The 72089-nt window shown below is 41.0% G+C and overlaps 4 protein-coding genes across 5 annotated transcripts; 2 read left to right on the top strand and 2 right to left on the bottom strand.

The window, feature by feature from the left end:
* Nucleotides 1–1354: 1354 nt before the first annotated feature.
* LOC131016318 (probable nucleolar protein 5-2) lies at nt 1355–4807 on the bottom strand. Its single transcript, XM_057945003.1, has 8 exons — nt 4591–4807; nt 4460–4501; nt 3900–4079; nt 3660–3824; nt 3048–3248; nt 2223–2720; nt 2000–2134; nt 1355–1917 (listed from the first exon to the last, which is right to left on the bottom strand). Exons 1-8 carry the CDS (start codon nt 4666–4668, stop codon nt 1561–1563), a joined length of 1656 nt encoding a protein of 551 aa, XP_057800986.1. The 5' UTR covers nt 4669–4807; the 3' UTR covers nt 1355–1560.
* A 10837-nt stretch (nt 4808–15644) lies between these two features.
* LOC131010325 (uncharacterized) lies at nt 15645–16700 on the top strand. The gene is made up of 3 exons (XM_057937837.1): nt 15645–15896; nt 15978–16221; nt 16273–16700. Exons 1-3 carry the CDS (start codon nt 15645–15647, stop codon nt 16698–16700), a joined length of 924 nt encoding a protein of 307 aa, XP_057793820.1.
* A 15714-nt stretch (nt 16701–32414) lies between these two features.
* Nucleotides 32415–34919, top strand: LOC131016356 (F-box protein At2g32560-like). 2 transcript variants are annotated; one of them, XM_057945056.1, is made up of 5 exons: nt 32415–33167; nt 33523–33602; nt 33696–33874; nt 33999–34073; nt 34467–34919. In XM_057945056.1, exons 1-5 carry the CDS (start codon nt 32730–32732, stop codon nt 34652–34654), a joined length of 960 nt encoding a protein of 319 aa, XP_057801039.1. In that variant the 5' UTR covers nt 32415–32729; the 3' UTR covers nt 34655–34919. The 2 variants fall into 2 exon arrangements, with proteins under 2 accessions (XP_057801039.1, XP_057801042.1); XM_057945059.1 differs by having other exon boundaries at nt 32421–33167; nt 34451–34919.
* Nucleotides 34920–51236: 16317 nt separating this feature from the next.
* LOC131010250 (uncharacterized) lies at nt 51237–52055 on the bottom strand. The gene has a single exon (XM_057937724.1). It carries the CDS (start codon nt 52053–52055, stop codon nt 51237–51239), a length of 819 nt encoding a protein of 272 aa, XP_057793707.1.
* Between the last annotated feature and the right edge of the window lie 20034 nt (nt 52056–72089).

Genomic DNA, 72089 nt, shown 5'->3' with positions numbered 1-72089 from the left:
ACCCTCTTCCTCCCCGCCGCCACCACTGTTCTCCCCTCCGCCCTGTCCCTCCCGCCGCTGCCACCACCAACCTCGCCCTGACCCGTTTCTTGGGTGAGAACGAGTGCACCCAAGATCAACTATTATATTTATATTTATTTATTTAAATATATTGTTAATTTCAATATTTGTCGTGCATTTTATGAATAAGCATACTAATATAATATAATATCAATAATTGGTGGGTTTGAAACCTATTCATAGAAATACTGAACGAGTTGACTCAAAATCAAGTTCCCCAACTCCACAAAATAAGACTAAAAATCAGTTCTTCAACTCAATTAAAATGATACTCTCTCTGTCCACGAAAGAATTTTCTAGAAGAGAGACACAGATTTTAAGAAAAATATTGTTGAGTGTATTCGAAATGATAAAAAAAAGTGTTTTAATTAGTATTGGAAGTAGTCAAAACGTGAAAAGTAAGAGTAATGAGATATTTATAAATGGTGGGGTATAATATAATCCAAAAATAAATACTCCCTATGTCCCTGAAATGGCTTCCTCTTTGGGGACGGCACGGATTTTAATGAAAAGTTGTAAAGTGTATTGATAGTGGAGAAAATGTGATATAATTATTATTGAAAGTTGTGAAAAGTGTTATAATTAGTATTGGGAGTGGTGGAAAGTGAAAATTAAGAATAAATAAAGTATTATTAGTGGTGGGGTAGGTGTCCAAAAATGGAAAGAAAGAAAGAGGAAGTTATTTGAGGGACGTCCAAAAATGGAAAAAGAGGAAATTATTTTAGAGACGGAGAGAGTATAAAAAAAATTTTATGGACGTCCCGAAAAGAAAATTATAAATTTTTTTATGGAAGGATGAAGTAATTTAAAATTCAACAAACGGAAGCCAAAATGCAGAAAGCTACTCCCACTCCCACTGCACATCTGTTGTCCAAGGAACGACCAAGCATATTGCTCTCCCACTACATATTTGAAAATAAAACATCATATTTGAGAATATATACATAAAAAGGGGCAGAAACTATGGAGGAATGACCGAAACATAATTACAAACAATATAATTGGGGAAAACAATCAAGAAGATCATAAAAATTGCTCCCTTCATTACAAATCAATAATACTAAGAAATATATCTCAAAAAGAAATACTAATATCAAGAACTAACTAAAAGTAACTAAAGGAAAACAATCAAGAAAAGGGCAACGAAGATACGATTTATGTCGATAGAGTAAAATAAACTGATACTTAAACCATCGAAAGAGCATATATTTCACTAAATAAAACAAAATAAAAGGTCAAATTTCAAAACTTAATTATCCAATGCATAAGACAAGCATAAATAAGACACACCACAAAACATGTAAATTTGAGATTCACTACCATAAATAAAATAAAATATAAAGTCACATTTTAAAAGCTTAATTATCCAATGCATACTAAGAAATACAGTCACAATAGTCTGACGAAGAAACATTTTAAGAAAAAAGAGGCCTAATTACATGCACAACACCAAATCTAGACCAAGTAACAAAAATGTTAGACCTGTTGCTTATGCATGCCTCAGTCTTCACTTTTCTTCTTCTTCTTTTTATCTTTCTTCTTAGCAGAAGTATCGTCGCCACCATCCTCAGTTTCGGCATGTTTCCTCTTCTTTTTCTTCTTCTCGCTGGCATCACCGCCGTCTTTGTCTGCTTCTTCAGTATGCTTTCTCTTTTTCTTCTTCTCCTTCTTAGCTGGCTCAGCTTCAACTTCTGCATCATCAACTGCTCCAGGCAAAACATCTTCGGGTTGAGTCCTCTTCTTCTTTTTCTTCTTCTTCTGCTCTTCTTCAACAACTTCCGGCTCTGCTTCTTCTTTATCATCCTTGGAGAGTGATTCCGTAAGTGCAAGAATTGAATCGGCAGCTGGATTGTAAGTCTGCAAAACAAGACACTGACTTTCAGACAATTATACTTAAAAACATCGGGACAGCATTGTATTACTAAGATATGTTTCAGACCTTGGCCGGTGTGATCATCCCTCCTGATCCTTTCTTCTTGTCCTTGTCATAAAACTCGATCTTTGGCTTTCCTTTTACGGAACCAGCAGAACGACTTAGTTCTTTTCCTTCTAAGCTCCTCAATCGCGCTTCAAGCTATATAAAAAGTAACAAAGGAGTTATGAAAGAACAACTGGTGAAGCAAGAACATTCTGTACACACTAAGAAAAAAGCCAGAAAATACCTTGACTCTATTCTCCAGACCCATTGTATTATCTTCACCATCTCCAAGAGCATCACAACGGATAGCCAAAGCAGCTTTTGCAGCAAGAGACCGTGAAATCTTACCCTTGTGCTTAGGGGCAGCTTGGCCAATCAGAGAAGCATGATAAATAAGTCCATACTTGGGAGTCGCATGCTTTGTCTTCAATGCTCTAAAGAGAGCCTTCTCCGCACCAAGTATCTGCACTGTACTTCCGGGTTGCTTAGCCAGATTCAACAAGCTGCCTCCATGAGCAATCAAGCGAGCACCAACAAGTTCGCCAACAAGCGCAGTAAGATTTGGGGCAATAGTGTTCATCCTGCTCTTTAGATAGTCGTACAGTTGGGCTCTGTACTCGGAAAGAGAGAGAACTTGGTTACATAGATCTTTTATGTTTTCCAAATCCAGATCACTAACTTCAGTTCCCATGGAGATCACAGCTGCCTCCTTTAGTTCTGTCTCAACCTCCTCCAGAAGTATCTACAACATTATTAATAATGTGAGTACTAAAAGAAAACCAAATACCAGCCAACAACAGAAATTGAAGAAATTTACAGGAAAGTTATTTTTCAAAATATAAATGCATTGAGGGCTCAGTACTAGCAATGGGACAAAGGGAATTTTTTTTAATTAAAGATGCAAATGTAAAAATGTGACAAATGTCATGAGTGAAGCTTCAAGCAATTAGTAGATTGTTGCATATTGATGATCACTTTCAAGCTTACAAAGCGTAAAATGGAAGCAACATTTAAATTCTATTTACAGGTCTTTATTCATCAAGCAACGAGAAAATCACTAAATGCCTACCTCAGAGAAATCAAGCTTGGCAGCATTGGAGCGGTAACCCATCAATTTCACAGACTTTGCATAAAGGATGTTGTCTTGCACGATCTTCGCAAGTTCAGGAAAGTGCCATCCATACCACTCTCTGACCCTCATTGCATATGTATTAAGCTCTTTGTCAAGGTCATCCAACAGGCTAATGGCTTGAATTATCATTGTATCAACCTATAATAACATTCACACGCAATCATCAATAAAAAACCAAAAAATGGGCAAACATGAACAAACTTTCAAGGCTTGTATATGTTGATACACTGCAAAGCCGGAGGCAGACAACAAATAAAAGAAATAACAAAACTCGCATATCAAAACTCATATTAAAGGATTTCCCTTCAACTTGTACAACAATGGCACACAACTTTTGAAGTAAACCAAGCATACAAGAATTTCCTCATTCTTTCAGGCTTCTGACCTTTAATACAACATATAAGCAACTCAAACTTGTACACAGGCACAGATAAGAATGATGAGAATGAATAATAAAACAACAAAAGTTACACATCAATTACTAATATGCATAGTTTACTCCAGGCCACATAAGTTGAACATCTTTGGGGCCTAAATCATAGAACTCACCTTATCAGGACTGAATTTCAACTTGTATCTGGATAGGCTGTGAGATAAACCAAGGCTCATTGGAGCCATATCTTGTGCTGCTAGACCCGATATCAGTTCAGTCAATTGACTTCTGACACCTCTCATTAATTCCATAACAGAATTGTTGTGGACACATTCTATTTGCTGCAAGATTTAAAATAATCATAAATGCAAACAATTTGATATAATTAACCAAATCGTAAAGAAATGCTAACTTACAAGCTTCTCTTTGATTGTGTTCCCGAGTTTCGAATCCGCTACGGCTAAAATGTCACCATCACAATGACTGCGCAGGAATTTCCGGAGACCTTTGCTGGGTTTACTATCTATCAGTAGAGTAGCAGCAGACAAAGCCTCTGCAGTATTCTCAAATTTTGAGAATGCTTTCAGCTTGACTACCTAAAGTTGACATGAAAACAATTGTTAATAAAATCTATTGTTTTTTATGTTAAAATAACATAAGAACTACGAATGAGGATGGAGCCAAGCATTCAGCTTCAATCGGTATTCACAAGTGAAACATTATAAAGACTATTTTCATTTAATTTTTCATTCAATCCTATACAACATTTTCTTCATAATCCTCACCCCCAACCCAATTTACTGTACAAGTAGATACTGCTGCAAGACACTTTTGTGGGGATAATCAAAAGCTAAGTTAGCTACCTGACATTTAAACCCATTTTCAGAATAAAATGAACATAACGAATCCCAGATACATACTTAATCACCAATAAAAATCAGCATAATATAAAAAAACAGTATTCTAGAATCAATACCTTTCTAGCGGAGTCAGGCGAGGCAAATTCCTTCCCCAAATCCTGCAACAACAAAAAAATTAAAAATAAATCAGAGAAAGAACATCATACAGCAAAAACAATGAAAACAAACAGAGACTACAACGAAATACCTCGACTTTAGAAAGTTTCCCTTCATCGAGGACTTTGAAGAGCGCAAAGCCTGCCGGAGTTTCAAATAGAAGCAACATATTCCGACCACCACCGAACACTAGCCGCCGCAGTCTTAAGATTTTAGAAAAATTAGAGACTAGGGTTTTAAGAAACGGCTCGGTATAAGGGTTTTAGGAAAACAGGTGTGCTGCTATATATATATATATATAAGAGGTAGACTTATGTGACTATGTGAGCGGCAGTCTATTTCAGCGCATGGTGTGAGCGCGGGTCTGGGTCGCGACCCGACCCGGATCCGGCTCCACCTTAATTGTTAAAAAAAATTACAACGGCTTTATACACTATATAATGCTGTTAATGAATTTCGTTGCAGTAGAGTCTTTAGTTCAGTTGGTTTAGGCGCTCTTCAATATTCTTTAGGTCTAAGGTCGAAACCCACTAGATGAAAAATAGGTTTTTTATTTATGTCATTTTTCTGTAGTTTCTTTCTTTTAATACTTGTAGTTTTTTTGGTTTTTTTTTTTTTGTAGTTTCTTTTTTTTAAGTATGTAGTTTCTTTCTTTTTTCTATAGTTTCTTGCTTATAAGAAAAAATGAAATATTTTATATACAATCTCACCCATGAAGATTTGCAGATATCTTCTTCATGGATTGGAACAGTGAATACACCGTTCATAATTATTTATCTCACATTCATAATAAGACCAAACAATTGTTACCTTAATTGCAAATTGGCTAGAAAGCGTGTGATTTAGTGTCTTTTTAGGAGTTTTGACTATTCTCTCTTCAAGTATAAAAAAATATATATTGTATAATCCGTAGATATATATGTAAGATGGTGAAAATTACTAAAAAAAATTATTTAGATGATAGTATATACTCCCTCCGTCCACCAATTAAAGGCCTAGGGGAAAAAACACGGGTTTTAAGAAAAAGTGTATTTTTATTAGTTGAGTGGAGAAAGGGTCCCACTTTTTAAGAAAAAGTGTATTTTTATTGGTTGAGTGAAGAAAGGTTCCCACTTTTTTGTAAAGAATCTTTGACTTTGTAGATTAAATAATGAATAAAAACTTGTCAAAAATAGATAGGCCTTGTTTTTGTGGACGTCCCAAAAAGACAAGTAGGCCTTGAATTGGTGGACGGAGGGAGTATATAAAAGAATTAACTTGGATGGTGAATAGGGATGTCAGTCCAGCTCGAAACCCGTGAGCTAACCCGATTAACCCGTCAACTCGAGAGGGTTAGGGTTGAAAATTTTCAACCTGATAAAAATTACAACCCGATTAGCCCGGAATCGAATAGTCCGACACCCGGTAGGGTCGGTTCGACTAACCCGATGGGCTAGCCCGAAACCCGGATACTTAACATAAAATATTTAGATATAAAAATTACAAAATGACAAAATATAATAAAGTCACATCATTTCACTTTTTTGTATTTTTGAGATGCGTTGATTCTATGAGTTCAAATTATTAATGGATATTTTATTATTATTATTATTATTATTATTATTATTATTATTATTATTATTATTATTATTATTATTATTATTATTATTATTTTAAGTTGAAACATTTTATTGTTACTAACTTATTTTATATGTTATGTAATCTCGACTTTTTTTCTTCAACATCTTATATTTTTGCATTTCATGCTTGCTATATAATTTAATCTTTTATTTCTATGTATATTTTATACATTATACATTATATCATTAAGAATAACAAAATAAAAAAAATTATTTTATTTTTATGCTTTTAACCCGATTAGCCCGATGGGCTAGCCCGAAACCCAAACATTTAAGGTTAAGATTGAAAATTTATAATTTGACAAAATCCTCAGCCCGATTAGCCTACACCCGATTAACCCGAAATCCTATAGAGTTGCCCTGAAACCCGGTGAACTGGCCCGATTTTATTTTCACCATTGGTGAAAATAAAATCTCTCTCTCTCTCTCTCTCTCTCTCTCTATGTGTGTGTGTGTGTGTGTCTATATATATATATATTAGATTGAAAGTGTTAATGTTAAATTAGTACATTAGTTTGCTTTATTTTTTTATAATAATTATACTCCCTCCATCTATAAAATATATTCTCATTAATTTTTTGGACATAATCATATTAATTATAATCCTTCAAATTTTTACATATTTATACAATAGAATGAATGTTGTATCAACAACATATTAGATAGATATTATGTATATTAACTTTTATGGTGATTTATGGGTAGGGCTGGTAAACCGGATCCGGATAAAACTGTAACCGAACCGAAAAAATCGGTTATCGATTAACCAATAATCGATTTTTATCGGTTCAGTTCGGTTTTCGATTATTATATTTCTAGTTAACCGGTTAATCGGTTTAACCGGTTAACCGATTTAATTTATTAAATTAATTAACAAATTTATATTTTGTAGGGCTTTTCTTTAATTCAATCGTTGCCTCCTTCGGTCCTTCCCGTCTGCCTTGCCTCCCTCCGGCCACCGGCACCGCCCCGCACCGTACCGGACTGAACTGTCGCCCAGCCTCGCACCGGACGGCCCGTACCTTCGCTCTCTATCACTTAGCAATTGCTCCGCCCGCGCCCAGATCTGCAGCAGGCCCTCGCCGCCCCCATTCCCCAGCAGCAACAGCCACCCCTCGCCGCCGCGCCAAGGGCTGCCTCGGGTAAGTCCGCTATCATCTGTTATTGTATGTGTATCTGTATGAATCCGTATGTGTATGTGCGACGGGAATCTGTATATATATGTAATGGCTTTAAAAAAAAATCTCCATTTGAATACAAAAGAATAGGTAACAATCTCAATCTTCTTAATCCAATGCATTTTTCACAATATAAAACATATTATTCTCAAGTGCAAAAATGGCTCTTTTTTGGAAGAAGAAAGATGCGATGCATTTAAGTTAGCATATTACCTATTTGATAGAATTCCCCAAAGAGATCAAATGTCCAATTGTGGCATACTCAAGTAACGTTAGACGGTTTGCGACGTAATTTGCAATGTGTTTGTTCGAACAAATTCAGAAATGTAGAATTAATCGGTTAATGCGGTTAACCAATTAACCGGTCCATTAATCGATTCGGTTACCGATTAGGGAAATGTCCCTTATTCGGTTCCGGTTAACCGGTGAACTGGTTCGGTTTTAACCGAACCGGACCGGTTACCAGCCCTATTTATGGGGGTACTCCCTATCAAATTTCACTAAAATATTTAATATATTTAACGAAGCATGAGTACATATTTTATTATAATTAGTATTTGCTCCTGCAATATTAGTATCAAATAGAAACTCAAGTATCATGACGCTAGTGTAGCACCCCGTGCGATGCACGGTATGTACATCTTTCAATATTATCATTCATTTTTTAACATTATTACTACCGGATTAAAAATATAAAGACAACATTGTTTAATAATACACACAAATTTAAATATTTAATCAAAATATCATAATAATTAGAGACATGAACTATATATTATCCCTGCATAGAACAAAATTAACGTTATTTTTTAACATTAAAACTTGTAGCAACCTTGGATGTAATGAATTTAATTTTATATATTGTCCATTGATAGCATGTAATATTAAGTTATTGAATTTAAGGTATGGATTCAGTGAGAATAGTCAAATGTGCTGAGAAATGAGAATGGATTTAAATTATCAGATATTTAAATCCTATAGTTGATATTAATTTATTCAATCAATTTATCGTGTCAAAAATTAATAAATAAATTAGTAAAATATACAAATAATCCAATATAAATTTACGAATCAGACACTTGTAATGCATGAATAATTGTTCAACTTTGGGAGAAAACTTTACCATATTAACTAAACACTTGTAATACTTGAAAATTTGAAATTATTTTTCAGCAAATAACCAAGCTAAGTGTATTATTGTTCCTCGTACTTTTCCTTGACTGCTAATCACAAGGTCGTAGCTGAAAATCCAGCTTCATTTCTCTTGCCAGTTAGAGTCGAACTGAAGCCAAAAAGTGGAATCAGGTAGCTTCAGGCCTTCAACTTCATTTTTCAATACATACATATGGAGAAAAATACAAATGTTTGTATGTGTTTCTATCTTTAGCTGAATATCCTTATTTCTGAGCAATGATTCAAATGTGAAACAAAATTCGTTATTTATGTGGCTTTTGCATATTTGATAGGCAATACTTCCATGCTTCAGACCCAAGTCTTCATCTGCGGAATTCAGAAATACTATTAGTATCACAGTTTGACATTATGTATAAAGTAGAAAAAGATGTTGTAATAATTGTTTAGTACTCCCTCCGTCCACAATTTAAAGCCCTACTTCCCCTTAAATTTTTGTCCACAATTTAAAGCCCTATTCTGCTTTTTGTACCTTTTTACCCTCCCTCTTTATTTAAAATTACTACCATTTGCCACTAATGGACCCACCTTACAACACCTTTATTATTTTTATATTCTATATTTATTACACTTTATCACTAGTGGACCCACCACACAACACCTTTAACACTTTAGTCAACTACTTTATCACTTTAGTCAACTACCCTTTTATTTCATCCACATCACCATTTTCAGCTTTCTTAGTCTCCGTGCCCACATCAAAGTGGGACTTTAAATTGTGGACGGAGGGAGTATTTGAGTTGTAATTGATCCTAATAGTGAATAGCAAAAAAAACTAAACAAAATAAAAATGAGAGTACCACATAGAAACATAAAAACCATAAAATAGAGAGGGAGAGAGAATAAAAACCATAAAATAGAAAGATAGATAGAGAGAGAGAGAGAGAGACTTTGCTGAGTGAAGTTAATTTGGTCTGAAATTATTTCATATTTATAGGCTAAGTGTTTGGCAAATTGGCTCCAAGATTAGCTGTTTTTAAATTTCAAATTGTGGTTTGTGCGCCATTTTTGGAGCCAAAATCTAAGGAATTAACTGCGCCAGGTGTTGAGAAAAAAAATATTAAATTTTGGAATTTTTAATGCAATCTCAAATTTGGGCCAGAAGTCATAAACTTTACCCAGCAGATAGAAAGCTTGATATCCACTGGATGAAAGGCAGCTGCTTTTGGCGGGAAACACATTCCCCTAGAAATCTTTGCTTTAATATTAGTGTGTGTGTGTGTATATATATATATATATAAAGAGAAATGTTCAATTGAGATTTCTAAATATTTATAGAATTGAGATTAGATCTAATCCATCTATTTGTAATCTAATGACTATCAATTCGCTGAATTTTTTTTTTATGAACATGTATGTAATTTTAATGAACGCAACATAATATTTTATTTAATATGTTCACTTCAGAATTCGAACTCGTGTTCATCACAATTATTGATTTGTTCAACTTTTCTTAATTTCGCAAAATATTTAGAAATCTCAATTGAACCTAACCATATATATATATATATATATATATATATATAGGGAGAGGTTCAAGAAAGAACCATAAATAAAAAAGAACGGAGAACCATTTTCAGCCATTCGATCATCAATATCTATGGTGGATGAATGCAGATCCTGGGTTCGAATCCCGAAGGAAGCAATTTTATTTTTTTATTTTTTTGAATGCATTAATTTTAACAGCGAATGCATTAATTTTACAGTGAATGCATTAGATTTGATGGTTCTCACGTTCTCACAAATAATGTAGTTCTCTCTAGAACCACACCCTATATATATCTATATATATATATATATATATATAGGTAATGGTTCAATGAAAAAGCACTAAATATGAAAAAGAAGGGGAAGTAATCTTGGCCTATCATTTTAATACATCCGTTAATCTTGGCCCTTCATTTTAATTCATCCGTTGATACATATTCACAATCAAATTCAACATATTATTTTTTGTCCAAGGGCAGGTTTGTAAATTGCTTATTTACCATATACGTTTGTATCCTTATTTAGTGCTAATCAAATCATTATAATATTAGACGATATTTAGGAAGATTCAGTTACATCTTATATAATACATTGAGCATAATTAATTGAAAACATGTTCATAGTTTTTTCGGTTGAACACATGGAGTTCGAAACATAAACCCCCACATAAATGTTTGTAAAATGTTAACATATTGTAATGAGTTCAACGAAGTTTATCATATGTTCAATATATTTTTTGAACTTATTGTGTACGCACTCTATAAGAACATATCTCTATCCTAAATTTTATATAATTGATGTGTTCACAAACTTGTTATTACTCTTGAACTTTGTTCGACGAAATTGATCGATGTGTTCACAAACTTGTTATTACTCTTGAACTTTGTTCGACGAAATTGATCGATGTGTTCACAAACTTGTTATTACTCTTGAACTTTGTTCGACGAAATTGATCGATGTGTTCACAAACTTGTTATTACTCTTGAACTTTGTTCGATGAAATTGATAGATGTGTTCACAAACTTGTTATTACTCTTGAACTTTGATCGATCGGACCATAAAGTAAACAGACTCATATAATTGAACTTTTGAACCTGAATGTTCAATACGCAGCAATGTACCATATAATTTATAATTCTGCCTTTTGATAGTGTTACCTACGGCTTAATATATTATTTATTAGAATACTATTAAATTATGTGTATCTCATCAATTGTTCGCAGAAAGATCAGGGATTCGATTAAGTTTCCTAAATTAGGAATAAATGTATTTTACAAACATAACCTTTACTTGTGCGAACTAGTAATTTCGGAATGAGATAGTTAACTAAATGGTAAAGATTTGTTAACTCTGACCCGTTAGATCTGATGAATTGAATGGTGAGGATTTCTTCTTCCTTCTCTATCTAAGGGGTACTTTTCTGTTGAGTGGAACCCTATATATATATATATATATATAAAAGAACCACTAAATAAGAATTGAGATTAGATCAAATAACCACACACACACACACACATATATATATATATATGGTTGAGTTCAATAGAGAATTATCTTTTTATTCATTATGAACAAATCTATTCATTTTACGAACAATCAACATAGGTAATGAATAGTTATATTTAGTAAAAATAAAGAAAAACTCGCCACCAGCAGGATTCGAACCCTTGACAAATTGTTGTTCATGTGATACATTGATCTGTTCATTAATATTATAGATCTGTTCGTTTTTATTTTACGAATTCTCTATTCTCCACAATATTTAGCTTCTCTGTTGAACCAACAATCTCTCTCTCTCTCTCTCTCTCTCTCTCTCTCTCTCTATATATATATATATATATATATATATATATATGTAATTGAGATTAGATCAAATAAGAACCACTAAATAAATAAGAACGGAGAACCATTTTAAGTCATTCGATCATCAAGATCTACGGTAGGTGAATCATCTTGATGAATGAATGCAGAATCTGGGTTCGAATCCTGAAGGGAGCAAAAAATTTATTTTTTTCGAATGTAGTCATTTTAATGGTTACTATATTCTCATGATAATTGTGATTCTCACTATAATCGCACCATATATATATATATATATAGAGAGAGAGAGAGAGAGAATTATTAGGGTTATTTATCAATTATTTTAATATTAGATCAGGATGGGGCTATATGATTTCAATGAAAAAATTATACGTGATGTACTTTGAAATTAATTTTTATAATTTATAATTTATTACAGATTTAAAATAAAAGTTATAAGGTTATAATAGTACAAACATAATTAATTTTATTATTTTTCTAAATAAGAGACTATAGTGAGAAAATTGACAAGTATTTAAATTCTTAGTCTCGTAGCGTTTAAATTCAATTCGCCTTTACTTTAATCGTTTAATTTTGCCAAGGGTTTAATAGTTTATTTATGCTTAAGTTTTTATGCTTTGTTCTTGTCCGCCTAGATAATTTTAAGTTTAAATTTTAATTACAAGCATTACTTTAATTCTTTCCGCTTAGTTAATTCTTAAGTTTAATTTCAAGTTAAGTTTAATTCCAAGTGCTAGTTTAATTTTACTGCTTTCAATCCTTCTTTACCGCTTTCTTGTGATACAATTAGAAGCCCTTTAAGATCTCCCTTGAGAGATGACTTTGGGTCAACTTACCATTGCTAGAGTGTCCTTGTCCTATTGCAAGTCAATTTAGAGGTGTTTTAGGTTGAGTTAAATTTTGGCGCCGTTGCCGGGGAAGGTTTTAGGCGTTTTAATTGTGTCACTTTACTTTCTGTTTTTACTTGCTTTATTTATTTGCTTTTTCGTGTTACTTTTACTTTTTCCCGCCGGTGCGTTTGATCCGTGTGTTAAGTGCTGTGTATGCAGGGACGCCGTAGTCTGAAAAGAAAATTGGTGTCTCCCTTGGACAGCACGAACGCGGGGATTTTCAGAAAGAACTGCATCAAGGAGGTTTTTGTAGACAGAGTAGACGATTATGAGTCTGGCTCTGACGGAAAGGTGCGCGACAAAGCAGACGAGTTCTACTCTGGGTCTGGCTCTAGCTCTGACTCTGACTTTGATCGTTCGAGCAGCCCATAGAAAGGAAGGAAGAAGTAGACTCTGACTCTGACCATACAGAGCAGCCCGTGGATAAGGAAGAAGAAGTGATGGCGCAAAACGATATGCAGTATATGGGAGACTTCACTCGGCCCGTCATAGGATACACGAACACCTCGTCTATTGTGCTTCCTACCGCCGTCAGAAACTACAACTTGAAGCCGAATGATTCAAGCTTGCTACCTCTGTTTTACGGGATGCCGAATGAGGACGCCCTGCAGTTCATTCGTGACTTTTGCGATCAAGTGCAAACCATTCTGGTGAAGCATGAAATCAACGCCTAATCTAAAAAGCAGTAATCGAGACAGGATTTACGTGGTTCGGTCGTTAAGACCTACGTCCACGGGAGATCTTCGAGTTCTTCCACTATATTTTGAGATAATTACATTTTACAAGTGTTGCTCCCAAATAAAACTATCCCCCTAATGCTAAAGCTAACCTTCTATTTATAGATGTGAGAGTGAGCCCTAAAGGCCTTAGGCCCATGAACTTTAATAATTGGATTTAGGCCCTTTAATGCCTTAATACACCTTAGTCTTGATTTGACCTATCTACGTTGTCCTTCGTTGGTGAAGCGGGTAACTCCGGTTCTAGCAAGGCCAGTTCTGCGCTCTTGGCTGCGCTGCTGTGCTGCGCAGCTCTGTGATGCTCTGCTGTGCTGCTCTGGCTGCGCTGCTGCTCTACCCTGCTGTGCTGCGCTGTTGGTGTTGCACTTTAGCAAGGCAGCATCTCTGCACTTTGGTCAAGGCTGATTGACTCTTCATATTCATTTGTTAGCAAGTCTTTTTAGTTAGACCTGCGCTCATTAGTTCCTGTAATAATAATAATAACAATAATCAGGTAAAGTAGACTTAAACTACTAAGCACAGCGCTGATGAGTATTCCAGTCCTCATCACATTCCACTGCTGAATCTTACTGAGGATCAGTTAAAGCTCAAGTACTTCCCTTATGCACTTAAGGATAGGGCGAGGACATGGCTGCTATCTCTACCGCCCAATTCCATCACCACTTGGGGAGAAGCTTGTGAGAAGTTCATGCTGAAGTATTACCCGAATCACAAGACACAGGAGATCAGAGCTCAAATCATGGACTTCATCCAAGGAACGGATGAGCCTTTTCATGAGGCTTGGGAGAGATTTCAAGAACTCTTCCGCCAGTGCCCGTAACATTAACTGACCAATGTGATGTTGATGCAATTTTTCTATGATGGGCTAGTGCAGACTTCCCAATTCATGGTGGACAGCACTGCAGGAGGAAACATTGCTAGGAAGACTGCAGACGAGCTAAAGGGAATATTCAAAACCTTAGCTGAGAGCTCCCAGCGGAAATCAGTCCGTGGAAAGAAGGTTGAGGCCAGCGCTGTATCACAGACTGGCGATTTGCAAAAATAAATGGCTGCTATGATGCGAGAATTGCAACAGCTCAAGATAAGCAAGATGAAAACCCCTCCGGTCCCTGCGCAGAACATCGAGCCTTGTGGAATATGTGGTGCTTTTAGCCATGGAATTAATGAATGCAACAGAATGAGAGAGTACACGCCTGAAGGACAAGCTTAAGTTCACTCTGCGCAAGGATTTCAGAGCAGACCGCAGTATGGGCAAACGTATAATCAAGGCCAACAAAACTTCAATAGCGGATGAAAAGGTCAGCAGCCTTATGCACCGCAGCAACACTTTTCCCAACAATATCCACCGAGGTATCAGCAGCAAAGGAATTTTCAGCCTGCTCAACAATTTTAGAATGCTCCTCAGTATAAAAAGCAGAAACAGTCTCTAGAGGAGACGATGCAATCGTTTATGGAGATGACCAAGCAAAACATAGAGATGACCAAGTAAAACATGGAGTCTCAGTCAGCTATGATCAAATGCCTTGAGACTACTGTGGGGCAACTATCGGGCACTCTGAATCAGCTGCAGCAGCAGCAGCTCGGAAAACTTCACGGTCAGCCTTTGCAGGCTTATTAGGCGCAAGCTGTTACTGTTCTCCGCAGTGGCAAGACAGTGGATAATAAAGTGGACAGAGCAGAGCAGACATGGATACCAGAGCAGACATGGGTACCAGAGTACACAAGGGCACCAGAACAGACATGGATACTAGAGCAGATATGGACACCAGAGCAGACCAGGGTACCAGAGTACACAAGGGTACCAGAGCAGACATGGGTACTAGAGCAGACCAGGGTACCAGAGCAGACTAGGGTACCAGAGCAGACTAGGGTACCAAAGCTGATCAGACCACCAGCTCTGGCAATGTCATCATCTCCGCCAAGATCGCCAGCCCCGCCTAGATCGCCAGCTCTACCAAGATCTCCAGCCCTGACAAGACTATCAGCTCTGGCAATACCGCCAGTGCTGACAAGACCACCAGCGCTGATCAGGCCGCCAGCTCTGACGAGTCCCTGCTAGGCAGAGAAGGCAGAGCAGCAGATGTTGCAGAAAGAAGGAGAGAGAAAGAAAGAGAAGGAGGTGAAACTTCACAAGTCTACTGCACCTTATCGACCACCGATTCCTTTCCCTAGAAGATTGAGGAATGAAAAGTAGGATCAGCAGTTTGCCGACTTCTACAACATGCTGGCCAAAGTGAATGCGAATTTGCCCCTCCTTGATGTGATCAGAAATGTCCCGGCGTATGTTAAGTTTTTCAAAGAGTTGGCTTCTAACAAGAGGAAATTCAGTGACAATGAGAAGGTTCTGGTCTTAGAAGTTGCAAACTCTATCATGCAGCAGCCCTTGCCACCAAAGCACCGCGATTCAGGTAGCTTTGTGATTAATATTGATTTAGGGGATGGTAAGGAAGCCTCTAGTATGTTAGATTTGGGTGTTGGAATTAATTTGATGCCCTACTCTATTTTTAAACAATTAGAGTTAGGTAATTTGAAACTCACTCGCATGTGTTTGCAGCTAGCCGATAGGTCTATTAGATATCCTCGTGGGATAGTAGAGGATGTTTTGGTGAGTGTTGGGGGATTGATTGTTCCCGTTGACTTTGTGGTTCTTGAGATTGGGGAGGTGCATGAAAACGGTATAGAGCACACACTGCTGTTAGGAAGACCGTTTATGGCAACCACTAACACTTTGATTGATGTTAAGGATGGAACCATTAAAATGACTGTGTTAGGGAAGTCTATGTCTTTCTCAGTGCATGGTAGTCATGCAATGCCTTCTGCCAGTTTTACTAATGAATGATCATTTATAGATGCTATTGATGGCTTGGTCGAGACAGTATTTGTGCAGGAGCAGGAGTGTGTGGAAGTGTTTGCAGGATCAGCCGATATGGAGGAGTTAGCTCGAGAAGCCGAAGAGATGGAACAGGCTACGCTGCCTCTTGATGAACCTGTGGGGTCCAAGAAACCTGAGTTAGAGCTGAAGAAACTCCCTGCAAATCTCAAGGATGTGTTCTTAGAAGAGGAAAAGGAGAAGCCGGTGATCATATCGACAGCGCCGTCTAAGGAGCAAGAAGATGCGTTGCTAAGGGAGGTGTTTAACCCTGGTGCAGTCGAGCTGTACAATGAGAATAATAAAGAGAATTTCAGAGTAAACGGTCATAGCGTGAAGCTGTATTATGAGCACCAGAGTCCTCTGATAGTGGTGGAGTCTCAAGCTCTGCACGATCCAGAGCTATGATTGAAGGCTGGTGTCGAGCTCTAGACGTTAATCAGAGCGCTTTGTGGGAGGCAACCCACAGTTGGTTTTGTTTTATTTATGTTTTGCTTGTTCTCTTGCTTTCTTTTTCTGTTTTTCTTGTATTGGTGCCTGTTCGGTTACTTTGATTTTGGTTGTTCTTGTTTTTGTTAGGCAGAAGAGTCTTTTCCAAGCGCTGCAATTCCACTCTAGCGCTGAATTTCCCCTCTGAAATCCCGGCGCAGATCTTTCACTTTGACTAAGTTGCCAGCTCTGACACTGTCGCCAGCGCTGAAATTCCCCTCTGACAATGCCGCAAGCGCTGACTTTACACTCTGCCAAGCCCTTAAAACCAAGGCAGCAAACCCTAATTTTCGCCGCCTCTCACAGTGCTTATACTTTTCATCGCCTATGATCAGTGACGTCTTCTAACTTTAATTATCTTTTGCCCTGAGGACATGGCTTTCTTTAAGTGTGTGGGGGGGTGACTTGTTTTGATGAGTGCATGTGCATGCTTTGGATTAGGCGATTGGTCCATCTGTTCTTAGCTTATTCTTGGAGGCTTGCTAATTTTTATGAATTTGTGGAAGAGATGGTTTTTTATGTGAATTTCGAATTTGTGATTGAATGGTGGTCATTCTGGTTTTGCTTTTGATATATGTTTCTTGTTTGTGCAAAGAATTCTAAGTTTTGTTGCAGCACGGTTGTAAGTAAATAAAACGTAATTTGTCCGGTAGATGATAGAGGGAGTGTTGTCATTGTGATTGCCTACGATCGTATCCTTATCTGTGAAATGTTTGAATTCTGAACATCTGGCCAGCTCTGAAAAATTGGTCCAGCTCTGAAAATGACAGCTCTGAGTCTCTGCTCCGCTAGTTTAACTATGAGCATGGGAAACCACGTGAGAAGACTTTGGATTACATCCAAATGGTTTTATTTCACGAATTATGGCTCAACTGTCGAAATGTAAGTGATAAAGCACACAAAGTGTGAAAAAGGAAAAGTTGTGAAATGGAGATACTGATTATAAAGGTGATCACATTAGGAAATTCACTTCTAGCAGAGAATTGGGCCTGATAGGATTATTTGCATTACTGTTGTGTTGCTTCGTAAACTTTAAGTTACTTGCATGATCTGAGAGATATATGTTGATTGGAAAATTTTGAATTGACTTGTTGAATGTTTGGATGGAAATAATCATCGTGAAACGCTCTCTTCCTTAGATTCATACTGATTTTTCTTAAGGACAAGCAAAAGGCTAAGTGTGGGGGGGTTGATTTATGCCTATTTGTTCTTAATTTGGGGGTTTGAGTGTGCTATATTTTGAGTTAAATATTTTGGAATTTGGTGCGTTTATGAGTTTGTTGATGCTTTGTAGGAGCTTTTGATAAAACAGGAGGAATAATGCTAAGTTGGAGTTTTTGGATAAAAAATTACGTATTTTGGGCTTAAAGTGGTGCCAGAGCTGACGGCACATACTCTGCTGCTTCGCTAGAGCTGATAGAGCTGAAGTCCATTCGTCAGAGTGGATTTCCCGTGCCAGAGCCAGAGCTAACAATTTCAAGCCAGAGCTGAATTCCAGAGTCGACAGAGCTGGTTCCAGAACTGACCAAAACTCCAGAGCTGACCATCTCCAGAGCTGACTTTCCCCTTATCCAGAGTTGGCAATCCCCTTATCCAGAGCTGACTTTCCAGCTCTGCCATGACTCGCCAGAGCTGCCATGACTTGCCAGAGCTGCCAAGACTTGCCGAGCAAGTTATCCAGTGTAATCCCCTGTGCGCGCACGCTGCCTTGATGTTTATCTTTTAGGCCCAGTTTGGCTGGGCCGTTTTTGAGGGTTTTTAGGGTTGATCGGTAGTCTATAAAAAGGGCTCAATTGTTCTATGTTAGGACAACTTCTTTTGCCTTTGGGAATTATTGAGCTTCCGTTTAGGCAACCAAAACACTTAGGGTCTTTCGAGTTTTCATTGTTCTTTAAATTTTTGAGATTTTCGTTCTAGTTAGATATCATCTTCGTTTTCTAGTTACGTTTTCCGTTTCGAGTTGTAATCAAGTGACAGTGATTTCATCCTCGCGACGTTTTATGGTATTTCGTATTTACTTTAATTTCTTTGCATCGTTATAAATTATGTTAAGCTTTCAATTATGCGATTTCTTTTATGTCCATTAGATTAGAACCTTTTATTTACAAGTATTTAAATTCTTAGCCTCCTAGCGTTTAAATTCAATTCGCCTTTACTTTAATCGTTTAATTTTGCCTAGGGTTTAATAGTTTATTGCTGCTTAAGTTTTTATGCTTTGTTCTTGTCCGCCTAGTTAATTTTAAGTTTAAGTTTTAATTACAAGCATTAGTTTAATTCTTTCCACTTAGTTAATTCTTAAGTTTAATTTCAAGTGCTAGTTTAATTTTACTGCTTTCAATCCTTCTTTACCGCTTTCTTATGATACAATTAGAAGCCCTTTAAGATCTTTCTTGAGAGATGACTTTGGGTCAACTTACCATTGCTAGAGTGTCCTTGTCTTATTGCAAGTCAATCTAGAGGTGTTTTAGGTTGAGTCACTAGGCTTTGGATATACAATATTTGTCTAAGTTCTAAGAGAATGTATGTAATCAGCAGTGACTGATTTTTGGCTTTGTGATTCTCTTCTTCGATTCAAACTTTGGGGAGGCTTGGTTTTGCTGGGTAACGAATTTGGCAGCGTTTCAACTTATGTTGTTGAATCGGTGAAGATTGAAGTGATCCTCGAGCGCAATTTATAGGAGACATCTTGAATAGATCCGTTGGTGGAGATGGTCTTCAAGATTTCTTCCGTTAGAGAGTAACTTGAACTTGGGCTAAGGCTTCAATCTTCGAGGTTCCTTGTTTGGTGAGAACGACTACTTTGAGGAGCAGTAGATGAGACATCTCTGAAAAGGTAATCACCAAAAATAATGGCCTCTACAGAGAAAGGACGATCCTCAGATCTCTATATTTAATGCGGCTGTACTTCTGAAGTGCGTGGCTTCCTTTGAACTTTGGAGGTTCAATCCGAGGAATAATGTTTAATTGATACTTGTCTTTAGTATCAGCTCGCTGAATCCACGTGGCGCGCATTAAGTAATCAGTCGAAACTGATCCTTCGACTGATAAGTCAAATATCAGTATTTGACTTGCCTTAATCGTTACATCAGTCGGCATCTTCAGTCTTCAGTCTTCAATCTTCAGTCTTCAGAACAACAACAAAACTAGAAAAAGAACTCTAACACTTGAGTTCGAATAGTTCTAGTCTATTACAAGTGAAACCTATTGATTTTGGTATCATCAAAACTAGGATTAGGATATTTAATTAAGTTCCCAACAGGTTCGAGTGACGGCCGACGTTAGTACGACTCTGGGCTCTATGTCATCGACCCGTGAGATAGGTGGGCTTTATTCTAACTCTATTATGGCAAGCTACCATGATAATGAGCTCAAATGCAAAACTTATGAAAATGAAGCATGTTGAAGTATTATGAAAATTGTCATCTTGCCATATTTATTAGTGATGGGAATGAAATGTGGTATTATAACACCCCGTATTTTGAGAAGCTATTTGTGCCCTAGCTCAAACTTAAATTGAGTTTTTAAATAGTAGCTAGAGTATTTATGCACGCGAACGAATAAATGAGATAAGAATTATTGAGAGTTTAGTAGGAGGCGATATTATTTTCTCGGGCCTTATAAATTCTATTATTGAGAAACCTATCTTCGCCCTATGTTTTTATTGAAATGTCTATGTGATATAAATATTTTACTTGGTAGAATATTCACATATGAATTATTGATGCATTGTTATTATGATATTAGTAATATCATAATTGAGATAAATTTTTCCTCACGCATGAATAGATATGTTTTCATGGGATATATTCATATACACAAGATGAGAAATAAATTATTCAAGTATATCTCTCTCCCCCCCCCCCCTCTCTCTCTCTCTCTCTCTCTCTTCCTTTTCTCTTTCTTTCAAACACACATGCATGCATACCCCTCTAAACCTACCTCTAATTAGCAAACATTCTCCACAAATCATGCACTCACATGCACATGCACACTTCTTTCTCTCTTCTCTCACGGCTTCTCTCATCTCTCCCTCACCTCTCAACTTTTCTCTTCACTCTACTTTATTCTCTTCCCTCTGTACTTATCCTAACTTCTCTTTCTTCTTTCTTTCTTTCTCCCTCTCCTCCTCCCTTCTAAACCCACGACACCCTCCCATTTTTCAACCCCTAATGCCTACATTTTCATAGCAATCATCCAAGCAATCTCTTGAAAGATCATGCATTTATGTGACAAGATCAAACAATCCCATCACCTGTCACTCTAAGTATAGCTTCTCTCCTCCCTTCTTCTCTTAAGTTTTGGCCAACACCTTCCCCCATTTATCCTCACTATTTTTTACTCTTGTCTCACCAATTATAGTAAAAGATTAAGGTTCCAAAAGTGTTCTACTTTCTCACTAAAGGTATCAAGAGTTCTCCAATCTTCAAGCTTAAATTTCAAGTAGCTAAAGCTTCAAGGAAACACTAAAGCATTCTCTACTTCCTTTCTTTGTTCTAGTTCTAAGTAACCTTCAAATCCTTTTTTTTATGATGTGTATATGTTTATATGATGAACAAGCATGTATATTGAAGCATGATAGTCCCTTCTCTACTTCTATGATTTTCGAAAATTTTGTGAAGGAAAGTATTATGAACTCCTTCAAGCTTTCAACTACTTTTCACATGCTTATACACCTCTACATGTTAGATGCATGAGAGCGGAAGATATATTCTTGAAAACCCTTAAGAGGGTTATATGTTATGATATTTGAAGAATGATGAGTTTTTAGCATGAAAATGCATGAGAATGGTGGTGAAATTGAAGATCTAAGATCATATGTGTAAAAGTTATAATTTCAACCACTTTGGGAATTTTTCCTACGTTCTGGACTGATGAGTCGACGTGGTTTCCCTCGTCTAAAAATCTTCAAAATTTTATGGTGTGTATATATGTCTGTCTTGAGAATGCTGGTAAAATTTCAAGTCATTTTGACTTTGTTTACTACCTTTTTAAATTATAAAACTTCTACTGAGAAATTCTACTGGAAATTTGGAAGGGCAGTCACTAGAGTCACACTTTTCAGTATCTTTCAAAAACATTCAGCCTCCCAATGTTTATGGTAGAAAGATACATATGTTATACAGATGCACACCGAATTTCAAGCCATTTGGGCAACGTTTACTATTTTTCAAAAATCTTAACTTCCAGTTGTCCGAAACTGCCGAATCTAGTAGACTGTGGGAAAACATCTATATCTCTTAAATTACTTGGAGTTTTTCAACCTACTTTTTTTAAATGAAACTAGACTCAAAGAGGTTTTCAACTGTATAAGTCTTGAATCTAGGAGGTTTCTGAGATGAAACAGTTTATTCTTTAAAGACGAGGCAGTGCAGAGTAGTAAGTTGTAGGTGTTCGAAATTTCTTACTTTTGATATTGTATTGAGAATTTTAAAGTTTTGGTGATGGTATACACCATATTATTTCATGAAAATGCTACTGGAATATATATATATATATATATATATATATTTGAATTTTTTTTGGAATTTTTCAAAAAGGATTTATGAGATTTAATTGTCACAATTCTTATAGGAAATGATTGTTTGGACTTTTAAAGGTTTGAAAAGAATGATGGAGTGGAAAAACTCCTTTATATATATATATATATATATATATATATATATATATATATATATATTCCATAGCTTACATGAATATTTGAGAATTTACTTACAAGGAAAAAAGATTTCAAATTTCATAGAGTGACTTTTAAGTCATTTGACTATTAAGATAAATTGTGAAAATGTACTGTGGAATAATTGATTAATTTTAAGTGTGAATGACTATGTGAATTATTGAGTTCTATTTACCTATAAGATTGAGAGTCTTTTAATTGGATAAGATATCCAATTACTTGGGAGGTCCAATTGGGTAAATAGTGGAGAAGTTATAAGATGAGATTAAGCATATAATGAGAGCATAAGTGTTGAGATATTAGTTAGATTAATTTCTAACTAGAGTTTATTTTGTCACATGACAATCTAAACCACGTGCGCCATCAAAGGATCGAGTGACGGCCGGCGTTAGTATGACTCTGAGCTCTACGTCATCGACCCTTGAGACAGGTGGGCTTTATTCTAACTCTATTATGGCAAGCTACCATGATAATGAGTTCAAATGCAAATCTTATGAAAAATGAAGCATGTTGAAGTATTATTGATGAGTATTATGAAAATTGTCAACTTGCCATATTTACAATTGATGAGAATGAAATGTGGTATGTTGCCTCTATGAAAGACATGACTATGATCACGATGCAAGATATCGACCTTTAACTGATTTATACGACAATAAAGGTTTTGTGCGCAGAGGTGATCGTGAGCCGTCTCTAGTCGGCCGGTCACGGTGAAGGAGCCCTCCATCTCTTCACCTAATATATATATGATATATGAGTTCTCATAGTTGGCACATACCCTGAATATAAATTGTCTGCAGACTAATGATATTATTATGATGATGCAAATGAGTTTATGACAGAAAAACATGAATAAGTATTTTTAATCTCACTTAATCCTGTTGATGCATTGAAAAGGGCAAGGTTGACATATAGCTCTAAGAGCAACATTTCAATTATTTCCGGCATGAGTCCACTGAGTGCTTTTTGGTACTTAGCCCCGCATATATTTCTAAATGTGCAGGTCTTGCTTGGCGTGAGGATGGGTGAAGGCTGTTGGAATTGTCAGTTGGCCGTGTCTTTCCTATGTCTCATATTTATCTTTATACGCTTTGACTCTATAAGTAACTGAACTCCCTGCTATATGTCTTCACACATATAGTAACGTATCCCGCTGCATAACTCTGATGAAACTTTTATATTCAATCTGCTTATGTCTGTAATATCCCATAAGGGAGAATACTTTTCAAACCCTTGCTAAGTCTCCAATTACTTATTTATGTTTTATCCAAGTAAGGAAATGTTTTGGTCTTAAAATCTTTCTTTAAAACGAGTAAAGTTTGCAAATGCTTCCACTAAAACAAGATGTATTTCTATATTTTTCACTATTACTTTTATTAGTCGTACAATACTTGGTATACGCTATCACTGGTTATATCGGGCTGCGACAGGTATGTTGCCTCTATGAAAGACATGATTATGATCACGATGCTAAATATCGGCCTTTGACTGATTTATATGACAGTAAAGATTTTGTGCACAGAGGTGATCGTGAGCCGTCTCTAGTCGGCCGATCACGGTGATTTGAAAGAGGCCTCCTTCTCTTAACCTAATATATATGATATATGAGTTCTCATAGTTGGCACATACCCTGTATATATATTGTCTACAGACTAATGATATTATTATGATGATGCAAATAAGTTTATGACAGAAAAACATGAACATGTATTTTAATCTCACTTAATCCTGTTGATGCATTGAAAAGGTGTTAGGTCCGGAGGGTCTCGAATAGGTGTATGGGGGGGAATACACCTATGAGCTATTTTTCTTTTCTTTCCTCTAAAAACAGAGGGATCTCAAGATAGAGATCAAAACGAAACTTTACACGCAAACTATGACACCTGTTGATTGAAAACAGTTTTGACCAAACAGGGTTGACGACTGATACTAAAAACTCTTCAGTAAGGAGTTATCAGTTAAGTTGCTAGAACTTAACTGATGCATGTAAGGGCTTCAATCGAGTTTGCTAAAAAGAGATGATATAAGTCTTTCTGACTATCAGAGGATAGATCAGTCAGACTGATATCACACGCAGTGGAAATAACTTTGTTTCGTAATAGCCTCGGTTGAGCACGTTGTTAGTCTTAGATTTTGCTTTGCAGTTATTCAGTATTCAGTTTATCAAGAGTAAGAACACAGATAAGTATGTAAAGACTGAAAGTTGTAAATAACACAAAGACTTTTACGTGGTTCGGAAAACACTTTCCTACATCCACGGTCGGTTGATCGGACCAACAATCCACTCCGCAAGTGCTTAACTGGTGTACTGCAAACCGAACCGTGTGCTTGCCGAGTGCACACAACCATTTCACTGAAGAGTCCACTCTTCAGACCCACACTTCACTCGTGTCGGATTTCTCACTCCTAGCACGACCTTGCACTAGGATCTCACGGAGTCAGAGTACCTTCCTGAACTCCTTTTTCACTCAAACACTCGATTTCTTTCTTTCGAAATGAGGTTTGAAAAACTTGCCAACTAGACTTCAAAGAACAAGTTCTTTGGAGCAAGTTTTGACCTGGGCTTCTGGGTAAACAGATATATGCCTAAGGTCTAAGAGAATGTGTGTAATCAGCAGTGACTGATTTTGGCTTTGGAATTCTCTTCTTCGATTCAAGCTTTGGGGAGTTTAAGCTTTGGGCCGAGTAGCAATTTTGGCAGAGCTTCAGCTTATGTTGTTGAATCGGTGAAGATTGAAGTTGATCCTCGAGCGCTACTTATATGAGAGATCCTGAATAGATCCGTTGGCGGAGAACGTCTTCAAAATTTCTTCCGTTGGAGAGTTTTTTGAATTTGGGCTGAGGCTTCAATCTTCGAGGTTCCTTGTTTGGTGGGAACGGCTATCTTGATGAACAGGAGATGCGACGTCTTTGATAAAGTAGCCACCAAATAGGAATGACCTCTGCAGAGAGGGATGATCCTGAGATCTCTGCATTTAATGCGGCTGTACTATATGAGCACGTGACTTCCTTTGAACGTTGGAAGTTCAGTCCGAGGAAGAATGTTTAACTGATACTTGACTTTAGTATCAGTCCGCTGAGTCCACGGAGCACGCATTAAGTAATCAGTTCCGAACTCATTCTTCAACTGATACTTCAGTTGGTAACTTCAGTCTTCAGTCCTTCGTTCTTCAGTCTTCAGTCTTCAGAACCGCAATCTAAACTAGAAACGAACTCTAACACTTGAGTTCAAAACAGTTCTAGTCTATTACAAATTAAACCTAAGGATTTTGGTATCATCAAAACAAGACATGATATTCCATGGGGTTCCCAACAATTTCCCCCTTTTTGATGATGCTAAAACCTTACAACAGTTCTAAGCAAAACAAAGACTGAACTCATAGTACAAGTTCTAAAACAGGGTAAATACAGTTCCACCTTAACAATAGAACCTAATAACTTGTACTTAGAGTTATGAACACAACAGTTCAAAACAAGAACGAGGAAAAAGACATAAAACCATAATCAGAGCCTGGACAAAAAGTCATTGTCTTCAGGTTGAGATCAAGAGAAGTTCTTTTATTAAAGAAAGACTGATAAGCCATCAGTCTAAATTACAGGTTGAAACAGAAAAGAACAACGCAGTTAAAGAAAAGACAACCAAAAGACTCAAGGTCTCTGACCATACAAATTGAAGACGACTTTCCTTATTTCATCTGCGTCGGCTGGATGGGTGTTTGGAGTCACATTCCAGATCTTGTAGATGGCTTTGATCTCCGCCTTGATTTTGTCTCTGTTGACTCCGTTCTTGATCCTTGGTGGAGCCACCTGGTGAAGCATGAAACCAATACCTAATCTAAAAAGCAATAATCGAGACAGGATTTACGTGGTTCGGTCATTAAGACCTACATCCACGGGTGATCTTTGAGTTCTTCCACTATACTTTGAGATAGTTACATTTTACAAGTGTTGCTTAGAAAATAAATCATCCTCTAATGCTAATGCTAAACCTTCTATTTATAGATGTGAGAGTGAGCCCTAAAGGCCTTAGGCCCATGAACTCTAATAATTGGATTTAGGCCCTTTAATGCCTTAATACACTTAACTTTAGTCTTGGTTTGACCTATCTGCGCTGGTTTGACTGCGCCGGAAGCTTTCTTATCTTATGATTGTGCCGAGACTTCAAGTTCTTTATCCTGCGCAGGTGCTTCGAGCTCTTTAGGCTGCGCAGGCACTTTGACTTCTTCGGCTGGTTCGGGTAATAAAAATAGAATTCCCTCGTTGCTCGTGCTGAGTATTTCCTTTGCGCTGCGCAGGCGAGTCTGAGCTGCCAAGTAACTTAGGTAGTCTGCGCTGCCGAGTTCCTTTATCATTTGAGGTCTTCAATTAAAACTGCGCTGGTTGGCTTCGTTCAATAAGAATAATAATAACAATAATAGTAATTAAGTAAGATGTTCTTGTATTGCTAAGCACAGCGCTGATGAGTATTCTAGTTCTCATCGCTACTCCCCCTAGTCTGGTTGAACAGTGTTGTCTTCTTCGTGTTCAACCAGTGGTGTGTGATATAGAGTCAGCGCTGTGCTGCTCTCCCGAGTAGGGTCCAAGTGTTTTTTAGCCCTGCAGTCCTGTAACTTATCACAAATCGAATACTTGTAAGTTAGCAAAATAATCAATGATAGAATGTTACATCCCTGCCAATTTGTCAACACCAGAAATATCCCAACCCTGTCAAAATATTTAGAATAACAACAATAATAACGAGAATGAAGAAACTCACTTTCTAACGTGCTCATTGAGCCACTTTTTGATTATTATCATTGTGCTCGCACTAAGGAAACTCTAAATATTTGGCTATTACAGTCGTGTCAACGAACAACCCCTTTCCCTTAGGTTTTGAATTTTTTATCGCTAGAAAATAGGATATAAGAGTTGGTGGGGGTATACACCCCCTACCCCCCCTAGTGTCGTGCACGTACTTTAGAAGTCAAGCACAATTGTTGAAGACCTGGAAGAGCTCAGAATGCACCCGAGTAGGGCTGAAAAGCCGGTGCCGAGGAGTAACCCGAGAGAGCGACTGAGTTGCCATTTAAGGCTCATCCCCTGTCTAATTTTCGTGGCTTACGATATTTCTGCGCGGAGCATAGACATTGAGGCCCTGAAGGCCCAAGTTTTGCAATTAATGCCCCTGAGTTTTTGCAATTAATGCCCCTAAATTTTGCAATTAATGCCCCTGAGTTTTTGCAATTAATGCCTTCGTCGTGCAATTAATGCCTTAGTTTTTTGCAATTAATGCCCATGAGTTTTTGCAATTAATGCCTTCGTCGTGCAATTAATGCCTTAGTTTTTTGCAATTAATGCCCCTGAGTTTTTGCAATTAATGCCTTCGTCGTGCAATTAATGCCTTAGTTTTTTTGCAATTAATGCCCCTGAATTTTTGCAATTAATGTCTTCGTCGTGCAATTAATGCCTTAGTTTTTTGCAATTAATGCCCCTGAGTTTTTGCAATTAATGCCTTCGTCGTGCAATTAATGCCTTCATTTTTTGCAATTAATGCCCCTGAATTTTTGCAATTAATGCCTTAGTCAAGATAACTTTAGACGATCTGCGCCGAAGATGACTTGGGTAATATGTGGTAGTTTAGACGAGACAATCACACTAACTGCGCTGAGATAATTGCAATGGCTGCGCTGATATAATCGCACTGGCTGCGCTGAGATAGCCACACTTGCTGCGCTGGTACAATCGCACTGACTGCGCTGAGATAGCCGCACTGGCTGTGCTGATACAATTGCACTGGCTACGCTGAGATAATCGCATTGGCTGCGCTGAGACAATTTATGCAATCTGCGTTGCAGATGACTTAGATGAAGATGACTGTACAGGCTGAGCTGACTGAGATAGTCACGCTGATCATTTGAGCACTGAGATAACTGAGATAGTTCCACCAGCCAAGATAGCTGAAATAACTGAGATGTCTGCGCAGGCTGAGATAACTGAAATAACTGAGATAGCTACGCAGGCTGAGATAGCCTGTCCTGACTGCGCTGAGAAAGCTCAGATACATTCTGAGGCTGATAGCTGGGCAGGCTGAGATAGCCTGTCCTAACTGCGCTGAGAAAGCTCAGATACATTCTGAGGCTGATAGCTGCGCAGGCTGAGATAGCCTGTCCTGACTGCGCTGAGAAAGCTCAGATACATTCTGAGGCTGATAGCTGCACAGGCTGAGATAGCCTGTCCTGACTGCGCTGAGAAAGCTCAAATACATTCTGAGGCTTACAGTTCCAGATCGTGGCTAAGTTACCATTTAAGGTTTTAATATCCGCTACGCGACTGAGTTGCCGTTAAGGCTTAAATATCCTGCTAAGTTTTTCAAGAAAATACATATGGTGGCATATACTCCACTCCCCCCCTTAGTAACATGTGCATGATTCGACTAAACATGTTATGTGTATGCTTGTGCTTGGTGTTCGTACTTGTGATGCTAGTGGCAGCGCTATTATGAGTATGGTCCCAAAACATGTTATTCAAATTATGTTCCAGGTCCTAGCACATATGCAGAAGGTGTGCAGCTTCGTGTACTTAGTCAATTCATATTCCAGCCCTAAGCACATATGCAGAAGGTGTGCAGCTTCCAAGACATAATTATTATTGCATAAATCCCAGCATAGATAATATAAGTCATGCTTATGCCCAAAAGCTAAGGTATAACATTTCCTAGTTCTCAATCATGTTTTCATGCTTCGATGAAATAGCTTAGATCATGTAGTAAGGGACTATAGTTCTGCGAAGTACCTGAGTCACCACTTGTTAGTGGGTGACCTTTTCATGTGTATGATGTTTACCATATTTGTTCAAGTCTTTCCCCCAGAGATGTTTATCCTGTGCTGTAAGAATTCTTAAGCAAAAGTATTAGTAAAGTATGAGAGCCCCTTTAAACAGGGCTGTAATCCCATTATTAAGAAATATATATACTGCTCAGCTTCGTGCTACTTAATATCAAATTTTCACCTCCCATCAAGGATAATATAAAACATTAGTATGCCCAAATGTTCAAGTAGAGTATCTTTTGATTCCCAATCATGCTCACGTGCTTTGATAAAATAACTAAGATCATGTAATGACAAGTTTTCGTTCCGCAAAGTACCTGAGTCACCTACTTGTTAGTGGATTAGCTTTCAAGTGATGGTGTTTACTATCTTGACTTTCCTCAAATCTGTTTATCTTGTGTTGTATGGTTTCTTAAGCATGAAGATTAGTAAAATATAGCGGCCCCTTGAAATAGGGCTGTGAATCCATTGCCAAGATAACCCGAAGCTTCGATCGTGTAATATATTATTGTGCCTTTATTTCACTATGTTTATCACAACAAGGTATTCCCTGTTCTTAGAATCAATCAAGTCATGCTTAAACACAGCTCAACACCACGAAACTCCCTTCCATATTTTTACTAGTCATGTTGAAGATAGCCGCAATAATTGAACGAGAAAATAAACTCTTTTCCCAAAAAATCAGAAGTAGAGCAGGTTCTTAGCGCCATCGCCGGAGATAGTAACTGTCTTAGCTATGAAATCCCCATTGTTTGGTACTTCTATGGACGTCGGTGATATTCAGTGTCGTGATATGGAAATAGGGAGGTCCATAACTGGCTGCGCAACTGAACATCAAAAAGAGAGAGATGACCATAGGTGGCTGCGCAGTTGAATATCAAAATAGAGAGAGGACCATAGGTGGCTGCGCAGCTGAATATCAGAAGATCGTGAATCCGCGCTGCCCATTTAGTTTTCTTTGTGTACTTACGCTGACCGCTTGAGGCTCTAATTCCCCCCGGAAAACCCACTACCTGTGCTAAAAATTCTCAAGTGCCAATATTAGTAAAACATGAGAGCCCTTTTTCAGGGCTGTAAACCAATTATTGAGATTACCCGAAATTTTGATCATGTAACAGGTTGCCACGCATACCGCCACAAAGTATTCCATGTTCTTAAAATCAAACAAGATATAGAGATAAAATAATAAAGAGCTTCGAGTTCGAATGCGAGTTTCCCTCACTCAACGTAGTTGCGCTGCCCTTTTTGTATATGCTACTTGGGAAGTATATGTAACTTCATCTAGTTTAAAGCAAACAAATGCCAACATGCGAATCCAAGATTAGAAATGGCAGTTTACCCAACATGTGAATTCAAAAGACATCAAGAAAAATTGTCATATACTTATAGCATTTGGATTTTCCCTAACTTATCATCGGCAATAAAGGGGTAAGTCAATATTGATTCTCCAGTGGAATGAATTAATATTTATGAATTAATTATGATCTGGGCTGATCATAAGAATTAATTCATTTGAGGCCCATCTTTATTCCTTGTATTTGATCCCTGGGCTGGCCCAAAGACTCCTGAGACCAATAGGAGAAAATAACCTAACTCATAAGTTTGGCCCGTATCCTGTATTTATAATTATAAATACAGTTCAGCTCTCAGAACATAACAGATAAGAAGATTTACGTAATTTCAGATTACAGAAATGAAATTAGGTTTTCTGTGAGAGTTGAGCGGCGCCTGTTGAGTGGGGTTTTCTATGGGGAATCCTCAAAGATCGTCGTCCATCCGACGTCGGGGATTGAGCGGGATATAGTTCAGAAGATCAGAGCTGGAGTCAGATTTTCGCAGAAAATCAAGTTCTGGCAGTTTTCGAATAACGGCCATAACTACCTCTACAGAACTCAGATTTGGACGAAACAGGCGGTCACAGAAAGCTCTTTCGAAAAGGAAGATGTCGTATTTCTTGGTAAAATACGATTGGAGGACGTTTGAGGCTTCAAACGAAGGAGTGAAGTTGGCTGACATGTTCAGCGACGAATTGATGAATTCTTAGAAATTCTTCAGGTATTTCTGAACTCCTCGGTGCAGTGTTTAAATTAATAGGAGCATGCTAGGATTAATAGATGTATGGTGAATTAAGATAATCCAAGAGACGATCCTCAGACAAATCGAGTATTAATTAAGTTTAATATTCCTTCTATTCATATATTATCTCAAATTAAAATATGGTATTCAAGTGATTTAAGTGTACTTGAAATAACCATGTTAATTCAAAGTTTGATTTGAAGCTATTCATATATTATCTCAAATTTAAATATGGTATTCAAGTGATTAAGTGTGCTTTTTTTTTTGACGGAAGTGATTAAGAGTACTTGAAATAACCATGTTAATTCCAAGTTTATTGTATCAAATCATATTCACCAACTATGTTACAATTTTTCTTAAGATACTCTCAAACCCCATTTCCAACTTATAGTATTTATTAAATATTTTAATCTTAATATAAAATGTTACTGGTATTATCGAATCAATATCTAATTATTTAATATTCGATTCGAATCCAACTTTATTACATGAAACGAGTGAATCTTGCAAATAGGGCCGACCATGAATGCTACACTTTGGGTCTTCTTCTTAGATACCGTGCCGTGCTTAAGGCAAAGATTTTTATAGGCAAGGATCTTGATACATGTCACAAGATAATCCTATTTTATTACTGGAAAAAGATTTTGGCTTGCTTCTTCACTTCTTGTCTATCCCTTTGAGCCCCACAAGTTGGGTTAGGTGGGCATTGGCCAATAAAAACCATACCTCTTCAACAATTTTCTCTGTTATTTTTTTTTAATTACATCTAACTATACGAAACTTCATCAAATTATAATTTTATACTCCTTCCGTCCGCAATATCGTTTTCACATTGTGGACGGTGCGAATTTTAGGAAAAATGGTGGATAATAGTAAATAATAGTGAATATTGTAGTGAGTGTAGTTTGGTTTCCACAGTAAATGTATTTTTTAATGAAAATATAAAATTAAGAGAATAAAGAGTTATGTGGACTCTACAACTATAAATGGAAGTGGAAACGATATTGCGGACGGACCGAAATAAAGTTTAAAGTATACTAGTACTATATTTTTAGGCAACGGAGGAGAAAGTGAGTAGAATTTGAATTATTGAGTTATTTATAATTTGGTTGAATTTTCGTATTTCAAAAAACCCTTTTCCTGATCTCCCACAAAGCTCAAGTTTTTAACTTGTGCATATTGACTGCTCTCATCCTTTTCCTTTCTATTATTGGTCGCCTTCGCTCTTTTACACAACACACAGAGATACGTGTGTGTGTGTGTGTGTGTGTGTGTGTGTGTTTTTCTTGTATTTATATATAAGTATTAGTTGGGCCTCTGTTGTGAAATGCTACTTTTCTTCTTGATCACTTGACTCCTCTTCCACAACTCCGCCATTTCCCACTTGAATAAATGTCACCAAAAACGAAGGTCTCCGCCGCCTTGCCGGCGCCGGAGATGTCGGTGCTGGACCTGCCGGAGCTGGTGCTGGAATGCATCCTGGAGAAGCTCCCGGCGGAGGGGCTGTGCCGAATGGCGAGCGTCTGCACTTCCCTCAGAGACGGCTGCGGGAGCGATCATCTATGGCGGAAGCATATGGAGAGCAAATGGGGGCGAATCATCGGCGCTGCTGCAAACAGTGAATGGGAGTGCTACATCGCTTCAAGAAAAGGGTTGAACCAAGCCAAGCACAAGGGGCTGATGGGGTATCTCTTGGCGCTGATTAGATCTGCTTGGAGCGGCGGCGCTGGGAGGAGGACGACCTCTTCCGCCGTCGATTCGGTTATGTCTAAGTATCTTGCTCTTGAGTCCGGCGACTTCTGGTTTCCTGCTCAGGTTTATAACCGCGAGGTAATACTACTGTTTTCTTGCTTAATTTATTGGGATATGGATAACTTCATTTATTCACTCTTTTTATATGTTCCATATCTTTTTATTCTTTTCACATGTTTGTATTTTTGTTCACTGGTTTGATAGTGTGGATAATTTATTGAATATATTTTCATTATTTCCACTCTTTTCACAAGTTAAGTATGAATTTTTTTTAATTGTGTTCTTTCCCTAGTTTTCACTATGATTGATGATAATATTATCTTAGAGTATTAATATGAATAAAACATTTCCATATTTTTGATGTGTTGTTTTTGTTATGATAAATTTAAAAGTATATAGAAAGGTGTTGATGCGAAGTTGTTGGTGTGTGCAGAATGGTCATGTTGGATTTATGTTGTCTTGCTATGATGCTATGGTGAGCTATGATAGGAGAAGTGAGAGCTTCAATGCCAGGTTAATTATTATTAATTTTGATATTTGAAAGTAGAAATGAATGTGTGGAAGAGGTAGGGATTTTGTAATGAATGAGTGATGGTTGGAGTGCAGATATCCAGCTCATGGAGCAAGGGCAAGTGCAACAGAGAGTGGTGTGACATGGGAGAGGTTGAGAGCTCCCCTTGTTCCTACTTCACCACATCACCTTCACATCTCCGATTGCTTACACGACCTCCACCCCGGCCATCACATCGAGATCCAATGGAGACGAAACAAAGACTTCCCATATGGTTGGTATTCACATATATGTATTTGCAGAGCAAGTGAATAGCTCTGTGTTTTCTTGGATATATCTCACACCATAATTGACTTCAATTTGTAGAGGAGACGTAACTGAACGGGAATTGTGTGCAGGTTGGTGGTATGGCGTTGTAGGCCACTTGGAAACATGCGATGGCAACGCCAACTACTGCCGGTGTCACAATAGTGGTGAGTTGCTACAAATTAATTCTACCATATGCTCCTATTTCATATTATTAATAAAGTAAGTGAGAGAAGAGATATACATATAATGGGGATTTATATATTATGAAATGAAATGTATTTGTATTGAATATATGAGGGCATGGGTAGGGCCTTTGTTGATTCCCATTTGTTGTGCATGTGGGACTCCCCTTGTACCTATCAGAATAACTCTCCAATAGCTTGTCGTAATCTCTACCAACAAACTCATCACTGCTGTCTCAATGTCAATAATGCTTATGGCCAGCCAACCTGAAACAGACCTCTACTTGTTTTTTTTGACATAGAAAATAAATTAGATTAAAAATTGAAAATTTGACATAAGTAGAGCCTGAGTCTTGTAGCAATGGTGTTATGCAGAGACGGTGGTGCTGGAGTTCCGGCAGTACACGGCGGGATCGCGTTGGAGGCGAAAATTCATCACCAGGAAGGACCATAGAGAAGAAGGCAACGAGGTGGATGGATTTTATGGAGGGATTAGGAAATTGAATGGGGAAGAAGAGATCTCTATGTGGAAGAAGCTGTGGCCTGCTCAAGTTTTACACTGAAATTAATTGCTTATCAATCAAGCTAAGGAGAACTGTTTGATGAAGACAAACAAGATTAGTGGCATTATTTGTTGAAGCTATAGCTCATGAGCTTAGATTATTTTTGAGCTAGGGGAATGTATTTCTTGTCTCACTAAGAAGCTGTAGCAAGTAATGTATGATATGGCTCCATTAATTCTTAAGGTGTAAGATAAGGCCAAGTGGCAATATACAAATGTATCCACTTTTGATTATAAAAAAGTCAAGCGTGCTAATTTTTATTTTATATAGGGTAGAAATAATATGTGAAAATGTGTTGTAATTAGTATTGAGAGTGATGAAAATATTGAAATTAATAGTAAATTGAGTATTATAAGTGGTGAGGTATAGTCCAAAAATTGAATAAGTGTTTTTGTGGACTTCTCAAAAAAAAAGGTACAAAGTTTTATCACGGATGAAAGTGTAGATTCAAAACATCATCTTGATATTCTATATTACTCAAATCGTGAACTTTGTTCTAAATGCTTAGGGATGGCAATCGGGTACGACAAGTATGGATAGTGACTATCCATACCCATACTCACGAACTAAATGGATAGTTGTTGCTAACCACGAAACTATCCATGGATATCAAATGGTATCCAAACCCGCTACCCGCGGATACCCGCTACCCGTCGGGTATCCGCGAACCCGCTATCCGACGGGTATCCGTCACCCGTTATCCGTCGGATATCCGTTGTCCGCCGGATACCCTCTATCCGCCGGATACCCACGAAATAGAATTTAAATATAAATTTACAACAAATTTGAGAGTTGAGAGGATGGAGTTGAGAGAAGGGAGGATGGCGGAGGTCAGCGACTTCGCGAGGAGGGCTAGGGAAAGAAACAGCTGAAGGGGAGTCAGGGGACTGAATGGCTGTGTTAGGGGCGTAGGGGAATCAAGGTTTAGGTTTAGCTGAATATTAGACTTTGGGCCTTATTGTCTAGGCCTATTTTAAGATATAAAATGCTAGCTCATAATCTCAAAATATATATTCAAAGCCCATATTTTATAGAATTTTTTGTGGATATTTGACGGGTAATTGACGGATAATTGACAGGTAATTGGCGGGTATTTTTCGCGGGTAAACGGGTTTCGCGGGTATGGATAGTAAGTATCCAAACCCATACCCACGAATTAAATGGATAGTAAATTGCAACCACGAAACTATCCGTGGATATCAAATGGTATCCAAACCCACCCTAATGGTTTCGGGTTTTCGTGGATATCCACTACCCGCGGGTAGATTGCCATCCCTATAAATGCTTGACCAATTCAAGTTGAACATTAGTGATAAATGCATTAATGCTCGACATGCTCATCTACTGCGGGTCGAGCATTAGTAAATTTGTGGTAAATGCAATGCTCGACCTCTTCAAGTCAAACATCGGTAATAAATACACTAAAGCTTGACCACTGCGTGTCAAGCAATCCAACATTAGTAATCTAGCATTTTTTAGAAAATACTCAACACTAATTAAGGCCAAGTGGCAATATACAAATGTATCCACTTTTGATTATATAAAAGTCAAGCGTGTTAATTTTTATTTTATATAGGGTGGAAATAATATTTACTAAATTTTAAAAGACAAAAATTTTAAAAATACTATTTTTTCAAAAAAAATATAAATTATACTCCATCCGTCCCGTAAATCATGGCTCAAAACTTTTTGGCACGGGTATTTAGGAGAGTTAAAGTAGTTGTAAAAGTAGTAGGGACCACAAGATTAAAGTATTTATTTCAATTATTTTATTCCTTAACCCTCTTTCTTAATAAAGTGGTTTATAGAATAAATAAAAAAAAAACAAAATCTGCAATATAAATTAAAAGTAGCGGCAAACTTAAAAAAATGGCTGGAACACATTACAAAAAAAGGCGTAAGATATTAAAATAAAGCTGTCAACCCAAATTTTCATTTCAAGCCAAATGTTTCGAATTACACCAAATTGTTTTCCCTCTACAAAATGCACAGCACATATTCTCTATAAAAATAGAGTCATTCCACATTCTAAAATCATTCTACCATTACATCCAAAAAATAGAAAATGAGGATAAAAGATTTGACAAGTGACGAGAGAGTTGCATGAATTCAATTCTTGATCATTGACAACAAGAATGGAAAGCCACCACGAGGCAAAATGAAGGCTGTCGAGCTCAAGTTCGGCATCTCTTGGCGAACCGTTTGTCGTCTTTGGGCTGAAGCAAAGTAAAAGCAGCAGTAAGATCAGTTTATAAGTTCACAAAGCAGGAAAATATGTAGACCAAGGAGAAAAAAGTTGAAATTGATCTAGAGTTAATTGCAAGCCTTGAGTTATCTAAAAGATCAACCATTAGAAGATTGGCTAGTGGCATAAATTGCAGCAAGAGTACCGTAGGGAGGTGGATAGATCAAGGCTCATACAAGTGCTATAAAACCTGACCTTACAGCCCCAAATAAGCTGTTAAGGATGAGGTTTTGTTTAGAGCATATTGAGTATGACAGGTTGCTAGAGAAATTGCAGTTCAAGTGCATGCAAAACACTATCCATATCGATGAGAAGTGGTTCTACATCACCAAATCTTCTTACAGATTCTATTTAACTCCAGCAGAGGCTGAGCCAAATAGAACTTGCAAGAGTAAAATGTTTATAACAAAGGTAATGTTCTTGCGTGTTGTGTGCCGACCAATATTTGGTGATGATGGGAGTGTTCTATTTTATGGGAAGATAGGCATCTTCCCTTTAACAGAAATGGTACCAGCACTGAGGTCAAGGAAGAATAGGGAAGCAGGGACACTTGAGCAAAAGCCAATCCAGAGTGTGACAAAACAAGTACTCAAAGATTGCTTCATCACTAAGGTATGGCTAGGGCAGGAATTATGCATGTATTGTAGGTCTACAATGAAAGGTGTTGAACTAATAGATGTTCTAGTGTAGTCTCAATGCTTTTAATTAAGAGTTGGTTGTTGATTGTTATTGTACTGCATTTCTAATATACAACATAATTATTAATGAAACAACTTGTTCCAGCCATTAAAGCTAAGTGGCCTTCATTTGCATGCAAGACTATCTTCATTCAACAAGATAATGCTAGGCCACACATCAAAAATGATGACATAGAGTTTAGAGAGTGTGCATCAGCTGATGGTTTTGACATCAACATTATACATCAGCCTGCAAACTCCCCTGACACTAATATCAATGACCTTGGGTGGTTTAGGGCTATTCAAAGCCTGCAAACAGAAAGTGTTTGCAGCAATGTTGATTCTCTAGTAAATGAAGTTGTTTCTTCCTTCAATGAACTTGCACCAATGACATTGAATTTTGTTTTCCTAAGTTTGCAAGGTTACATGTTAGAGATAATGAATGTGAAGGGTGACAATTGCTACAAACTGCCCCATATGAAGAAAGTGTCCATGCTAAGACATGAGATACTTGCTCTATGTTTGGAAGTTCCAACAGAATTGGTGAAAGATTTCATAGCTTATCTATGGGAGAAAGGTGAAGTTGAAGGCATTCAAGACCTAGAGCATCACTTACGTATTCATCAAGCAACAGTTGAAGGCATTGAAGCACAATTCAATGCCTTAATGTTGCTTGAATAGTGTTGTTAGGTCCTTGAGGGTTGAACGGACAGGTGTATTGGGGGGTGGGGGGAATACACCTGTAGGCTATTTTTCAAATGTTTACTTAAAATAAACACCTTTGTACTAAAAAGACAATTTTACTGCTTTAAAAGTGTGTGGTTCAGTTGACAAGAGGTGGCGACTGACACTGAAACAAAGGTTCAATGGGTGACTTCAGTTAATTGAGCTGGTCAATTAACTTCAGTCCAAGTAAAGCTTCAATCGTAAGTAAAACAGAGTAGAGTTACTTATTTAACTAACTATTTAAATATTGATCAGTTAAACTTAGAATCCCTTAGTTACTTTTTTCAGTTAGTCAGTATTAGAGAAACAGAGATATGCGCAAGTACTGAATATAAAAGCAAGTAAGAACACAATGGATTTTTACGTGGTTCGGAAAACAACGTTCCTACATCCACGGCCAGAGAATGATCTGACAATCACTCGCTTGTGCTTACGAGTGCACAACAAACCTGACTGCAATGCTTACGGGTGCAAAGCAAACCTGAACAACTGAAACAACCGTTCCAGCACCAACACACTGGGTTGGATTTCTCTTTCTCCTCTTAGTGCGATAACACACACTAAGAACTCTGAGTCAGAACACTGGTCTGAACTCGCTCTAACTTCAAACGCTTAACTCTAAACAAAGAGGGGTTTGAACTTATCTTTCGGCTAGGATTACTTGAGAACAAGCTCTCGCGTAATCAAATTCTAGGCTTAGGATATGTATGAGATATATGCCTAGAAAGCTAAGAGAGTTTTGGTGATCAGAAGTTCTAATGACTTAAGCTTTGATGACTCTCTTCTTCGATTCAATCTTTTGTGAAGGTTGAGCTTGAGTAGCAATTTCTGCAGAGCTTTGGCTATGTAATTGAATCGGTGAAGATTTGCTGTTGATCCTCGGCGCTATTTATAGGTGGAGTTCTGAATAGTTTCGTTGGAGAGAAGGTCATCGAAATTCCTGCTGTTGTGAGATGTTGTCACTTCATGGGCTGAGGTGGCAATCTTCACAAGCTCATTCATACTTGGATTTGAATCAGAGTAGTCTTGGAGCTTGTTACTTCTGCAGCTTTACACGAAAAGAGAAAGTTTGGTCCTTGCAAGGACGGTCGTCAAATTCTCTGCATTTAATGCTCCATACATGGTGTCTGATACTTCTTGGTTCAATCGAGAGTAGAAAGGTTGTTGGCATTTTCACTTTGCTTCAATTCTACGATGACATGAATCATTTGAGTAGCTTCTGACTGGTACTCATATTCAGTCTTCAGTCAGGGAATGTCTCATGATGCTTCAGTAAGAATGACTTCAGTTGCGCGGTCTTTGTCTATCACTCAGCAAGCTAGAAACCTATTCTAAGCATGTTGAACTCTAACACTTGAGTTCAACGAAAAATACTAAAGTTGTAGAAAAGATCTAAGGGATTTTGGTATCATCAAAACAAGGGCAAGGATATTTCATTCATTTCCCTACAAGTGCAAATGCAGTGTGATTTTTTTTTTGTGTTTTGAAAATGAATAGTGCTTGAATCATTTTTTGTATGCTTTTCACATGTAAGGCAGTGTAATATGAATGAAAGCTTTATTTTTTGCACAAGATATGCTATGGTTTTATGCACAATTCTTGGGTAGCCACCAACATTACTCTACTTTGTAGAGTAGTGGGCATCATCCCATGAACAAAATCAGCACATACACACCACAAATCACCAATCAATTCAGCACACATTCACCACCCAATTTAGCACACAATCACCACCAATCACCACCAAATTCAGCACACATTCACCACCAATCACCACCAAATTCAGCACACAAATCACCACCAAATTCAGCACACTACACCACAATTCACCTACAACACACATTCATACTCATGCATCAAAAAATAAATTCATAGATGTGTACCAATTTTGTTGTATGAGTAATTTTTATCATTTCAGATCCCAAATGAACCATCAAGCCCTAGTACTCTCACATGCAGCCGCATAATCACCAAAATCCAACAAGATTACAGTTTCAAATAAGCAACCATATAGTAAAACATGGAAGATCTCACCCAAAACAAGGCAGGAAGCAGTGTGGCGAGTAGTTTACGATGGCCTTCGGATGCTGTGAGCCACCACTCGTCAGATTTCCCTTCTAATTCCTCCAATTTTGCCTCTAAATCTTCTAATTTGGCATCGGATCTAGGGGTTTCCTCGCTCAGAAAAACCGATGCCCATGTTTCGTAACAGAGAAGGTCAGTATGTTGACCTAAATCAGATGACTGAGTAAATGAGAAAAGTAATAAAGGAGGGGGTTTCATACTTTTTGAGCCTTGCCGGACAAGGGCGGAGGTAGATCGTATGTCGGAGCGGAGGAGATGGACTCTGATCGCACCCAAGCTCTCATTCATCTTCAACCTCAGATGCACCAAGCCACGACTCCTGGGAGGCCACCGTCAACGCCTCCGACATGGAGAACGAAAAGTACACAAGCGGCGGATTGTCGATGAAGCCGAGTGAATCTTCAGTATCGGGGATGAACTCGTCGCTCAGATACTCCTTCCAAGGGAAGGAAGGTGGTGAAGCTTAACATTCATACCTAAATCTAAATGAGTGAAGAAGGCATTCAGATTAACCTGTGTGATTGAGAACGAAGAGAAAACTTGTAGATGAAGAACTTCTAGATTTCTTAAGATATTATCGCGTGTCTATAACGATGGATTACATGAGGTATTTATAGACTTACATTAGGGCGAAGGGTAAAATAGACTTTACAGGCCACACACGTACTCCACATACGGTGTACGATCGCGAATCACTATCTATCAAAAACCTTTTCTAACTAATTTGCAGCTTTATGATGAACATGCGGTCATCCCATCAGCGCTGGTTGCTTTCACCCCTCGTCCGCGCTGACTTTGTCTAGATGAGCTTTCTTCTGCGCTGATGTTCATACGGAACGTAATCGAACTCTTCATCGGCGCTACAATTTGGTCTCGTCTGCATAACCGCCCCTCTAGTTTTTGCTCCAGCTAAGAATGCTTCATTTTCTAAGTCTTCTTCGGGCGTTATCTCAAGGCCGAGCCACCCTTTAACCTTGTTGATTCTAAGTGAGTTTCAGTCTGCGCAGACCTCCGTCTGTGCCGCTGGCTTCTCTACTTCTAATTACTGGGTAGCGCATCTACGTTCTTTAAACCAGGCGTGCTTTAAGCAAGAGGCGGCGTTGCTGACTCTCGCTTCCATGTCCCTATTGTGATCCAATATTTGTCATGGTTAGCAGTTTCTTGATACTTGAGTTAATAAGTTCCCACTTTTTAGAATATAGTAGCTCATAAGATCTTTACTCCTCATCAGCTACTCCCCCTAGTCTACGAAAAGAAGTCTTTTTTGAATTTTCGTAGCTCCAGCAGGCCTTCGATGTAATCCCATCAGCGCAGGACTTTTCCTTTTAGTGACGTCTCCTCGTTTAATGACTGACACGTTCACTATTCCCCGTACGTAACTTTTCGCAGTTCCCGGCTCAATCTAAGCCCTCCGTTTTTAACCGCCATTTCACGGCATGATCTGGGCCCTTCTTTTTCTGCACGCATCTCAACCCTAATAATTTCCCTCTCTTCCGTCCCTTTGAATTCCCCTCCCTATAAATACCTATCATCCTCTTCGTCTTTCCTTCTTCTCCTTCCCTTATATTTGCTGGTGTTTCGTCCCTCCTCGACCTCTCCCTCTCCTTCGCCGGCTGCCCCCATTCCTCTTCCTGCTTTCCCCGCCGCTAAGTTTTGTCCCAGGTACCCATTTTCTCTACCTTCTCCTGGTTCATAATACTTTAATCTTTTTTCGACGACCTTTTCGTCATCTCCCTTTTCCATTTTATCTTTACCCTTCTTCAAAGCTCTGCGTAATTCATGGCCGACGCGGGATCCCAACTTTCCCAGTCTACTCTTGACATCCGGGCCATTAAAATAGTGAGGAAAGTCCTCCGTATTGAACCTGCTGATCCAGACTTTAAGGTCCGGGCCATTAATCCTGACACCATTCCAATTTGGGTGCATCAAATTGATGCAGGGTTACGAATCCCGCCTTTCCCTTTCTTGCTTGACGTATGTAACCGCTACGGAATCCCTTTTTTCCAACTCTCTCCTTCCTCTATTCGTCGGGCCCATTTGTTACATATAGTCTGCACCGCTAATAACTATCCTTACAGCGCCACCCTATTCCATAAGACCCATGTCCTGAAAAGGACTGGATCCCACTATAATTTTACTTCCAAATCCGAGGGGCATATGGCTTTTATGAATAAGCTGACCTCCTTAGACAAAAATTTTCATGACAAATATTTTTTTTCCAAACTCGTTATGGCTCCTGGCCAGACATTCTTGGCGCCGACGCCCAAGTTCAGTGGCACCGCGCAAAGCATCTCGCCCCTTCCGACTCCGAACGCGTTAACGACCTTGAGGATAGCCTTCTAAAGGCATTAGCTGAGGCCCGTAACGCAAATGTTCTGAAAGTGAATGAACTAGTAGTTAGGCCCTCTATTTTAGCCGGCGCAGGCTTATTCTCCCGCTATCCATTGTCCGCTGCGGGTATTATGTGTTGTATTTCACATTGATGTTTGTTTTGTTCTGTGCCCATATTTGTGCTTTTTATCTTACTGATGCTTGTGTCATTTCCTGAAATATATTTCTGATGTGTTTTTCGTACTGGTTAATTTGTGCTAGGTATGGATACGTGGAAGACAGTCGAACACGGTGTCATCCCTAGTTTCAGCTTTGTTCAAACAGGAGCTGGCCCCTCTGCTCCAGTTGCATAGACGGTTGGCAGCGCCGCCCAAGCCATTGCGGCGGGTTCTTCGGCGTCTCGTTAACCCCGACCCGTTCATCCCTCCCGCAGTCCCCCTCTGCTTCATGATGAGGAGTGGGATGATGAAGATACGGGGGACAACATTCCCCTGGTACAAAGAAAACGAAAAGGACCCCCCACCAAAAAATAGCCCCAGCAGAAGAAGAAAAAAAAGACGGCGCCGGCTGCGCAGTCAGTGCCGGTGCAACTGACCTCAGAAGAGGCTGACTCTTCTGCCAGGATCCTCGCTTCTTCACCCCGCCTTTTCGAGGGCGGGATGACCTCTGGGGCAGGCATTGCCCCTCGTGCCCTTGCAGACTTGACTGGCAAGGAATGTCGGTCTCAGATGGTCGCCCAAATTGCTCCCTCCGATCTCCAGGCTCGGGAATCTTTGGAGCGTCGACAGATGGCCGACAACCTTGTACTGATGATTGAAGCGGTAACGTCGTATTATCTATTTCCCCTTATATTGAATTTTATGATCGTCCCCTTAATTTCTCTTATACGTTATCTACGCAGGCTAGAGTCGAATGCCTAGCCTACTCTCGGAGCCTTCTCCGCGTGGAGGGCGAGATCCAGGAAAAAGATAGAGAATTCCTGGCGGCGCTGGCTAGATGCACCAACGCCGAAGAAGAATCTCGCCGCTTGCGAGAAGAGAACGAGATATTGAAGGCCGAGAGGCTATCTGTTGACGCGGAGTTGGCCCAGGTTCGGGAGGAGCTGGCGCGCGTGAACCGTGAAAAGGGAGAGAAAATCGCAGCGATTGTTCAGGATTGCTCGCAGAAAATGACCGCCCTTGAGAAGCAGATCGTGGCCAAGGGGAAACAGGCTTTCAGGCGTGGAGCTGACCAATATCGGCTGTGCTACTTCCTCTCCTCGGAGGGGCATGAATTTCTGCGCATCATCTTGATGGAGACCATCAACAAGTTCCTGCACACCCCCGAGTTTCTAAATGTTGTGGCCCCGGCGCTGCAATGGCTTGTCAGGGAATCTGCCCGTGCCACCCTCAACTTGACACAAGCCTCTCTTGAACAACAGGCTTTGTGCGAGAACGACACTGTGCTGAATGCCGTCGACTCAAGCGGCCTTGGAGAAATTCTGGGTATCAACGCGGAAGCGCTGAAATCTCCGGAGTGGTGGTTCCCGGTCGTAGACAAGGCTATTCGCCTATTTGTGACGGGACGCAGCGCTGATCCATTGCCCAAAGAGCCCTTCGTGAGGACGCCCTATCTCGACGCCATTCGCTCCCGAATTCGTTCAGTACGGGGTAACTTCCCTGGTGGCGGGGTGTTCTACGAGCCCGCCCCCGTAGTTCAGGCGGTGCCGACATCTCCAGCTCATAGGTCTGTGCAGCCCAATCCCTCTGGCGGCCATAGCAGCAGCAGCAGTGCGGACGAGTCTCTGCAGGCGGAGGACCCTCCAAACCCGACTCCCAACCCCTAGACTCCACGTGTTTCAATATTCGATGTAGAAAAAACTTTGACTGTTATTATGGTGGTGTAAACCTTTTGTGATAGCGGACTGAGATGATGTGCTCATTATCTAGATGAATGATTTCTTCTCGTATCTTTCCCTTGTGATATCCTTTACTTTTCTTGTCTTGAAAATTATTCGTTATTTCCACGCTGCATATCCGTAAATGTTGCTTGTTATTCATAATCCTTCCATTGTTGATGTAAGAGAAAATGGCAAGGTTGAACTATGCTTAGATGACAATTATGGTCAACATTTTAGATTAGTGCTCCGCTCATCTGTGCGTATTTGAATTTTTGAACCAATAATTGAGTAACGGGACTCCGACCGATGATATATACAATACGCTTGTCTGCGCGGACTTGAAATGACAGTTTGCGCTGCCTAGAGGCTTGGATCTTTGTGGTTCCAAATGATTAATGCCTTAGCCTTTGCAATTGCCCTCGTTGTGCAATTAATGCCTTAGCTTTTGCAATTCATGCCCTCGTAGTGCAATTAATGCCTTAGTTTTTGCAATTCATTCCTTCGTCGTGCAATTAATGCCTTAGTTTTTGCAATTCATGCCTTCGTCGTGCAATTAATGCCTTAGTTTTTGCAATTCATGCCTTCGTCGTGCAATTAATGACTTAGTTTCTGCAGTGTCAGCATTGCTTTTATGTCTGCGCAGTCATGGGGGTCCATATCAAAGATTATGCTAGTCGAAACAATAATATGAAGGAGATAGATGTTCCCTAAAACCATAGATCTTTATTGATGATGACCATGGTCCCAGACCTCGTTAAAACCCCTGTGGGAAAAAAGAGTATCTGGTCTACATAGTGAGAGATCGTAATTGAAAATTACACGTAGAATTTCTTGAGATGATTACTATTCCATGGCCTTGTGAGAGATCTCCCTTCTTGATCGGACAGATGATAAGTTTCGCCTCCTAAGACTTCGGTGATGATATAAGGTTCCTCCCAATTAGCTTCGAATTTTCTGGTGGTCTTCAAAGCATCTGCACGCTTAAGCACTAAGTCCCCTTTCTGGAGTCGGCGCTGCTTGACCCTCTTATCGTATCCTGCTTCGATAATACTCTTATATTTGGCTGCTCTGACTTGGGCCTCTTCCCTTTTTAAGTCTATCAGATCTAGCTCGAGCCGACGCAGCTCTTCGTTCTGCGCTGGGTCATAGGCACAGATTCGATGTGACTCTAACCTTACTTCCGCGGGTATGACCGCATTTGAACCGTAGACCAAAGTGAACGGAGCTTCTCCCGTTGTTGTTTTTAGGCTGGTACATAGTGCCCATAAGACCGTATCCAATTCCTTCGCCCAACGTCCTCTGCTCCTTTCCAACCTCTTTTTAATACCCTCACAGATGGTATGATTAGCCAATTCCACTTGTCCATTGGCTTGGGGATGAGCCACTGAAACAAATCTTTGCTTGATATCCATCCTTGAACAAAAGTCCTCGATTCTTTGGTTAGTGAACTGAGCTCCATTGTCTGATACTAAAACTCTAGGCACCTCGTACCTACAACAGATATTCTTCCAGATGAATTTTTCAACGGTGGCCTCATCTACCTTCGTTACGGCTTCTGCCTCCACCCACTTCGAGAAATAATCCACCGCTACTATTAGGAAGCACTTTCCTCCCAGCGCTATTGGCAATTTGCCTACGATATCAATTCCCCACTTGTCGAAAGGGTGTGCTGAGTACATTGCCCCCATTTCCTCCCCTGGGAGGTTAATTCTTGGCGCATGTCTTTGGCAAGATTCACATTTCTTCACGTAAGCTTTGGCCTCTTTGTCGACGCCAGCCAGTAAAACCCAGCTCTGATGATATTCCTGGTTAGATCTTTGTACCCCGCATGATTTCCACAGCAACCCTGATGGACCTCTTTTAACGCAAACTGTGCCTCTTTTGGTGACAAACATTTAAGGAACGAATGTGTGAAAGACCTTTTGTAGAGTTGATCGTTGATGAGGCAAAATTTTTCGTATTTAGCATATTTTGCGACGTCTCCCTCCATTCTTTCTCCTGTTCGTAAAAAATGGATAATTGGAATTCTCCAATCATTTCCAATTTCAACTGCGTAGGTCTGCACCACTGAACCCCTTTTTGGCTCAAATAGGAGTGTGATCTCATCGCTCCACGTTTGTTCGACTGCGCTAGCAACTCTCGCTAATAAATCTGCCTTTTGGTTCTCCTCCCGCGGTATTTGTACTATTTCCAATTCCTCAAATTTTTTCTTGATTTCCTGCATCTGATCATAGTAAGCTCTCATTCTGTCATCTCTGACTTCACACTCAGCCCTTAATTGCTGTGCTACCAATTGAGAATCGGTCTTGATAATAGCGACATCTACTCTGAGCTCTTTTAAGATGTGGGCAGCCCTGATTATTGCTTCATATTCTGTCTCATTATTTGACAATTTGTCCTCAAATTTAATTGCGAACTGGTAGATCCCATCTTCCGGTGATTCAATGTAAATTCCAGGTCCACACCCCTCCTTGGTGACGGAACCGTCGACCTGTGCCGTCCATGGCCCTCGCAGTGGCCACCTTGTGATTTCTTGAATGAAATCAGCCAAGGCTTGCGCCTTGATGGTTGTGCGGGGTTCGAATACTACGTCATACTCTCCCAGTTCAATAGCCCATTTTACCATTCTTCCTGCAAGGTCTGGTCTGCCCAGGATCTGTTGAAAAGGCAGCGCTGTTCTAATAATCACTTTATGTGATAGGAAGTAGGGACGCAATCTTCTCGCCGTGATCATGATAGCATAGGCTATCTTTTCTGCTGCGGTATATCTAAGCTCGGCTCCTTGAATGATTTTGCTCACGATGTATATTGGCTTCTGGATTCCCCTTTCTTCCCTTACTAGCACAGTACTTAACGATTCTACTCCCACTGAAATGTATAGATACAACGACTCTCCCGGCGCTGGCTTGGTTAAGATGGGTAGCTCCGTAAGCTACCTCTTGAGGTCTTCAAAGGCTCGTTGACATTCGCTGGTCCACTCGAACCGGCTTCCTTTTCTTAGAATTTTGAAGAAAGGTAAGCTTCTCTCCGCCGACCTTGATATGAACCGGCTCAGCGTAGTTATTCTTCCATTCAATGTTTGTATCTCTTTGATGTTCCGCGGCGCTGTCATGTCCAGAATAGCTCGAACCTTGTCTGCATTCACCTCTATCCCCTCGGGTGTGACTTTGTATCCCAGAAATTTTCCCGACTGAACCCCGAAAGTGCATTTGGCCGGATTAAGCATGAGTCTGTACTTTCGCACTACCGAGAAGATTTCCTCCAAGTCGTCAGCATGTGTATGTGCTTCGGCACTACATACCAACATATCGTCTACATAAACCGATACGTTCCTCTTTAGCTGATCCCTAAAAATTTTGTCAATCATCATTTGATACGTGGCTCCTGCATTTTTGAGCCCAAGCGGCATACTCAAATATGCGAAGATCCCTACGTGGACTGCAAATGCTGTCTTAATAACATCGTCCCGATGCATCTTGACGTGATGGTACCCTTGATAAGCGTCCATCATTGACAAAAGTTCACACCCTGAGGTAGCATCCGCTAATTGGTCAATTCGTGGTAACGGGTAACAATCTTTCGGGCAAGCTGCATTGAGGTCATGATAATCTACACACATCCTCCAGGTCTTATCTTTCTTTTCTACCATGATTGCGTTGGAGACCCATTCGGGATATTGAACTTCCACAATGTGCCCAGCTTCTAGCAATGCTTGTACTTGTTCCCAAATAGCGGCGTCTTTCTCAGCGCCGAAGTGCCTTGTCTTTTGTTTCACCGGCTTAACTGTGGGGTCTACGTTCAACCGATGCTCGGCTAGTTCCCTGTCGATACCTTTTGAATCTGTTGTGCTGAATGCGAAAACATTTGCGTTTCTGCGCAAGCAAGCAATCACTTTTGTAATCCGGGTTCCATGTGTGCCCCAATTTTGGTAGTGAATCCTTCCTTGTCCGTGAAAGGTTCGACAACCATGCACATGTCACTGGTAGTGACTAAAGGGATCTTATCATTCCCCTCCCGTAACTCTGCCATTTCTGTACGCTCGGGCTCTGAAGCAGTAACCATTCCGGTTTTTCCTTTTTTGATTATCTCTTCTTGCTGCGCCGATCCCTCCCTTTTCTGCCTCAAGTATTGAGTTAGCATTTGCACATGACATTTTTTCGACACAGCCTGGTCTCCCCATACTTCTCCAATTTTTCCTCCCTCCAAGGGGAATTTCATCTTTAGATAGAGGGCGGAAATTACAGCTTTGAAAGAATTCAATGCTGGTCTCCCAAAGATTATGTTGTAGGAAGGTTTTGGTGCATCGATAACTAGGAATCTGACCATACGAGTCTTTCTTTCACCCGTTTGCCCTATTGTTACTGGCAACTCAATTGTTCCCACCGGTATTACGGATTCCCCCGAGAAACCATAAAGAGGAGCCACAGTGGATTCCAGTTTAGCCTCTAATCCCATCGCTCGCCAGCATTCTAAGTATAATATGTTGACGGCACTGCTTGAGTTGACAAATATGCGGTGCACCAGTACGTTCGCCACAATGGTAGAAAACACTAAGGCGTCGTCATAGGGATAAAGTAAAGGTCTAGCATCCCTTGGTCCGAAAGATATTATAGGCTCATCCGATACGGTGCTAACTGCCATGAGTGACTGATCGTAATACCCAGACCTGACGGCGCGGGCAATTTATTTTTTGGCTCTGTTAGATGTTGGTATATTATTTTCCCCCGTAATCATATGTACTGCTCTATCATATTGAGCATGATTCGCGGGGTTATGTATGTCCTGACTGTCTCGTCTATGATCCCTTCTTTCTCTCATCTCTTCATGTCTGTCCCTTCTGTCCCTATCATCATGATCACGGCAAAAGTCATCTCGTCTGCGCCGCCCGTTGTCCCTATCTCCTTTGTACTCATCATAGCAGCGCTCCCTGGATGCGCCCCGGGGCCTCTCTATATACTGGTTTAGGAACCCTTTCCTCACTAAAATTTCCAGTTGATGTTTCAAGTGTCCACAGTCTCGGGTGGGATGTCCATAACAATTATGATACTCACATAATAGATTATTCTTCCCTGGATTTGGCATGCCTGGGTGGTAGTCTCTTGGAGCTCTGAAATAATTCTCTCCCTTAATCTGGTGAAAAATCTCGTCAACGTGACGATTCCACTGGGTCTGGTTCCGTAGATCATCTCGATAACCCCCGCATTCCTCTCTCCTTTCTGGCTGTACCGTCATCAACAGAGCAGCTCCAGTCTCTACTGCCATGGTTGGTATTCTAGGGGGTAATCCCCGATATGGGTTTCTCGTGATATACTTGTCCCCAGCATCTATGCTATCTTGCTTCTTAGGCTTGAGTTTTTCTGCCTCCGCCTTTCTTGCCATTTTTGCATCTTCTAACTGAAGATACCCCGGTATTGTTGCCATAATGTCTTCAAAACTGGTCGGCGGTTTAATTTGAAGTGTTTCAAAAAGCGGACCTTGCTTTAATCCTCTAGCAAAAACGTATTGCTTGATTTGAGATTCCGCCTCTGGTATGTCCAGCGCTGTTACATTGAATCTGGCCACGTACTCTCGAAGCGTTTCTTGCGGTTCCTGCTTGATATCCATTAAAGAAATGGCTGTTCTCCCGACCCTTTTTGAACTGGCGAACTGTCTCATGAACATGAGGTAGAGGTCACCATAGGATTGAATAGAGTCAGTCCCCAAGTTATGAAACCATCGTTGAGCCATTCCAGATAGAGTTGTGGCGAAGATCCTACATTTGATTCCCTCCCCATATTGATGCAGGGCAGCTAGGCCCTCAAAACGAGCTAAATGCACCTCCGGGTCGGTAGTGCCATCGTAGTCTAGTGAGATGGGACGGTAGTTTGCCGGTAAAGGCTCCAGCAGTATTTCATCTGAAAACGAACTCTTGTTGATCAAAGGCATCATAGTAGTGTCGTTGTTTCGTCCTTCTCTCTTTTTCGTAAATATGGTCTCAGTAGGTCTGCACCGACTTCTTTTGGGCAGCTCCCTCCTGGGCTCTTCCGACCTTGGTTCGTATTGATCAGGAAACTCGTTCACCTCCGTGTTACGATCATGTTCTTTTAGCTCTGTTTCCAAACTCTTCAGTTGGCTTCGAAGGAACGATACTTTCTCCTTAAGTTTGTCATTGCCTTTGTGCACTCCCAGACTGCGCTGCGGAGTAGTCCCACTAGTGGAGTCAGTTACATCCTCGATCTGAACGTTGTTCGTAATGAACTTCCGCTTGTTCTTCTCCCCATCTTCCCCCTTGTTCTCCTCTGGCTGCACAGCTATCGCTTCCCCTCCTTCCTTGGCCTGCGCAGGCGTGGGAACTGTCCTTTGAGCAGTTAGAATTCCCTCTGGTGTGGTGATGGGTTGAGTGATGCCCATCAGTGAGCGCATAGTTGCGTAATTGAGCATGGCTAAAATTTGTTCAGTAATAGGGACATTGACCGGTCCCGACGTAGGAGCAGTGGTAGCAGTAGCGGGCATAACTGTTCCCATCAGTGGCGGATCCAGGATTTTAAAATTGGGGGTGCAATTTTTTTTTTCATAAGCATAAAAGTAAAAGATATTTAATGTTAAAAACATTACATTCCAAAATATTGTTAAGAATACAAAAGAAAATTACATAACTATCTAATTTATCTTTCGACGAGTCTTCATTTCTTCAAAGCGTTTCACAACCTCGTCATCGGAAACTTGTAGAAACATATCTTTCTCAATGAAAGTAACCAAACAATCATTTAGAACTTGATCACCCATGCTATTTCGTAGCCTATTCTTGACATACGTCATTCCAGAAAATGCTCTCTCTACACTTGCAGTAGCAACAGGAATAATCAACACCAACTTGATGAGCAAAAATATTAGAGGATAAGTCACATGTCTCTTAGTTTCAACAAGCTTCATCAAAAGAGAACTAACATCTTGTAAATTTTGAAACCCAACATCTCTTTTCATGTCCTCCATAAATATATCAAGTTGGCATTCAAGAGCCATCAAATCAATGCTTGAAAATTCAGATGGATAAAAAGTTGCAAGTTTGAGTACCTTTTCCTTGTCAAAAGAAGAGAAGCCATCTTTAGGATCTAAGCAAGCCATGCATATAAACAACTCCATATTGACCTCATCAAATCGATTGTCAAGTTCTTGAAGTAGTAAATCAATTACTTCTAGAAACATGTCAACTCGGAAATGATGAAGATATGAAACTTGTTGAGCAAAACGCTTTGATCTTCCTTGAGGGATATATCGAGACTCCATATCTGGAACACCAATGTCATTATCATTGCAAAATGAGGTAACTTTATCTAAAAGAGCCTCCCATCCATTCTCCCTCATTTTCTGTAATACAACTTTTGTCAAAGTGACAAGTCTCATAGCACCAACAATATCTTGATCCTTTCTTTGCAGAGCAAGACACAAATCATTAGTGTACCCAAGTATAGTAGACATTAGTTGTGCCATGAAAATAAAATCAAATGATTCTAGTGGGTACAAAATACTTTAAGCTTTCACCTTATCATCCGAATTAGAGCCATTCTCCCCAATCATCACAAGAACTTTAACAATAGTAGAAAACAAGTTCATGACATTCACAAGAGTTTTGTAACCCAACGAGTTTCTCCCGGCCTCTTCAAACCAAGTTCTTGATTTAACCCGGATCCCGTATCAAGTTCACCAACTTCCAAAGCTTGAGCAATTTTTTGTGCTTGAAATTCTCGAAGCATTTCTCTTCTTTTACAAGAAACTCCAATCACATTCAACAACGTTGCAAGCGTATCAAAGAGCCAAACACAATCATTGTTCTTTTTAGCAACGGCTACAAGAGTTAGTTGAAGTTGATGAGCAAAACAATGGACATAGTAGGCACTTGGGGTGTCTTGCATAATTAAGGTCTTGAGACCATTTATCTCACCCTTCATGTTACTAGCCCCTGTTGGATTTGTATACTGAAAGCAAGAACTTTATGCTTGTATACAATGATTCCTGTTTTCACTATTCTTATCTCCTATCTGATTGTGTTCATGATTGCATATGCATGTTCTTTATCTCTGTATAAGTAGATTATATGGTGTGTTGTAGATCACAGAAGACCATATAATTGGAATAACCTTAAGAGATATAATATGATCACAGCCGAAATAACTCTAGGACAAGTTATTGGTTTAGGCTGCAGTATAGATGGAAGTAGTTTGTCTTGGCTACTTGTCTAGACTGGTACGTCATTACGTATTGATAGGACCACAGTTTGAGATGTATTCTTCTATCTGACTTAAGTGAAGAATAAAGATCTCGGTGACTTATAAATTTTAATACTAATAAGTATTAAGATATATATATTAATTCGTATATCACTTTGACTTACTATGGGTGAAAGTTATATACTAACTCGAGTACTCTGTATCTTGGGTGATAGCGGTTAATATATGATATTTGATTATCTGTATTAGTACCCGTATCCGGTATAGGATAATGACATCCCCTTAAGGAGCTCAATAAGGTTTATTACGCTAAACCCTGCAGGTTGATTAAGTTCAGGCGTAATAATAAAGTTTGAGTGGTACTGCTTAAGGAATTATTAAGAGATTAATTAATTTAAGCTGTCAGAGCTCTAATTAATTAATGGATGTCGGATATTTTAAATACAGAGATTTAATAAGTCTAAATACAAGCCCCGACTCATCACTGACAATAAAGGGGTAAGTCAGTATCGGTTCTCTAGTGGAATGAACTGATATTTATAAATTAATTATGGTCTGGGCTGACCATAGATAAATTAATTTATTTGAGGCCCATCTTTATTCCTTGTATCTGGTCCCTGGGCTGGCCCAATGTCTCCTAGCCCAAGAAGACAGATTTTCGGCCCTCACATAGAGATTGGCGCCTCCTCCTCTTTTCTGTATTATTAAATACAGCTGTCAGCTCTCAGGAAAACACACTGATAAAAATTAGGGTTTTGAGAGCAGAGGGAGGCGCAGGAAACGTGTGTGGCCATTCTGTCTTGGGAATTTCCATAGCTCGTTGTCCATCCAACGTTGGGAATTGAGCGGGATACAGTCGAGAAGATCAGAGCTAGAGTCAAATTCTTTCGACGCGATCATCAACAGTTTGTGCATCCGATTCTCAAGTAAGTTTTCCTAACACCTATGTGCAGCTGTTAAATTCATAGGAGCATGTTAGGATTTAATCGTTGTATGATGAATTAATAATAATCCAAGAAACGATCATCGGGCAATCGAGTATTAATTCAATTTAATATTCCTTCAATTGGTATCAGAGCCCAGGATTAAATTCTTGGCTCTATTATTAATTTATGTACGATTAATAATGTGCGTTGTTATTAACTGCTGTTGTTCTTCGTGATTCGTTGATTCGTGGAATACGTCGTTAGACGTTGTAATCGTTTTTCACCACGAGAAAATCCGTGGTTAGATTAGGTTTTCAATTGTATTTGTTTTTTCCGTTGTAAATCTGTAAAATTGAGGAACGAAATGAGGATGACGACGAATCAACGACGAGGAAGGTGTAAGGAGGTTGCCACGGACACGGTGTGGCACGGGCAGCCGCGGCGCCGAGGGCCGCGCGCGCACGGGCGCTTCGGCACCGTGCGCTGCGCGCGCCTGGTCAGGCGGCTGCGCTGCTGCGTGCTGCTGTCACCGAGGTTGCTGGTCCGTGGCGAGGCGTGGCGAGGCGAGGCGTTCGTGACCGGGAGCGAGGGGCTGCGGGCGCCGAAGGGCAGCGCGCACGCGGGTGCGTGCACACCGTGCGCAGCGCGCCCAGATCGGCGACCGCGCGGCCGCTGCTGTTCTCTGGTCGGTCTGGACGCTGAAGGCAAGGTGGGCAGGTGCTGGGCGAGGGCTGGAAGCCACCGGCAGGGGCGGTGCGCGCCCGGGGCTGCGCCTGCGCGCTCTGCGCGCTGCGCGCCCGGCGGGCGGCGCACTGCCGCTGCTGCCGTTGCTGTTGCCGTCGGGTGCTGCTGCTACCGCCGAGTTCACCAAGGAGCTGCTGCTGCTGTGTAGTAACCCGCTCTTTTATCAGTATTTTAATTACAGTATTGTGTGTTTATTTACCTATCTGCCAGTAATTGAAGTTTTATGTTTTCTATCATGTTTCTGAATTTATGAATCTTGGTGACAAAGTTACTTAGCTAACAGTATGCTTATTTATTTTCGCGCGTTTAAGACCGCAATGAGAATCTTTGAGTTGATGAATGATTATTAATCCGAGTTATAACCAACTTAGCTAAGTTGTGTTATCAAGTTGGAGTTTATCTTCGCATGATTTACCAAGTCGTGAATTAATTCCGACTTTGAGGATAATTAAATCCACAGATTTAATTTAAGTATTAGAATAACGAACGAATTAAATCTACGGATTTAATTTAGCATTATCGTTTAGCAAAAACGAAACCCGTTTCTCTATTTCGAAGAAACCAACACTGAGAGGTTTTTATTTAGATCATTCACTTAGGTCACATCACACCACTCTACACCTCTCTACCTCTACCTCGGCTACACTTAGAATAAACAAGGAAAGAAGGAGGGTGAGGTGAGCAACGGCCACGGCAGCAACCCCCATTGGGCGAGCAACCGAAGGGCCGCCCTCCACCTCACGCCAGAGCAGCAGCCACGGCAGCAGCCTTGGGCTGGCAGCCGAAAGGCCTCGCCCCTCCCACACGCCAGCGCTGCCCAACCACAGCCGAGTAGACTAGGCTGTCCTTGCAGCCCTACACAGCAGCAGCGCCCCCTCAACTTCCACGCCAGCTGCAGCTCCTCCCATTGGGCAGCAGCCGAAGAGCCACACTCCACCTCTCCACGCTGCCGAGCTCAGCACGCCAGGGCACCAGCAGCTCCTTCATTGGGCGAGCAACTGAAAAGGCTCTCCCTACTCCACGCATGGCAGGGCGAACAGCCAAAGCCCTCCCCCTAGGCACTCAAGTGCATTCAGCCGAGCTCCCCTATTTAAACTCCCCTTCAAACCCTGTGTGCCACCCTTTCTCTTCCTTCGACACTCTGAAATCCAGTAGCAAGTTGCAAGAGCTCCATCACTCTCTCGACGCCTTCCACGGAGAAGAGAAGACTAAGACCCTTGCTGCACTTCCAAGGTAAGACACGGCCCTTTTTCCTCCCTTCGCCGTGTTCCCTTCCATTTGTTTTCAAGCCTAAGAGCATAGCTTCCATTTCAGTTTGAACCTCGACGATCGAAGAAGCGAGGAACCATCGTGCTTGTCCGACCAAAGCGTGCAACAACAAGGTAACTCTCGACCTCTATTACTACTTTTTTTGGCATGAAAAACACGAACACTAGAAGCATGTTAGGTCACTTTTCCGGTAGAACCACGGCTTGAAACTTTGATTAAACGACGAGAACTTTAGGCTTTAAACGTAGATGAACTTGAACAAGCACAACATGCTCACATAGGAATAGATTTAGGCCGACGTACGAGTGAGAATCGAGGCAAGAAAGGATGAAGAACCCTAGTTTTGGAAACTGGAAACCCTCGTCGTTCTGCCCAGAAAATACCAGAGCAGAACAGAAAATGCCAGAGCAGAGTTGGAAATGCCAGAGCAGAACTGGAAATGCCAGAGCAGAGCTAGAAAATGCCAGAGCAGAGCTGGAAGTTCCAGAGCAGAGTTGGAAATACCAGAGCAGAGCTGGAAATTCCAGAGCAGAGCTGGAAGTTCCAGAGCAGAGCTGGAAATTCCAGAGCAGAGCTGGAAATTCCAGAGCAGAGATGGAAGTTCCAGATCAGAGCTGGAAAACGCCAGAGCAGAGCTGACCAGAGCAGAGCCTAACATCCAGAGCTGACTTCAACCGCCAGAGCTGACTTTCGGAGGCCAGAGCTGACTTTCCCAAGCAAATCGCCAGAGCTGACTTTCGGAGGCCAGAGCTGACTTTCCCAAGCAAATCGCCAGAGCTGACTTTCGGAGGCCAGAGCTGACTTTCCGAGTAAATCACCAGAGCTGACTTTCGGAGGCCAGAGCTGACTTTCCAGAGCTAAGTCACCAGAGCTGACTTTCGGAGGCCAGAGCTGACTTTCCAGAGCCAAAACACCAGAGCTGACTTTCGGAGGCCAGAGCTGACTTTCCGAGTAAATCGCCAGAGCTGACTTTCAGAGGCCAGAGCTGACTTTCCAGAGCAGAGAACAATGAGGCAGAGCAGACGTGAGACAGAGAGAGAAAAAACTTAGGGTGTTTTGAGTTTCATTTCTTTTCCCTTTACTCACGAAGGGGGTTTTTATTAATTTAGAAATTTAGAACACCCTAAAGAGAGTAAATCAATGTAGTTATTACTAGATCTCACGAGACGAAACCTAGGTGGTTTAATTGCGTGAATAACAAGGACTAGAGATAAGATTTCCCTTAGTATCACCCTAGTCTAATAAACAGAATATGAGCCATGCATAATTGCATTACGCATCCTCATTTATGTTAGATTTTCCACGGTCTAAGACCTTGCGTTATTCTTTTCAATTAAGGTTGAACGCAAAGAGTTTAAGGCTTAGACGTGAGTCACCACTACCAGGTGAGGCTTTCTTACTAAAACTAAAACCATATTATAGAACTGTTACAACTTTATGCCTATGATTTTTGAATGATATTGTCAATGCCTAAATGCTTTATGTTTTGTTGTTAATTACCTATCTGATGCTAATCGAATTCGGATTCTGAATGGGACCGCAAATCCCTTCGGAATTAGTGTACACCCTTGTGATCGTGAGTCATCTAGCGGGTTGGCCGATCATAGTGTCCGTAGAGGGAGGCCTACCTCTCGGCACGAGTTACTGATATGGTGATTAATAATGTTAAAATGCCTGCGCGGGATATTTATGAAAGAAATGGTATTTTGGTAAATACGAGTCTTTAATGGAAAACCCTCGTATCTTACTACTATTGAAAGGCTTGACAATAAAATGTATGCATGTATGTATATTTCGGCATGTGTCCACTAAGTACTCTCGTACTTAGCCCTGCATGTATTTCTAAATGTGCAGGTTGAGCTGTGATCGGGGATGTGGTGTGCAAGCGGAGCTTTTGTCGAGCTAGGACGAGTATATCAGAGCAGGGTGTATGTCTTCATACATATGCCCGAGTTGTTGTTATTCCGCTGCATACACTGATTTTTGCTAGATACCATGTCTTTTATCAAAGCAATATGTAAGGTCTGACTATGTCCTCAAACTCCTTAGGTACCCGTTTGGGTTAATAATATATGTCCCCTTTTGAACTCCATCAATATCAGTTATTTTATATTATTTTTCTTATATAATGTCGAGACATCAAAAGGTTAGAAATGCCCCTTTCTACTCCCGCTCCTAAATCCCCTCCCCTTTTGTCGTGATTTCCCCGAGTTCGCTATCCTTAGCGGGCGCGGTCGTGACAAGAAAGTGGTATCAGAGCAACCTTCTTCTGCTCTGATCACTAGTCATTCCTTCTAAGTTGAGCCTAGATTAAGTAAGTCGACGTGCTCGTGAACTAGTCGACAAAAGCTTGGCACTACATCTCGACACGCTCAACCGACCTTTTGACTATGGTATGTACTTTCAAGTTTTAGTTAATCTCTTGAAATGCGCAAGTATGATTGTTGTATGAATCACAAGGACTTAGAACTATTAAGTTAGACACGTACTCACTTCACGATGAAACATAGAAAGGTACATCATCACCGCATGACAAGCTTTAAGATCAATAGACAACAACACTAGAACCTTTTGATTGACGAAGTCTGGACCTCTTTAATGCAAGTTATGATTTTATGCTTGAGTACTAGATCACCCCTATGACAAGTGCCTGAAAGCTAGATGTAGATAATGTTGTGATATCTAGATTTTACGAGTTATGATCTTCGAATCGGTTTTCTCTTGATGACCCAGTATAGACGTTTAGAACCTTACCGATTTAAGTTGCATGCCGCGTTTTACTGTAAGTTGACGATAGATTTTCCTTCTTTTCTTTCGTTAGATGGCGAGAACTGTCTACACACGACGATGACCTTTACCCTCGTGGGCTAGTCCAGAGGAAATCGAGCGGTCCTACCGCACTTATGCCCCATGTCGCGGGGATAACCTTGGGCAGTTCCTCGCCGGTTTTCATCGACATTGGGTCGAGGCGAGTGTGTACGGTGTGTCAGGGTACGACGACATCCAGAGATTGATCCTGCTGCTACCGTCCGAGTGGCAGGGATGGGCTAAGCAGATTTCATCCTACTATATCTTCCCACGGGAGAATTACCACGACCTAGTGGGAGACTTTCCTAGCTTCGTAGCGGAGCTTCAGGCCTGCTTCACCTTGTGGGGCAGCGCCCCTCTAGGGCCCTATGTTCTCCCAGGAGACTACGCGCAAGTAGGGGCACCTCTACCCGCGGAGATACTCGCCGATGCACCCGAGCCCCAGGTGGCCTTGCCACAAGACCCTCCATCGCGTACCTCAGTTATAGGGCGCCGTGGTAGGTACGACGACGAGGCAGGCCCCTCTCGTCCCCGAGCTCGTAGAGACTTCCCGTCACCTCCCGACTCAGATCTCCGGGAAACTACTCCACCACCACCGCCGATGTCCGCGGCAGAAGCGAGACTCGCAACCGCAATGGCCGACGCTGACAGGGCCATGGCCAACACGAGGAAGTTCCTAGAAAGGGGCAAGGCCCCTATGCAGGAGGATGATACGGCACCATGTGGCGTGACGAGGAGGATCATTCGCCCTAGGCCGTCGCCACCTCCAGCCCCGACTGAGCCCCGTGCTACGGCTAGGATTCGCACCGGGAATGACCCGATTCGCGAGATTGTGGACGACATCTTCCGCACGGCCCAGATCATACGAGAGACGGGCGAGGGTCAGGGAGAGACCCCGTTGCCCAACGAGGATAAGGAGGAGGACCCAGAAGAAGACCACGAGGAGGACCCGCTTATCTACCTTTTTCCATCGCCTAGGAACAGCCGTACCGCGTTTTAGGATCGCATATTTGATAGTCTTAGCTAGGGATGTTTTTCTGGAAACGATGAATTCGTTCCGATGTTTTGTAACCCCATGACTCTTTACTTTTGATGTCGACGCTAGTATGGAAACTTTTTATTGATGCAAAGGTCCTCAATGAGGCAAATTTTCTACGATATGCATTTTGACCCTAGTATGGGTTTTTGAGACAATTTAGCATATGTTATATGTTACCCTACGGATTTTATTTTCTCCACAAGTCAATTCACGATATAGTATCTATGACTTTGCAACTTGTGCGTGCCAGCAGTTCTTTATAAATGGCCTTAGAGACTTTCGTATAGACTGTGCTAAAATAGGTGCTTCGCAGATTGCAGTATGCCGCCTAGACGAGGTCGCACCGCTAGAAGAAATGCTAACAACGACAGAAATCGAGATGATATACCTGAGGAACCACGAAACGACAGGGAACCAACCCCACCCCCTCCACCCCCTGCTAGAAGGATTGAGGAACTCTTCCTCCGACAGAATCCGCCCACATTCAATGGAATGGGCGACCCAGCCGAAGCTGAGGCTTGAGTACGTGCATTGGAGCGCATCTTTACTTTTCTTCGCTGCACGGAAGAGGAGCGACTCTCGTGCGTGTCTTTCCAGCTAACGGGAGCGGCTGACTTTTGGTGGGAAGCCCGCCGAAAGACACTGACTCCCGAGCAATGGGCAGCCTACACATGGGAAAACTTTAAGACTGGGTTATACGATAAGTATATTCCCAAAAGCTACAGGAAGAAGAAAGAGGCTGAGTTCTACAACCTGAGACAAGGGAAGAGGACAGTGACGGAATACGACAGGGAATTCTGCGATCTATCACGTTATGCTCTACAGCAGGTGGATACTGATGAGAAGATGGCGGAGAAATTTTTTGCCGGTCTGAGGCACGAGATTAGGATGACCCTAGCTAGCCACGGTGGACTCTCCTACACCGAGTCCCTGAACAGGGCACTGGACGTCGAAGCTGCGATGCCAGTGGAAAGGTTGGCTCCGCCACAGACTTCAGCGCCAGCCAACCCACCTGTACGCCCTCAAAACTTAAAAGGGAAACGCAACTGGAACAACCAAGGAGGGAGTGAGAACCCGACTAACAAGAAGCCATGGCAAGGAGGTGCGCCGTCCTGGCAAGGAGGTGCGCCGTCATGGCAAGGGAATGCGCCGTTTGGACAGTTTCAGCCACAAGGACAAGGGAAACAACAGGGTCCTGCCCCGGTCGGGGGCAACCAAAGGCAGAATGAAGTGTCCCTCTGTCCAAAATGCAACAAACCACATCGTGGTGTTTGTAGGGCTGGAACTGACGGTTGCTACACGTGTGGCCAGAAGGGTCACTAGTCCTCTCAGTGCCCCAGTAGACAGCAGGGTGCTGCAATTAGGGCTACTTATGCCCAACCCCTCCGAGCAGTTCCAGGGCGACAACAGCCCCGCCAACAACAGCCACACCAGCACCAACCGCGCCAACAGCAACAGAAACAGCTGCAACAATTGTCGCAGCAGGCAAGAGCCTTTGCTATCACCCAAAACCAGCCCGAGAAAAACCAGGGAAACCTGGCAGGTATGGGCAAGCTTAAAGGTTTTTCCATTATGATTCTGTTCGATACTGGTGCTTTGCATTCTTTTATCTCAGCCCCTTGCGTAGATACCTTAGAAATCGAATCAGAACGAGCTAAGTGTGCCTTAAGAATCACTACACCCTCAGGAGGAAGATCTACTACCACTCATGTTTGCTCGAACGTAGAATTTGAAATGGGAGAACTTAAGATGGTAGCAAACAATCTTAATATTCTACTTATGTGGGACGTAGATATGATCTTAGGAATGGACTGGTTAGCCGAGAATTACGCCACCATCCTTTGTAGTGAACGAAAGATTTCCCTTCGACCACCCGGAAAAGAACCAACGGAATTTCACGGCATCGGTATGAAGAAGAGAGTACCAGTGATATCCCCACTACAAGCCAGAAAGGAGATGATGAAGGAAGGAAGCTCAGCTTATCTCGTCTACCTAAACGGGGAAGCTGATAATGACAAGAGGGTGGAAGATGTGCCAATAGTACGAGATTTTCCGGATGTTTTTCCAGAAACATTGCCAGGACTACCCCCAGACAGGCAACTAGATTTCACCATTGACCTAGAACCAGGATCAGCCCCAGTATCAAAGGCACCGTACAGGATGGCCCCAAAGGAGTTACAAGAATTGAAGGTCCAATTACAAGAACTCTTGGACTTAGGGTTCATCAGACCTAGTGTCTCGCCTTGGGGAGCGCCTGTACTATTTGTCAAAAAGAAAGATGGAGCCATGAGAATGTGCATTGATTATCGAGAGTTGAACAAACTGACGCTCAAAAACAAATACCCTCTCCCGAGGATAGATGATTTGTTTGACCAACTCAAGGGAGCCAGTGTGTTCTCCAAAATAGACTTAAGGTCAGGGTACCACCAGCTGAAGATCAGATCAGAGGATGTACCCAAGACCGCTTTCCGAACAAGATATGGCCACTATAAATTCATAGTCATACCATTTGGTCTAACAAATGCACCGGCAGTATTCATGGATCTCATGAATCGAGTTTTCCATCTATACTTAGACAAATTCGTCTTAGTATTTATAGATGATATCCTCATCTATTCTAAGAGTGACCTAGAGCACGAAGAGCATTTGAGAATCGTCCTAGAGACTTTAAGATCAGAGAAGTTGTTCTCCAAATTCAGCAAGTGCGAGTTTTGGCTGAAAGAAGTGATGTTCCTAGGACACATCGTGTCAGTAGATGGAATCAAGGTAGACCCCGCCAAAGTGCAAGCAGTGCACGAGTGGAAATCACCAACCACCCCTAATGAAATCCGAAGTTTCTTAGGTTTAGCAGGATACTACCGGAGATTCATCGAAGGATTCTCTAAGATAGCAAGGCCAATGACGCAACTACTTCGCAAAGGAATCAAATATGAATGGACCAAGGAGTGTGAAGCCAGCTTCCAAGAGCTGAAGAGGAGATTGACAACTGCACCAGTGCTAGCAGTTCCAACAGCCGATAAAGAATACCTGATCTACACAGACGCGTCCAAAAATGGATTAGGTTGTGTGTTGATGCAGGAAGAAAAGGTTATCGCCTACGCTTCGCGACAACTAAGGCCACATGAGTTGAACTACCCCACTCACGACCTAGAATTGGCAGCAATTGTGCATGCTTTGAAGATTTGGAGACACCATCTATACGGAGTTAGATGTGAAATCTTCACTGATCACAAAAGCCTTAAGTACTTTTTCGAGCAGAAAGACCTGAACATGAGACAGAGGAGATGGCTCGAACTCGTGAAGGATTACGATTGCGGTATCAACTACCACCCAGGGAAAGCTAACGTAGTAGCTGATGCTTTAAGTCGTAAAACTCAACCAGAGTTAGGACTTCTTCTCACACAAGAGGACACGCTCGTAAGGGACTTCGACAGATTGAAGTTGGAAGTGGTTCAGCCACCAGCAACGATGAGAGCAATCATTGCAACTCTGGTAGCCGCCCCAGACCTCAGAGGAAGGATCATCAGTTCCCAGAGAGCGAACGAAAGCTTAGAGAAAGTTCGTCTTAAGATCCGAACAGGCATGCCCGGGGACTACCAGGAGGCAACGGATAACGCCGTTCTTTTTAAGGGAAGGTTGTGTGTACCCCACAACGAGGAACTCAGGAACGAGATCATGAGTGAAGCTCATGACACGCCCTATACCGCTCATCCCGGGAGTACCAAAATGTACCAAGATCTGAAATAGAAATTTTGGTGGGACGGGATGAAGCGAGATATAGCCTCGTTTGTAGAGCGCTGCCTTGCATGCCTAACAAGTGAAAGCTTTACATCAACGACCATATGGAAAATTACAGCCTTTGGAAATCCCAGAATGGAAGTGGGAGCACATAGCGATGGATTTCGTGACGGGTTTACCCAAGACGAAGAAGGGTAACATAGCTATTTGGGTAATAGTAGACCGTCTCATGAAGTGCGCTCACTTTTTACCGATTCCAATTACCCATGGATCGGAGAAACTAGCCCAACTGTACATCCGTGAGATTGTACGGCTTCATGGGATACCAATATCCATTACCTCGGATAGAGATTCAAAATTTACTTCTAGATTTTGGATCAGTTTGCAGAAAGAATTAGGAACACGATTGAACTTTAGCACCGCTTTTCATCCTCAAACAGATGGACAATCGGAAAGGACAATTCAGACCCTTGAAGACATGTTGAGGACAGTAGTGCTAGACCGAGGAGTAAGTTGGGAATCAGCGTTGCCACTGATCGAATTCACCTACAACAACAGTTACCAAGCAACCATTGAAATGGCACCTTACGAGGCGCTGTATGGAAGGAAGTGTAGATCACCACTTTACTGGGATGAGGTAGGTGAAAGAAAAATCCTTGGGCCAGATGCAGTAAGCGAAATGATCGAGACCATCCGCCAGATTAGAGCAAGGATTAAAGAAGCTCAGAACAGACAGAAGTCTTATGCTGATACCCGACGAACCGAACTACAATTTCAAATTGGAGACAAGGTTTTCCTTAAAGTGTCACCCTCGAAAGGGATCGTTAGATTCGGTGTTAAGGGTAAGTTGAGACCCCGTTTTGTAGGACCTTATGAGATCCTCGAGAGAACAGGTCCCGTCGCATATAGGTTGGCACTGCCACCTAGCTTTGGAAACATCCACAATGTGTTCCACGTATCACAGTTGAGACGGTACGTGTTTGACCCCAAACACGTGATCCACCAAGAGGAAATGATTCTTAACCCAGACCTGACGTACGAGGAAAGACCGGAAGCCATCTTGGACCGTAAGGTGCAAGAATTGAGGAATAAATCGATCACGTCAGTCAAAATTTTATGGAGACACCATGGACCTGAAGAGGCAACATGGGAACTAGAGGACCAAATGAAAGAAAAATACCCAGAACTTTTTACATAGATAGGCAAATTTCGGGACGAAATTTTTGTTAAGAGGGGTAGGATGTAGTAACCCGCTCTTTTATCAGTATTTTAATTACAGTATTGTGTGTTTATTTACCTATCTGCCAGTAATTGAAGTTTTATGTTTTCTATCATGTTTCTGAAATTATGAATCTTGGTGACAAAGTTACTTAGCTAACAATATGCTTATTTATTTTCGCGCGTTTAAGACCGCAATGAGAATCTTTGAGTTGATGAATGATTATTAATCCGAGTTATAACCAACTTAGCTAAGTTGTGTTATCAAGTTGGAGTTTATCTTCGCATGATTTACCAAGTCGTGAATTAATTCCGACTTTGAGGATAATTAAATCTACGGATTTAATTTAAGTATTAGAATAACGAACGAATTAAATCTACGGATTTAATTTAGCATTATCGTTTAGCAAAAACAAAACCCGTTTCTCTATTTCGGAGAAACCAACACTGAGAGGTTTTTATTTAGATCATTCACTTAGGTCACATCACACCACTCTACACCTCTCTACCTCTACCTCGGCTACACTTAGAATAAACAAGGAAAGAAGGAGGGTGAGGTGAGCAACGGCCACGGCAGCAGCCCCTATTGGGCGAGCAGCCGAAGGGCCGCCCTCTACCTCACGCCAGAGCAGCAGCCACGGCAGCAACCTTGGGCTGGCAGCCGAAAGGCCTCGCCCCTCCCACACGCCAGCGCTGCCCAACCACAGCCGAGTAGACTAGGCTGTCCTTGCAGCCCTACACAGCAGCAGCGCCCCCTCAACTTCCACGCCAGCTACAGCTCCTCCCATTGGGCAGCAGCCGAAGAGCCACACTCCACCTCTCCACGCTGCCGAGCTCAGCACGCCAGGGCAGCAGCAGCTCCTCCATTGGGCGAGCAACTGAAAAGGCTCTCCCTACTCCACGCATGGCAGGGCTAACAGCCAAAGCCCTCCCCCTAGGCACTCAAGTGCATTCAGCCGAGCTCCCCTATTTAAACTCCCCTTCAAACCCTTTGTGCCACCCTTTCTCTTCCTTCGACACTCTGAAATCCAGCAGCAAGTTGCAAGAGCTCCATCACTCTCTCGACGCCTTCCACGGAGAAGAGAAGACTAAGACCCTTGCTGCACTTCCAAGGTAAGACACGGCCCTTTTTCCTCCCTTCGCAGTGTTCCCTTCCATTTGTTTTCAAGCCTAAGAGCATAGCTTCCATTTCAGTTTGAACCTCGACGATCGAAGAAGCGAGGAACCATCGTGCTTGTCCGACCAAAGCGCGCAACAACAAGGTAACTCCCGACCTCTATTACTACTTTTTTTGGCATGAAAAACACGAACACTAGAAGCATGTTAGGTCACTTTTCCGGTAGAACCATGGCTTGAAACTTTGATTAAACGACGAGAACTTTAGGCTTTAAACGTAGATGAACTTGAACAAGCACAGCATGCTCACATAGGAATAGATTTAGGCCGACGTACGAGTGAGAATCGAGGCAAGAAAGGATGAAGAACCCTAGTTTTGGAAACTGGAAACCCTCGTCGTTCTGCCCAGAAAATACCAGAGCAGAACAGAAAATGCCAGAGCAGAGTTGGAAATGCCAGAGCAGAACTGGAAATGCCAGAGCAGAGCTAGAAAATGCCAGAGCAGAGCTGGAAGTTCCAGAGCAAAGCTGGAAATACCAGAGCAGAGCTGGAAATTCCAGAGCAGAGCTGGAAATTCCAGAGCAGAGCTGGAAGTTCCAGAGCAGAGCTGAAATTCCAGAGCAGAGCTGGAAATTCCAGAGCAGAGTTGTAAAACACCAGAGCAGAGATGGAAGTTCCAGATCAGAGCTGGAAAACGCCAGAGCAGAGCTGACCAGAGCAGAGCCTAACATCTAGAGCTGACTTCAACCGCCAGAGCTAAGTCGCCAGAGCTGACTTTCGGAGGCCAGAGCTGACTTTCCCAAGCAAATCGCCAGAGCTGACTTTCGGAGGCCAGAGCTGACTTTCCCAAGCAAATCGCCAGAGCTGACTTTCGGAGGCCAGAGCTGACTTTCCGAGCAAATCACCAGAGCTGACTTTCGGAGGCCAGAGCTGACTTTCCAGAGCTAAGTCACCAGAGCTGACTTTCGGAGGCCAGAGCTGACTTTCCAGAGCCAAAACACCAGAGCTGACTTTCGGAGGCCAGAGCTGACTTTCCGAGTAAATCGCCAGAGCTGACTTTCCGAGTAAATCGCCAGAGCTAACTTTCAGAGGCCAGAGCTGACTTTCCAGAGCAGAGAACAATGAGGCAGAGCAGACGTGAGACAGAGAGAGAAAGAACTTAGGGTGTTTTGAGTTTCATTTCTTTTCCCTTTACTCACGAAGGGGGTTTTTATTAATTTAGAAATTTAGAACACCCTAAAGAGAGTAAATCAATGTAGTAATTACTAGATCTCACGAGACGAAACCTAGGTGGTTTAATTGCGTTAATAACAAGGACTAGAGATAAGATTTCCCTTAGTATCACCCTAGTCTAATAAACAGAATATGAGCCATGCATAATTGCATTACGCATCCTCATTTATGTTAGATTTTCCACGGTCTAAGACCTTGCGTTATTCTTTTCAATTAAGGTTGAACGCAAAGAGTTTAAGGCTTAGACGTGAGTCACCACTACCAGGTGAGGCTTTCTTATGAAAACTAAAACCATATTATAGAACTGTTACAACTTTATGCCTATGATTTTTGAATGATATTGTCAATGCCTAAATGCTTTATGTTTTGTTGTTAATTACCTATCTGATGCTAATCGAATTCGGATTCTGAATGGGACCGCAAATCCCTTCGGAATTAGTGTACATCCTTGTGATCGTGAGTCATCTAGCGGGTTGGCCGATCATAGTGTCCGTAGAGGGAGGCCTACCTCTCGGCACGAGTTACTGATATGGTGATTAATAATGTTAAAATGCCTGCGCGGGATATTTATGAAAGAAATGGTATTTTGGTAAATACGAGTCTTTAATGGAAAACCCTCGTATCTTACTACTATTGAAAGGCTTGACAATAAAATGTATGCATGTATGTATATTTCGGCATGTGTCCACTAAGTACTCTCGTACTTAGCCCTGCATGTATTTCTAAATGTGCAGGTTGAGCTGTGATCGGGGATGTGGTGTGCAAGCGGAGCTTTTGTCGAGCTAGGACGAGTATATCAGAGCAGGGTGTATGTCTTCATACATATGCCCGAGTTGTTGTTATTCCGCTGCATACACTGATTTTTGCTAGATACCATGTCTTTTATCAAAGCAATATGTATGGTCTGACTATGTCCTCAAACTCCTTAGGTACCCGTTTGGGTTAATAATATATGTCCCCTTTTGAACTCCATCAATATCAGTTATTTTAGATTGTTTTTCTTATATAATGTCGAGACATCAAAAGGTTAGAAATGCCCCTTTCTACTCCCGCTCCTAAATCCCCTCCACTTTTGTCGTGATTTCCCCGAGTTCGCTATCCTTAGCGGGCGCGGTCGTGACATGCTGGAGGTTGCTGGAAGGGGCTGCTGCCAGCGCCGGGTCGCCGCGTGTTGCCGGGCGGCGCTGTGCGGCGGCTGTGATGGAAGGTGGCGGCGGCGGCTAGGGTTTCTCAAACCCTAGCTGCGTTTCAAACCCTAGGGGGCCCAAACCCTAGCTTGACGGGCCCATGTGTTCGGGCCGAGTTTTTTATTCTGTTTTGGGCCTGTTTTTTTTCTATTTTATTTTGTAATAGAATAGATGTTGGGTTTCCACGAATGGGTCACGAAGAATTTTAATTCTTTTATTACTGTTCTTTGCATGTCGTGGTTGTTAATCCCTTATGCTCTTTACCTGCTTTTGCACGTCTTTGCTTGTTAATATTTGTTTATTAACTGCGCTTAGACAAGCATGATAGTAGGTTTATCGTTTTCCTAAATATGTTTTAGAATTCTGCGAGCATGATTTACATGTTGTGTTCTAGAGAAGCATGTTTAGGTTTATGTGCTTGAGCATGAACAAACCTTTTGAAAGAAAAAGACTAAGCTGTTTAATAATTTTTATAGTAATTAAAAATTATTTTAGACCTCCACATGCGGTCTCTAGACAAAGTGATTAGCAATATGAGTAAACGTCCACCCAACGTGGCTTACTTCATATTTGTTTTTCATAAGTTTGTCAGAAGAGGTTTCTATAAAAAATATTTAAACCATTAAAGTAGTGGGAGTTATGCAGTAAACGTCCACCCAACGTGGCTTACTTGTGTAATTTTCACAAGTACTTTGGAGAATGGAATTAAATAAGATAACCAAGAAAATTAAATTGAAAGCGGCATGGTCCGAGTGAGTATGCTAATTTCGAGAATTTAATTTTCAAGGTTAAAATGTGGTCATTGCTTAGATATCATATCAAGTACAATGTACAACTCCCAAAGGAGTCCCTTCTTGATGATGATATGGTCTAGTTAAGGTGCCAACTATTAATTTCCTTTGTCAAAAGGTTAAGTTGACATGGATGGAAATTAAATGACTAGGTAAATAGTCTGGTTAAGGAGTTCGTGTGTAAACGTCCACCCAACGTGGCTTGCACATGGGATTCTTTGAGCCGTTGGAGGTTTCATTAATATTGTTTTATCAAAAGGTTACAATATTATTGTTACGAACTATATGTTTTTCATGTTCTTACATGTTTATTTGTTTACTTTCAGATATGTCTATGTCTCCGATTATTAACATTCTAGCCAACAATCCTCTCATCGGTCCTAATTACACCGAATGGAAACGCCATATTATGTACATACTTGACGCTGATGAGCACAGTTTTGTGCTTACCACTCCACGTCCCGCGGCCTTAACTGATGAGTCGACTGATGCGGAACGTGAGGCGCATAAAAGGTGGCACAAGTCGAATAATATGGCCAAGTGCTATATTATGATGACTATGTCGCAAAATTTGCAACTCCAGCATCAGGTCATGGATGACGCAGCGACCATCATGTTAAACCTCAGCGAGGTTTATGGGGAGTCCGAGAGGTCTGCTCGCTTTAACTTGATGAGAGAAATCTTATCTTGTAGGATGAGCGAGGGCAGTCCTGTGCACGATCATGTCATGCATATGACAAATTTGTTTGACAGGCTTGATCTGCTAGGAGGGGGTATCGAAGGCGAAGCCAAGGTCGATATCATCCTCAATACTCTCCCCAAAACTTTTGAGCACTTCCGTCTCAATGTTGTTATGAGCAAAGTCAACTACACTCTTAATGAGTTGTTGAATGCTCTAGTTGCGGCAGAGGGAGTGATGGGCCGTGGGAAAGAGGTCCTTGTTGCTGCCAAGGGATCTGCTTCTTCGTCGAAAGGCGGGAAAAAGAAGTGGAAAGGTCCAAAGGGCAAGCATGATCATGAGGCTAGTGGGAGCGGTAAAGCCAAAGTAGATGGCCCTACCGGCGGCGTGAACAAGCCAACGGGCAAGGGAAAGTGCTTCAAATGCGGCAAGGTTGGGCATTGGAAGAAAGATTGTCCAGTGCTCAAGGCAAAGGGACAAGGTACGTCACAAGTTTTAGTAACTGAAACATGTTTAGCTTCGTTTTCTACTCATTCGTGGGTAGTGGATACGGGGGCAACTGACCATGTTTGTTACACCTTGCAGGGCTTCAAGCCAACAAGGGAGCTAGCAAGTGATGAGATCACCATCTCCATGGGCAATGCGTCGAAGGTCGCAGCTGTTGCTATTGGAGATTTATCTTTATGTTTTGGTGATGACATTTTAGTTTTGAGAGATATTTTGTATGTGCCGGAGTTTCGGCGGAACATAATTTCTGTTTCAAAATTGTTTTTGAATGGATATTCTGTTATTTTTGATAGGGGTGTTTCTATCATGAGAGATAACAAGACTATTTGTTCTGGAATTTTGAACAACTCTCTCTATACTATTACATGTCTAATTAACAACTCTGTCCATGTTGCATCTACATCACAAATCCTTCCAAATTCGAATAAGAGGAAGTATTATTCTCATGAACAATATACACATACTTGGCACCTAAGATTAGGCCACATCAATCTAAATAGGATCCAAAGGCTCGTTTCAAATGGAATCTTGAAAGACTTTCAAGCGGTTCCATTTAGAACCTGCGAATCCTGTATAGAGGGAAAGATGACGGCAAGGTCTTTTAAGGCAAAGGGGAATAGGGCCTCGCATGTGTTAGAATTGGTTCACTCTGACTTGTGTGGACCAATGTCCACTAGAGCTCGTGGAGGGTATGAGTACTTCGTCACTTTCATTGACGATTACTCAAGATATGGGTATATTTACCTACTTCAACGCAAGTCTGAATGCTTTGAGAAATTCAAAGAATTCAAGGCGGAGGTGGAGAAGAGAACGGGTAAATCTATCAAGTCATTGCGGTCTGATCGCGGTGGCGAATACCTCGGGAATGAGTTTTTGCAATACTTGTCAGATTTTGGGATTACATCCCAATTGACTGCACCGGGTACTGCCCAACAGAACGGTGTAGCAGAGAGAAGAAACAGGACTCTTATGGAAATGGTACGATCTATGATGAGCTATGCATCATTGCCTATTTCGTTTTGGGGATATGCCTTGGAAACAGCGGTTTATTTGCTGAATCGGGTACCGTCCAAATCGGTTCCTAAAACTCCTATTGAGTTATGGTCAGGGCGTAAACCCAGCTTGACAAGCAAGCGAGGAAATTGGAGCCTAGATGCGAACTAATGCTGTTTATAGGATACCCTAAGGAAACGAAAGGTGGTTATTTTTATAATCCGAAGGATCAGAAAGTGGTTGTTAGCACCAACGCACGATTCTTGGAACACGATTATCTAGATAATCACAAGTCTAAGTCCGAGGTTTTCCTTCAAGAAATCGAAGGCAATGGACAGGCGATTCCATTACCCCAGCCAAGTGTGCAAGTGAATGCACCACAAGACACTGCACGAACCATTGTCACAGCTGTACCACCACCGCTTCGTCGTAGTGGGAGGGTTGTAGTTCAACCCGATCGATTTATGTTCTTGGGAGAATCTTCGGATCTTCTTCCTGTTGATGAACAAAAGGATGTCGACCCTGATAACTATAGACAAGCGATGAAAGATCAAGATGCAGATTCTTGGTACGAAGCCATGGTTTCTGAAATAGAATCCATGGGTGCTATGGATGTATACGAGAAGACCGAACTACCAGATGGCTTTTTAGCTATAGGTAGTAGGTGGGTATACAAGAGAAAGAGAGATTCGGATGGCGAAGTCGCAGCTTTTAAAGCTAGACTGGTGGCGAAAGGTTATACCCAGGAACAGGGTATAGATTATGATGAGACCTTTTCGCCGGTTGCCATGCTCAAGTCTATCCGAATACTCCTTGCCATAGCAGCCCACATGAACCTTGAGATTTGGTAAATGGATGTCAAGACCGCTTTCCTAAACGGTTTCCTTGAAGAAGGAAGGGACATCTATATGCAGCAACCTGAAGGGTTTGTGAAGAAGGGTGAAGAGCATCTTGTGTGGAAGCTTAAGAAGTCCATTTATGGACTTAAGCAAGCTTCGAGGTCATGGAACAAACGTTTTGACGAGGTCATTAAATCC

This window comes from Salvia miltiorrhiza, chromosome 1 (genome assembly GCF_028751815.1).
Source record: "Salvia miltiorrhiza cultivar Shanhuang (shh) chromosome 1, IMPLAD_Smil_shh, whole genome shotgun sequence".
Lineage (NCBI taxonomy): Eukaryota > Viridiplantae > Streptophyta > Magnoliopsida > Lamiales > Lamiaceae > Salvia > Salvia miltiorrhiza.
Note: the sequence above shows the minus strand (reverse complement) of the source record. Positions and strands in the feature narration are given on the sequence as shown.

Excerpts from the sequence above, each read along its gene's own strand:
- LOC131016318 (XM_057945003.1), bottom strand. The coding sequence starts at position 4,668 with ATGTTGCTTCTATTTGAAACTCCGGCAGGCTTTGCGCTCTTCAAAGTC. Across the intron at positions 2,721-3,047 it reads CCAAGCTTGATTTCTCTGAG|ATACTTCTGGAGGAGGTTGA; the intron begins GTAGGCATTTAG and ends ATAATGTTGTAG. Across the intron at positions 1,918-1,999 it reads GGATGATCACACCGGCCAAG|ACTTACAATCCAGCTGCCGA; the intron begins GTCTGAAACATA and ends CTTGTTTTGCAG.
- LOC131010325 (XM_057937837.1), top strand. The coding sequence starts at position 15,645 with ATGCTGGCCAAAGTGAATGCGAATTTGCCCCTCCTTGATGTGATCAGA. Across the intron at positions 15,897-15,977 it reads CTAGTATGTTAGATTTGGGT|CTAGCCGATAGGTCTATTAG; the intron begins GTTGGAATTAAT and ends ATGTGTTTGCAG. Across the intron at positions 16,222-16,272 it reads TATGTCTTTCTCAGTGCATG|ATGCTATTGATGGCTTGGTC; the intron begins GTAGTCATGCAA and ends GATCATTTATAG.
- LOC131016356 (XM_057945056.1), top strand. The coding sequence starts at position 32,730 with ATGTCACCAAAAACGAAGGTCTCCGCCGCCTTGCCGGCGCCGGAGATG. Across the intron at positions 33,168-33,522 it reads CTCAGGTTTATAACCGCGAG|AATGGTCATGTTGGATTTAT; the intron begins GTAATACTACTG and ends TGGTGTGTGCAG. Across the intron at positions 34,074-34,466 it reads CTGCCGGTGTCACAATAGTG|AGACGGTGGTGCTGGAGTTC; the intron begins GTGAGTTGCTAC and ends GGTGTTATGCAG.
- LOC131010250 (XM_057937724.1), bottom strand. The coding sequence starts at position 52,055 with ATGTCTACTATACTTGGGTACACTAATGATTTGTGTCTTGCTCTGCAA.